Genomic DNA, 72,089 nt, shown 5'->3' on the forward strand with positions numbered 1-72,089 from the left:
GACAACAGCGACAGCGCCGACGCACAGCACAGCGCCACAGTTTGTAATAGTAGTCTCCGATTCAAGCCCATCAAACTCCGGTGGCCCAAAATCCACACCATCACTACCTTTGAGACTGGGTTCGAGGCAGTACTATTTGAATTACCGAGATCGTAACATAATTCTCGAACGATATCAATTTAGCTTGATAAAAGTTTTCGAGGCTCACAGAAATCCGCCAGCTACCTTCAATTTTTAAATCAATTGCCTTTATTTTCTTCTATAAATTTAGTATGTTTCCTTTTATTGAGTCTTTTCCTTTATAATCTTATCAAATTATTCTGTCGTAGCTACTCTAGATTGATCAACTTGTACACAACAGAATAGATTACGCATGTTCTCTTAACTATAGTACCACCTTTCCAATTGATAAAGAAGATGAAGAGGTATTGCTCTAATCAGAATTCTGAATGGTTGAATTTATAGAGAGAAAAATAAAAAATAAAAAAATGTAAGAAAGAAGAGAAAAAAAGGAACAACAAATTGTTGAAGATACAGATTTAATTGTTAAATGGTATTTTGGTAAAATTAATGATGTGTATTAGCTTTTTAAATATTCCAAAAAAATTGGAGGTTTAATAAATAGAGGGGGTCCAAATATCAGATTTAGATGTTCAACTAGAACTACCAAAGTTTTGTGAGGAAATTACTACTAGCTAGAATGGGCTAGTGTTTCTTCCCATGCGCAAGATTCATAACTCCCATGCGGTCAATTTTAAGAGTAACGGCCCATTTGCATAAAATAAAAGGGTCCAGCAAGTTCTAATTAATTACAACAATTGCCACAACCTTCACTTCAGATTTCTCCCAAAATCAAACCTGTCAAATCCATTTCTCCCCAATCAAAACCCTATCTTCCATTTTGACGAATCTAGGTGGCAAAGCAAGACCGTGAAGTTAGCGTCGAAGCAAAGTAGCAAAGCTAGGGTTTGGTCCCCGCATACAAATCCATCGTCGAGCAAGGCAACAAAGCTAGAGATTGCTCCCAATCTGCAAATTTTCCGTCGAGTAAGGCAGCGAAGTTAGGGTTTGGTCTCGACCTACAAATCTACCTTCGAGCAAGACAGTGAAGCTAAGGATTACTCCCAGTCTGCAAATCCATCATCAGGCAATGAGGTCAGCATTATTTGATCAATAGCTTTAGTTTCTGAGGGTTAGTTGCTTTAGTTTATGAGATTTGTTTGTTATGATGAAAATTGATGAGTTCTGTGATTAAGAATAGTAAACGAACAAATTATATGAGCTTAATGAGAGTCACCAGGATTAAAATGCTGCAATATGTGCAATTTATGACTATATGAAGCCTCTCAAGATCAATAGCTTTAGTTTATGAGGGTCAGTAGCTTTGGTTTCTAAGATTTGTTTGTTATGATGGAAATTTATGAGCTTTGTGATTTAAAACAGTAAAAACAATTTTTATGAGCTTATTGAGAGTCACCAGCATTAAAATTTTGCAATATGTGCAATCTAGGATTATATGGACCCTCTAAAGATTTGTAGCTTTAGTTTCTAAGGGTTAGTAGCTTTAGCTTCATGATTTCATCAACTCTATGTTTATTGCAAGCCATTATTATGTTTATTCTTGAGGGTCAGTAGCTTTAGTTGATTTCATTTGTATGTGTAAACTTTATGTGTATTACAACCTCATGTCTATATTTACTTTTGAGGCTCAATAGCCTTAACTTCATGATTGCATAAGATACTCAACTCATATTGGTCTTTTGTTTTCATTATTTTTCTGTGATTTTTCTTAGTAAGGGTTTTATGTGTTTCTTGCAATTATACACTTTTGTTTGTTCTTTGAGATATGCTTGTTTATTCTTCTGGAAATTGATGGACTGTCCTTTTTTTACTGAGGTTATTGAGGGTCAATAGCTTTATCCTTTTACAAGTGCTTGTTTGTTCTTATGAAAATTGATGGAGTTCTTGTTTTTTACTAAGCTTATTGAGGGTCAAAAGCTTTATCCTTTGAGAAGTGCTTATTTGTTATGATAAAATTGATGGAGTTCTCATTTTTTACTAAGCTTATTGAGGCTCAGTAGCTTATCCTTTGAAATGTGCTGGTTTCTTCTCATAGAAATTGATGGAGTTCTCATTTTTTACTGAGCTTATTGAGAGTAAGTAGCTTTATACTCTTAAATGTGTTTGTTTCTTCTGATGAAAATTGATGGAGTTCTTGGTTTTCACTAAGCTTATTGAGAGTTAGTAGTTTTAGACTCTGAGATGTGGTTATTTCTTCTGATAGAAATTGTTGATTTATGATGTATGATTTAATTGTTGCTATATATTTTCTTAAATGAGTGGAGTTAGGATGAATCTAAGTAGCAAAATGATTACAAAATAGAATAGTTGGTTTACTAAACTATAAATTATTCATCTGCCTTGATATTAGTATCGAGCCTACTGCATGTCAATAGCTTTAAACGAAACTTAGTAGTTACATGAAATGCAATGTGTATTTGCTACGTAATGTTGTGTATTTTTTATGCAATATGTATTCGATACTATATATAATGTGCTTGCACCAATATTTCTGTAAGATTTTATTTTACCTACCTTACTGAATATCAGTAGCTTTAACTAAATGCATACATTTACTTACATTTCTTTATCATTTTTTGTAGTTTGATTGTGGAGCATATATATCCTAAACTAGTTCATGGTTCTAAAAAACGGCCTAGGCGGCCGCCTGGGAGGCGCCTAGGCACTGGGCGCTGGAGTACCGTTCCGATTTTGGCCTGGGCGAAAGTATTAGGCGCTGGCCTCTTAGGCGCCCACCTAGACGAGCTAGGCGGAGGTTAGGCGGCCTGGGCGGAGTCAGCAGGGCGCTTGAATTTTTTTTTTTTTTTTTTTATCGTCATTCGTCAAATCGACTTATTCTCCTCTCATTCTCTGTTCACCGATAACCCAGAACTGAAATATCCATTTTCTAAGCACACAAATCACAATTCAAAATCAAAATCATCTATTTGGGTGCAGAGAAAACATGGGATTCTGCAGTTTGGTTCAAGAGAAGCAAAAGCTTCAATAGAACACATTTTCTGGGCAACAAAACAGAGAAAGAGAGTAGTAGCTTACATGTTAAAGATTGGAAATTAGATTGAGGTAGGTGGAGATCATGGAGATCTTAGATCTGTGGTGGCCATGCCTTGGGTTCTCAAATCTGTGGTGGCCATGCCTTGGGTTTTGAAGCAGAGAACGGAAGAAAGAGAGAAAGAGAGCTGGAAGAGAGAGAGAGAGTGGAAGAATAGTGGGATGTTGGAATTGAGCCGAAGTCTCAAGCTGGGGTTTTTTAATTTTATTTTATTGTTATTATTTGTTTTTTTTAGGAGAAAAATGTCAACCAACAAATGGTGGAGGCCCAACCTGAAATTGTCAATGAGCTATGTCTTGGTACATGCCATTCTTTATATTTTCAAAGATTATCTATATATTTTATTTTTTATTTATATAATTATTTGTTATAAAAATAAAAATAAAATATAAAAATAAAAACCGCCTAGTCCCCGCCTAGGCCCCTGGGCGCTAGGCCTTGAGTCACTGCCCGACTAGCGCCTAGCGTTTTTTAGAACCTTGTATACAACAAGTTACTATTAACCAAGAAGTCAAGGACAGAAGTGTTTAGGCAGACAATGTGCTACAAATTAAAAAGAAAATCAAAGAGAGCCTCAAGCATGAGGAAATCCTTCTCGAGAAACTTCTTCACCATGAGAAGAGGTGAAATTCAAAGAAACTTGTATGTAAAAGCAGAAAAGCTAAAGATAAATGATATAGTGTTTAAGTTTCATAATGTGATATGTATAAATAGTTTTTGGGATTATTATATAAATAATTTGTTTTTAGAAAAGCAAAGATGAAATGTAGAAATATTATTTCTCTGTTTCTTTGTATATTTCACAACTTGAAAAAATACTTCTTTTTTTTACTGTGATATTAAGTAGATTTTAACCAGAGGAATATGTTCTTCAAGTTTAATAACACATTTGGAAAATCCTATATAGGTTCTTCAAGTCCATATATGTAGAAAATGTCATAGAATACTCATTCATGAATAACTTGTACTCAAAAAGAAACAATAGCATCAAAAGATAATTATGCATAATGCTATTGTTATTCAACAATGTTAATACACATTATCCAAACCACAAGGGCAGTTTTGTAATATACTTGTTGTACATACCGCCTATATTACATACGACCAAGCATAAGCAACGACCTCATAGGTGGGCCTCGCGACATGGTTAGCCCCGCCTATGGCATGCATCCGGTAGACCGACACCCGAACTACGTTGCCATGGTGGAGGTCGGCCGATATCTAGTCGGGAGGCCACCCTCCCATGCTCTCCGAGAGGCTTCAAGAGAAGAAAATATGTGTATTATTATCCCATAGGGTACGAGTCATTCTACCTGGGGCCACACCATCGGGTAAAGGAGGCCTACAGGCCCTCATTCAACCCCATTGGGTTAAGGAGGCTCATGCCCTCATGTGATCCCACCGGGTCCCGAGGCTTAAGTCCTCATTCTGCCCGGGGTCACACCACCGGGTAAAGGAGGCCCACAAGCCTTCATTTCGACCCCATCTGGTCAACGAGGCTCAAGCCCTCACTCTACCCCATCGGGTACGAGTCATTCTACCCCATCGGGTACGAGGCTCGAAATCCTCGCCCCGAGCGAGGTATCCCCACGGGGTAAGCCAAGGTCCAGTCCCTTGCATTAAAAATCCTCTCCCCAAGTGAGGTACCCCCAAGGGGTAAGCCAAGGTCCAGTCCCCTTGGTTTTGAGTCATCTCACCTCCCAAGCGTTCTCTACACTTGGGGGACTTATTCATACCACTTATCACAAGTGGAGGTAGTACCCGACCGGGGCTATCATTGAGCTTCACGCTCATACTTTTCGTGCTATGGTCTATTAATGGAAATATTGAAATTTTTTTGCCTATTGTTGATCGCAACAATTAAATTCCTTTTACATCCCATTAATAAGACCATAGGACAAAACTCATACAACCTATCACCCGCTCGACATGAGCGAACTCAAGTCTAAACTTCGATTTTTACAAACTACATAACTTCGGGGACTCGGCGAGTAAACACACTCCCGATCCTAACATGCGCATCATATGCATACAACATATACGTATCATTATGTACGCTTCATCGCGTTCATCACACATCTATGCATCATATGCACTTCGTTATACTTTCACAACCACATACATTTTCGAAATTGTACGTCGTATGTCAACACTACATAATACGTGCATACACATAATGTGTAACATGCATCTCATATAAACATTCATGCACCTCTATGCATTTGACTCAAATGTCACCTAGATTGCCCTAGCGCAATCAATATGCTCTTTGTACACTCTTATCTTATTTACAGGTACTAGCTCGATGATGAGCCCCCCGTGGCACCAACCTACCATGGAACATTTTACAAGACCCGGAAGAGTCCCTTCTTACTTACGGAGTTGGGGGACTAGTATGGGTATGGCGTTCAACGAAGTCGTCACTCATACTTGGCGGCATCATATTTAAACTCTCCAACCAAGAAGCGCCTCTTACTCGGGGACTTAGGGGACTTGTACATACCGCCTATATTACATACCACCAAGCATAAGCAACGACCTCATCGGTGGGCCCCGCGACATGGTTAGCCCCGCCTATGGCATGCATCCGGTAGACCGACACCCGAGCTACGTTGCCATGATGGAGGTCGGCCGATATCTAGTTGGGAGGCCACCCTCCCATGCTCTCCAAGAGGCTTCAAGAGAAGCAAATATGTGTATTATTATCCCACATCGGAAATATAGAATAAAATGAGACTTCCTTTAGCTATAAGAGGAAGTCCTCCCCTTCTTGGATGGGATGGATCCATGATCCCTATACTTGTATCACTACAAAGGCTACTTGGCCTCACTACTAGTGGAATCTCTAAGTGGAAGTAGCCTTGCCTCAAGGGCAAGGTGAACCACTATACATGCTTGTGTCACTCTCTATCTCGGTCATGCTTCATACTTAGGTCCTGTATTCTCACACAGAAACACTTGTTAACAGAAATAATTCAACAACGGAAGGAATTCGAGTGCAAGGGATTGGACCTTGCGCACTACCGTAGAGGAATTTAGGAAAACAGGCCTGCTAATGGTAAATTCTGGGCTAAAAGTGTAGGTAGTGGTAATTTGCTAAAGTTTTTTTTCTACTATAGTTTATGGCTGTTGAATTTAAGGGAAAATAGTTTTCTGTCGTTAGATTCAAGGAAAACATAATACATATTTACCTTTTTTATTTTTAGAATGCATGAATCAGAGCTATGTTTTAGGAAATCAGAAATTGGGAGACAATGAGTTGTGCTTTCATTGATAATAGGAGTCTCTTTATATAGAGAATTACAAGCAGAAAATATAAGTCTTACAAGGAAACTGAATCGTACAATGATAAGGATATCTCCGAAGATGTTGATTTGGTGCTTAAATGCAACTTACCCGCATAATAAGGGCACAGTCATCAAAGAATTGGGAAATATTTGAATCCGAAATTATCGTATCACGGGGATTGAAAAGCTAACTTCAATCCTTGGTTATGTCGATTACTAAGTCACTAACAATTTAACATACAAAAACTAAAAAATAGCACCAAGCTATTTACATGCCCGGCTTGGAACAATCAAGCCTAAAATGGGTCAAGAGACCCACAAATAAATGCGGAAGCTCACAACCAAGTGGTACGGATAATGAAAATGGTTTGTAAAAGTTGATTTTGAATTCGAAAAATAAATTGACAATTGGAAATTAAAATTACAATTAAGAATAAAGATAACGGAAACTAATCAAGAAATGAAAATTAGGTCACTAAGGTATCCTCCTAACCAAATTTAATGCACAAATATATTCCGACAATGGTCATTCAATTCATAATGGCATCAGGAACCGTACCCAAGGTTTTCAAGGCTCATGGGTCATTAGATTCCTTATATGGTATTTCTACTCTGGATCAAGGGTCGTAGAAACTCAATTGGGACAATCTAGAGCCTTGTTAGGGCCTCTAGTTGTACCAAAAGGCGAAGAGTCCTAGAATCAATGTTCCTAATTAAGCTAGCCAATACTGCAATCGAAATTGGTATTGTAACTAACCATGTTCTAAACTAGTGTCCTAGCCATAATTAGAGAAGTGATTAGGTCTCCTAATTTATTCTAGACATACTCATGTACGCATTCAAGAGTTAATCAAGCTCCTAATCATGCATCTAACCTAAATATTATAGAATATAACATATACCAAACACAAAATTGAAAACCATTGAATCAAAACATAATTATTACATTAAATTTATGCTAGGGCTCAAACTCTAGCTTCCTAAATAGACTACTCACAATCCATCAACAAACTCACAACAAAATTCATCAAATTACAATAAATTAAAGAGAGTATAGAGTTGAGAAAAGAGAGAGAAACCAATACTAGTCACAACAACACTAAAGAGTGAGCATGAGTGCATGACTAGTTTGGAATTATACTTTCTCTATACCTAAACCCAAATCCTTGAAGAAGATGATGAAAATTGATTGGGTGTGAGGTTGTGGTCTTTGTGGGTATAGGAAAAGAGAAGGGAAAAGATGGGTAATTGAATTGTGGTGATAGAGGGATGAGAGAGGAATGATGGTGGTGGCGTGTCTGTTCATCTGGTCGAACGGTGAAGCGATGCGTCCCTTGGTCTAGAGAGAGAATAATAATATATAGATATCCGTCTATCGAAAAGAAATAGCGCAAAATTGGAGAAAATAATAAAAAAATGATGCGAAGGAAAAGTTGGATTAATTAATCATGTTTAACCATAGCCATATTCACGTGCACCATTAATCAAAGCTTTGTTTAATTAACTTCAACCACTTATATGCTAGCACGTCTGCACGTGGCAGCAACCTACTTTTCCTCTCTCTTCCCACGTGACGTTATCCTCTCAATTTCTCCGTGACTCCATGCCTTCTTTTCGATATCCGTGACCCCGCTTATTTCCTGCACAATAAACAAAATGAATTAATTAAATTATAACTGGCTCAAGGATTAGCTTATTTCTAATGTTTTAGATACAATTACATGCATAGAAATCCGTGTAATCAGATATCTGTAAGACTAACCCTATTACATCTTGGACAAGTCACTAGAGTTTGGGCTAGATACATAAATCGGATGTCCTTAAACACTCCCCCTTGGGTCGCCCAAACGTGGTGCTCCTCTCGTTGCCTCGTAAAAAACCTTGCCTAGTAACAAAAATTTAATGGGACAAAAATAACCTCAGTCGAAGGAGAAAAATAGTACAACGCACCCTTCACGTTTCAAGACCAAACATGTAGACATCTCCCCCTGATGACTACCGTCATGGGAGTTCGGATAACTTCCTCAAACGATGCTACCAGCATGTTTCTCGAAAGTGGATTTATGGAATGACTTAGTAAAGAAGTCTGCCACACTGTCTTCAGATCGAAACTAGTTCGCTTTGATCTTGAGGAGCTTCTATTGTTGCTGATTATTCTTGGTGTTGTCGCCTTTGATGTAGTCTTGCTTCATTTGTTCAAAGCAAGCATTATCCTCATAAATGCTCGTAGGCTCATCTGTGGTAGACTTCAAACCACAATTGCTTCGAACATGCGAAATTATGGATCTAATCCATATACATTCACGAACCGCTTCGTGAAGAGCAATAATCTCTTCAAATGGTCTGTTTTATAAACCTCTAAGATATCGTGGTCTTACCTATGGTGAACACATAACCAGTTTGGGAATGATCTTTGTGTGGGTCAGAGAGGTACTCAGCATCAGCAAAACCTTCAAAACACTAATGTATTTTAGGATGGGGATAGAGCTAGGAAGCAGGCTAATGTTGGCGGTGTTTCTGGTATCTGATGGGCCTGAATCCATCATCTCTCTATAGGGATAGAACAAGCCCATATCACCAGTCCAATGGCGTCGCGTTGGCGCAGAGCTATATCTAGCTAACAAGTTAACTGCAATGAGATATCCGGTCTTGTGCATTATATTTAAGTAGGGCACGAGGATCAAGTACCAAACCGAGACAAAACTGTGTTATCTCAAGATCCTTCTTCTCAAACTCGGACTTCAAGTGTTCAGCGGTTTCCCTTAACTCTTTAAGGGCTTCCAATGAAGATCATGTCACCAGTATGAACTGCGATAGAATCTGAAACTTATCATAGAAACGCGAGAGCCTTGACATAATCGTCCAGCCCTATATCCAGATTCTGCAAAAAATATTGCATCATTGAGTTGAAATCGATCAGTTCGTCTGTATGGTAGAGCTGGCTCCGCAAGAACATAATCGTCCAGCCCTATATCTCCTTCTCTATGGTATTTCCCTATCTCTATCTACATCGTCTGCTTTCCTATGTTAATTGGGATTGGATTTCAAGACAAGCTAACCGCGCTGTTGATGCCGCGGCCAAGCTAGCTAGAAAGAGGTTGTGCACACATGTTTGGACCAATGGTCCTCCAACCTCTGTGATCGATGTTCTGGTGAATGATGGTCTCCCATGTCCACATAGGTCTATCTGAGATTTCATCACAGTCCATTGGACTGGTTTTGTTGCAGCTTGCTGCTGTATTTTTCTCTTTTTTGTGGTTTTGCTGTACTTGTGTTTTCTAATCTTGTATCTTTGCTCTTTTTGAGCTTTCAATTCAAGTATTTTTCAGACCAAAAAAAAAAAAAAATTCTACATCGTCTGCCTTTCTAGTATTGAACTGTATTGATTTTTTAGGGAGAGTTGAGAACTTTGGTTTATGCTAGAAGACAGAAAAATATTAATTCCCAAAATTAGAGTCGAGGTCATTTTAGTTGTTAATAATCTATCGAAACCTGTACGTGCTTCCAGTATAGCCAAAAGAGTAAATTACACAATGAATAGCAATTTAGTTTTGCAATCATCTGCAAGCTATTTATTAATGGAATAGCTCAAAGGTTTGAAGGTTTTGGGAACTATGGAAGCCAAACTCAAATAAAATCTGTGGGATATCAATCGGAGGAAGATGATGGAGATATATTGTTATAAAGACAGGAATGGCTTTCATCTTCTTCCGTCTTTTTTCTCTCTTTTTTAATCGTGTTATCTTCTTCATCGAATCATATTTCTTTGTAATGTGTAAATGGTCTGTCGTACTATATGAACCCAAGAAAAAGAATATAATTAAGAACCAAGAAATTAAGAAGAACAACTTAAAGCTCTCACAACCCGTCCCCGGCCAGTTCCAAGCTGATTGTTAATTTAAAAATCGGGTTCTCGATCTCCGATACGTTTTCCTTGATTAATCGATAATGAGATGTATTGGTACTATTGTCTCATGTTCCTGATGTTTCTTTTCTTTTCTCATCGATTTCACTCCTAACTCTTAAGAGCTGCATACATTATGTTGCTTAAAGTATATGGATTTTCAAAAATGAATAAAAAGTCTGTTGCTAAAATCAATGGTTTTAAGAAATTAATAGCAGTCTATTAACTTTTTAAAGAGTCTGTGGACACTACTAGCAAAACGGGCAACTCACACAGATTTAAATCTGTGTGAAATACTATCATTTCACACGGATGTCAGTGTGTAAAGGCTTTTACCTACAGTGCAGCTACGGATTGTTTTTCGGTTGCCTTCGGAGGGGGCGCTAATGCTCTATTCACACGGTTTTGGGAGTCCGTGTGAACATTTATCGTGGGTCCCACCATCTATCAACATACATAATTAAATATTTGATATTAAGTATTTAATATCAGTGTGGACTAATGAGATATAAAAAATTAAAAAAAATCATTTCACCATTTGTATTTAAGGGTATAATTTTAGCATTTTTGTTTTTTTTTTCAATGTACATGATACAGTATTAAAGATTAATTAATATAATTAATTTTATGAGTCAAATCCCATATAATAATATTCTCATTTAGTCACAATTTCCAGATCTGTTCTTCAGCAACCATCACCGCTTCATTGTCATCAAATTCCAGATCCATAGGAAGAATTCACTCCTAAATAACTGGCGATCTCTGTAAAGGAATAGTGAAGAAAGCAAAATTATTGATTGGAATAAAGAATTAAAATTGATGAATATAAATCATCCAAACCGCATAATTTCTTTTGACATCAGGGTCAGTAATCAGGAGAATTCTTTCCTAGAAAAAAGAATAAAAGATTAGATCTTGGGAAGAAGCTAATGAAGACCCAGATCAAGAATGCAATAACAAATTATCAACGAGAGATAAATGAACTACCTACTGTTATCTGGAAATCCATAGGCTTCAATGTTGCTGCTGCTGCTGCTGCTTTGCATCTCTCTCAATTTTGCAGACCCACTCTCAAATCATTCGAATCCCTCAGCTGAAAAATCACCTACCATCTCTTCTTAGTCCTCACTCCGATCGATCGCTTCCAATTTGAGCACCGACGAGCTTCTTCAGATCGAACCCCAAGAGATCCAATTCCCTTTTGAATTGAAGAAGTAGATCTATACCATGATAACATGCAAGAATTTGTGACTGGAAAGGATAAGATATGTACGAGAGAGAGAGAGAGAGAGAGACAGAGAGGGAGAGAGAGGCACTATCTCTTCTTCTTCTTTTTTGAATAAAGAGGCATTATCTCTTAACACGGGTAATGTTTAATTTATTGGGTATAGAAATATATAATGTGAGTTAATTAATAGTGATTTATTCTAAAAAAGAAAAGAAAAAGGTAATTAATAGTGACCAGCATCTCATCTCACACTGACATCCGTGTGAGATGCAAAAGTCATTTGTGTAGAATTATAATTTTATTATTACTAATAAATATCATTTAAAGATTTATACAGAATTCTGTATGTGTTTTTTTTTTCACACGGATTTCCGTATCTTTATTTTTCACAGATATCTGTGTAACGCTAATTTCACACAGATATCTGTGTCAAAAAGTTTTAGTCATGGAAGACCGTCCCTCCACAATTCATATAGCACGGAAAAAGAAAGATTTTTTAATAAACTAATATTTGATATATGTGTGAATTAGGCTTCACACGGACAACCGTGTGAGTAGATGATAAAGTATTTTAACTTTCACACGGAAGTCTGTATCTGATGTTGTTTCACACGGACAACCGTGTGAGTAGATGATAAAGTGTTTTAACTTTCACACGGAAGTCTGTATCTGATGTTGTTTCACACGGACAACCGTGTGAGTAGATGATAAAGTGTTTTAACTTTCACACGGAAGTCTGTATCTGATGTTTTTTCACACGGACAACCGTGGCTATTGTTATTCTATAAACTCTTGTGGGCCCAATCATACTTATTTCATACGGATTTTTGTACATATTGCCAATTCACACAGACATCCGTGGCTTTATAAAATCTGTGTGAGGAAAATCTGTGTGAGATGCTTGTTTTGCTAGTAGTGGGACTTTTCAAAAAGTCTGTACAAATCCAAATACAATACACCCCCCTAAGAGAACTTTTGAGTGACTTTGGTGCAGACCGTAGCCCTAGTTCAATAGTTTAAGCGATCGAATTCCATTGCAATTGTATCAATAACAAAGCAGTGAGTTAGCAGAAATGTAAAAATATGTATTTTTATGCAAATGTTTCTGTGGTTGTTATAGAGTAAAGCAAGAAAGGCTTTGCCGTACGTAGCAGAAAAAACAAGCACCAGCTTTGAAGACTAATACGCAGAAAAATGCTAACGTTTGCAAAGTTGGAGAAACCCCAAATATAAGAGACTATAGAATCCAATGAGTGGCATTAGTTACCGAGGCACATTCTCTGAAAAGCTCCGCCCTTCATTTTCTCCCTATCTTTAGGCATCTGTGAAATTCCTTTGTTCTTTCAAATTGTGGTGGTGATGGCGCCATCGCACATTTCTCCTCCGTTATTGTCTTGCTGCTTAGGTGACCACTTGTTGGGGGTCGCTTGGTTTGGACCGATATTGTCTAGATCTGTAAATAGATCGAATTTGAAGCAGATCGACTTAAATTTGAATCTGTTTAGTAAAAAAAAATTTCAACCCGACCCACTCTGTTAACCCAGCGGATCGTTGATAGGTCAATTCAAATCCGTATCCGCCGGATTAACGGATAATTTTAAATAGTAATATTAAATTTTTATCATCATACCTCATAAAACATTAATAAAATATTAAAACAACATGAAAAGTATCGCCAAAAGTTGAATAACATTATCAAAAGATTCCCTAGAACGATAAACTAAAGTAACCAAAATACTAAATTTTCAGAGTCTTAATATTTTATATTTTTGAAAAACAATAATGTATTAATAAAAAAAATATTATTATTATGAAAAAGGACTGGATCATTAACCGATCGGATCAACCTAAATCCGTGTTTGATCCTTTAAATAAACTGATTAACAGATCCGGATCATTAACATATCAACAAATTAGATGTTCGATCTAAACCGATCCAATAATTACGGATCCAGAGCAGATTCAGATCAAAATCTGGTAAATTTGCAAGTCTAGTAGTATCTTGTTGGGTTGTTTGTTTAGGCTATATAACTTTTTTCTTTCTTTTTTTTGTGGTTACAGAGGGGATCGAAACGTCCCAAAACAAAAACAACTTAGCTAGCAAGCCTCACACTAGGCCTTACTTGTTCTGCGCATTTTTACAGCATCATCAAGGTCTTCAAAATAAGCCTGAGAAACATGAATCAGAGGACTTTCAAATTTCACAACTCCATAGGCATGAGTAATGCTATTTTTAATTAGTAAGGCAGTCAGCAACCATGTTACACTCCCTATAAATGTGTCTTAGAGAAAAAGATTGGAACTTATCAATAAGATTTCTGCAGCAAGTCATGAGAGAGCCAAGAGAATGAAGAGAAACATCAGTGTTCTTAATGAGCCTCGCAAGAATTGCATAATCAGATTCAACTTCAATTTAGTTGTTTGTTTAAGCTTTTTTTTTTTTTTTTTAGGGCAACAGAATCAAGTTTCATTAATAATATCAACGACCTCGCTCGGTCAAGGTAGAGGGATTGGAAAATCCCTCATAATACATCTCAATGCACAAGTCAGTCTGCAAAGAGCAGAGCAACAAAAAAAAAACAACCTAAAAAAGAAAAAGCAAAAATAAAAAACTCCTACACCAAAACAACCCTAAATCAAAGCAACCAATATGACAAGCGTTGACGCCTAAGACCTTCAATGATGTACATTGCCACTCATCAACCAGCAAAATGCAACGATCAAGGGCAAGGAGCATGGAGCAAGCGTCGAGCAAACACTCGCTTGTTCAAAGCAATAAAATAGAAAAAGCATCCCTAACCCTCCTAGGGTAGGGGAACCTCCTCCAACTAGGAACAAGAGTCACAATCACCCGACCACGAGGACGACTCTTTTTCTTCGGAGCCTTCCCAACAGTAGTAACAGGAACTTCCACTAAACCCACCTCAAAAATTCCTTGCAAAGGAATTAACGGGCGCCAAACAGAGTCGCTTCCAGTCCTGGATTAGATCAATTTCGCGAGTCTTGTGCACACCCAATGCACTAGTTGTGTTCCAGCCCTCAGAATCAGCATTGGGCCCAATAGCCTTCACAAAACCCGGCCCCACTCCCTTTAATCCAGTCAAATCCAACCCAGCGGTCAACCCTAAATTGAATTTAGGGTTTCCCGCCGAAGAAGTCGGGGTCGCCTCTGGATCACCCTCCATGCCGGCTTGCCTCACCTCTAGCTCCGTTTCCAGCAACACCGACCCATGCTGCTCCTACACTATCCCAGTCGACTCCATCCCCACCGCAGTCGCCACCGAGGCTAGCAAGCTCTCCTCCGGTTCCGAACCCGATTGCGACACGACCACCAAACCCTTACCACAACCCCCACCTTCATAGCTGAACAACCCGAACTTTGGAAAGATGCTTTGGCACTTTTCATACCGGAATTCCAGAAGCACCGAGACCTCTAGTGAAAAGTTGTACATATGTCGGGCCCAAATTCTCCAGTCGCACATCGTGGATCACCCAAACCTCTGGATCGGATCCTTGCGCTGCACCGCCGTCAGGTCAACCCAAACAAAAACCCCCAGATCATTCCTGAGGAGGTTTAGGGCACGCTCATTCCGCATGGCCATTCTCAGCCCCTTCACCACCACCCAAACCTTCAGATGATGAAGAGACACCGCCTCTAACGAGTTGATGTCGTCGTAGTCCTCCAACACCAACATCGAACTGTTGTAAAACCATGGTCCGCCATTAAGGACACGGTTCTTCTCCTCCTTGTCCTTGAACTAGAAGACAAAAACTCCAGCTTCATCCTCCTGGATCAAGATCCTCTCCTTGAGCCCCCATATCCCAGAGACCGCCGCCGTGAGCAACAGGATCACGACGGGTTTCTGCGGAGAGAGAAAGCGACCACATAGGTAAAAGAAGGGATCCTGGATTACTTTGCCGCCCCCAACCAGGCTCACGGCATCTTCTGGTCCTTCCAGCAATGACAGCCTAAACAACGACTCCCCATCACAGAACAATCTCGGTCAGTTTCTCCGCCAGAGAGATACCCTAGCAAAGAGAGAAAAAGCCGACTTTGTTTGTTTACGCTTATTTGTTGTTTCTTTTTAGTCTTTAATATTTGACCCATAGTTAGGTCCTTAATTTTTTTTTTTTTTCACTTTAATGAAATTATATTTGTTTTTGTTTGTCAAAAAAATAATAATAATAATAATTACCAAAACCGACTTGGTCCAAGGATAAAACTTACACTTTTTCGCATTTACTGGAGTATAAAAGTTGCCTAGCATAAGTAGGTAAGTAGGGATGACCCAGTTCTGACGGTCCGATTTGTCTGTATTGACTATTAATCGAACTGATAATTTTATCATTCGATTAGTTGTGACACCAAAAAGTCGGTTCAGTTATGTTTCGCATTGATTTCAACAAATTGACCCATATTTCTAACGAAAATTATATCAAAAACCTAGCCTATCTCATACAAAAATTTACACTATCATGGATCGAAAGTAACTTGACCCTCAAGAATTTTAGTCTGAAGCTTGGACATGGGGACCAAAAGGAAAGCAAAAGAACGTAGAAAGCAATACAGAGACAAAACAATATATCAAAAAGCAAACAGCGTCGAAAACAAAGGCAAAGGGGACAAAACAGAGCAAACAGAAAATGGACGAAAACCACAAGCGTCTACACAAAGTGCTCAAAGAGACCATTGAAGGCCCTTCTTCTACTACAACATCATTATCACCATCAGCCAGATTCCTTTTCCAAATGTTTGGATCAACACAATTCACAAGGAGCTTTAAACTTGGGAACAAATTAGCTTGCACTCCAATGCTAAATTATTTATTGGTATCTCCGTGTATGCAAACAATGCACTGAAGAAATCTAGGCAGACCCAATTCGTTAGTATTCAACTCCTTGACATCTAACTTGCATATTTGTACAAACCTCTCAATATTTCCCACATTTTCCAGAAAATTAAACTTTTTTTTTTATTTGGATTAAATTCGTCATCTGTATATAAAAGGAGCCGAATGGGTTTTGTATGGACTGGTGGAGTTTGAGGGTGCTCTTGATAGTTTGAAGAGAATGGGTGTGTTGGGATTAGCTTGTGCTTCTACTTGGTCCATACAAAGGGTAGCTATATTTGTAGTATTGGGTTTGGTTTTGAACTTGGGTGTGGTGTGTAATGGAGGCAAAACAAGCACTTTTGTGAGGCAAATTAACAGAAGTTTGGATATGCCTCTTGACAGTGATGTGTTTAAAGTCCCTCCAGGCTATAATGCACCTCAACAAGTATAGTTTTTCAAGATTTATAGCTTAAGCTTCTGTTATTAATTGGATTGATCATGAGGTGTACTCAAACTTTTGGTGTTTAATTTTGTTTAGTTGTATGATTAATGTGTGTGTTCTTGTGTGAAGGTTCATATAACGCAAGGGGACCGTCAAGGGAAGGCTGTGATTGTGTCATGGGTGACTGTAGATGAACCAGGTTCCAGTACCGTGCTTTACTGGAGCACGAATGGGAAGCAAAAGAAGGCTGAGGGAAAAGTTAAAACCTATAAATTCTACGATTACACTTCCGGTTACATTCACCACACCACCATCAAAAAATTAAAGGTACAATTTTATGTTTAGTTTCAGATTTCCCTCGATTGTTATTTCTTCAAATGCTAGGTTGGTGTGGAATCTGTATGAGAGAGACTAAGTTTTGGAGGTCTTTTATTGAAATGATGAATGTAGTATAAGCATTGTGATCCAATCGTCTGTGTTCTTGTAGTTCAATACCAAATATTACTATGTCGTTGGAGTCGACCACTCTGAGCGGCAGTTCTGGTTTATGACTCCTCCTGAAGTTGGGCCAGACGTCCCTTACACATTTGGTCTCATAGGTAAGTATTCTGTATCAAAAGATTCAAAACACAATACATAGTAAGGATCATCTAGCTCGATAGACTTCATTCAACATTTGGCATTATGAATCATAGATAATGGTTCCAGTCTTATGATATATTCTTGTCTTTCAGGGTTCATTTTGGATGAATGGTTTCGAAAATAGTGATTTAGTTAATATTGTATAGTTAAATTGCATGCTCGAACTATAAGAATCTAATTGGATTTTGAATTGAAAGAAAAAGTTCAAATGAGTTTCAAATGCTTCCTTGTTATAGTTAATTTAAATCCATTTCAGTTATATTGTATTGAGCTAGCTATTTCAAATGTCTTTGGTCTTATGTTTTGTAATTTCTTCAAACTAGTATAGCTTTAATATGAAGACATAGTGTTTATTTTGGCCTTAATCTTAAAAGCATGGGAACTACATAATGGACAAGATCGGCAACACTGCATTTCCATACATATGAATATCATATAGACATGTCTGTACAGTTACCATTGGGTTGCAGGGGATCTGGGTCAGACCTTTGATTCAAACAAGACGCTAACTCATTACGAGCTAAATCCACTGAAAGGAGAGACAATTTTATTTGTTGGCGACCTCTCCTATGCGGATGACTACCCAAATCATGATAATGTCAGATGGGATACATGGGGAAGATTCACAGAGCGAAGTGCTGCTTATCAACCTTGGATATGGACTGCAGGGAATCATGAAATTGATTTTGCCCCAGAAATTGTAAGCATCTCAAAAAACCTTTGGTTTCTCTGGAACATAAACTTGTACTCGTAGTTGTCTTTTCTTGTCTTGGATAAGATCATACATGATATAGTTATTTTTAGTACTATAACATAATACATCTTTGGAGACATACATAGAGACTATTTCTTGATGTTAGTTTTACCTCGGTTGGTATATACTTTTGTAAGAAAACAACGTATGATAGGTAATAAGTGTATTCGGATTGCCACCTATAAGAATGATTGTCTTCTTCGGGAAACCAAAGAACGCAAGCACGGCCTGCATTGCAGAAATGCTAAACAACAAGATAAGCATGGATGTATGATAGCTAATGAACGTGAGGAAAATTATTATATGGTCTCGGACCATGGTGCCATATTAGTTTATTTACAGTTGTCCATGTTATAAAATTTGAACCAGAATTTGCTGCTCAATCATTTTGCATATGCACTTTCCAAGTACTGATGAATCATTGGATGAACTACTTTTACTAAAAGAGAATTGGTACTTTTATATATGGCAGGGTGAAACCAAACCTTTTAAACCTTACACTCACCGGTATCATGTCCCACATAAAGCATCAGGGAGTACTGCCCCTGTTTGGTACTCAATCAAGAGAGCTTCGTCCTACATCATCGTCTTAGCTTCATATTCAGCATATGGTAAGAATATATATTATATTCATGCATACTATTTTTATCAACATGAGTAACGAACAAGTCTATCCAGCAAAAGGTATGAAAAGTGTAGTAGTTTCAGATATATTTAACATTTTAGTTAGATCATCTGTACAAAATGTCTTTGTTAGGCACGTTTCTGTTCCTTGTTTTGTTGTTTTCAATGCCAAGAAGAAAAGGACTTTGTTAATTAAGGTGACTGATTAAACAAGTTCATTCAACCATATTATTTCATTTTTCTTACTATCTTGTTTTTCTTTAGGTAAATACACTCCTCAGTACGTATGGCTCGAGCAGGAGCTATCAAAAGTTAATAGAAGTGAGACACCATGGTTGATTGTCTTAATGCATTCCCCATGGTATAATAGCTACAACTATCACTATATGGAAGGAGAAAGCATGAGAGTGATGTTTGAGCCGTGGTTTGTACAGTACAAAGTTGACGTGGTATTTTCTGGTCATGTCCATGCCTATGAACGATCTGTAAGTGCTCGATGTATATGTTCTAAATCATTAGTTTCAGAATCATTTTGTTTGATACCTGCTATCTGCATAGAACTGGTCATTGTCTCTGTCAAATTACTCTCTATTTGTAAAACTAAGATTTTGCAGTTCAGCATATTTTATCCCTGATGAATTCAATGTTTTTGATAAGCTACACAAAACCCTTTTGAGGAAAATTACTTTTCACAAATTCTGATAGCTATGTGAAAGGAAACTGCATGTATTTATTTCCTTTTTCCCTGCCCCATTAATCATCATGAGCGCATTGTTCAATAAGTGATTTCTAATTCTATATAACACAGGAACGCATATCCAATGTTGCATATAACATTACAAATGGTAATTGCATTCCTGTGAAAGATCAATCTGCACCTGTGTACATTACCATTGGGGATGGAGGAAATCTTGAAGGCTTAGCAACCTCGTAAGTATAAATGAATATGTGTAACATGATATATTTGATATTTTGTGACAATACTTGAATCATTGAATGTCTTCTTCTGTGTGCAGCATGACAGAGCCACAGCCAGCGTACTCGGCCTATCGAGAGGCCAGTTTTGGTCATGCCATTTTTGACATCAAGAACCGAAGCCATGCTTATTTTAGTTGGCACCGTAATCAAGATGGATATGCTGTAGAAGCTGATTCTATGGTGTTCTTGAATAGATACTTTCATCCTCTTGATGATTCCACAAGTGCTTGAACATAATGTCAGAAATATACAACACAACTTTCGGCTGCTATTGTTCTTGTAGAATATATACCCAAATGTATAGGTTAAAAGACTTAATAGTTGATACTTTCCTAGTTTCCTCGATCCGAAGGCTGAATCATGTATATCTTTCTACTTATTTCCTTGTTGCTACATATACTATCATTTTCTTGCTCTGCTATCACTATATACTCATGTTGTTCATCTCTATATTATCAGCGGTATTGCTATATATAGTTTTCATCGTTGTTAGAGTTCCGAATTATTGCATCAATTCTTCCTCTGCAACATCCTTTGCAACTAAGTAGACATTAATATATAGTAAAGCAAATAGAGTTCATCAACCGCAACGAACTTTGGATAAGAATTTAAAAATTAACCACTTAAATAACTTAAATGCCATCTCTGTTAGCTGTTTGTATTTTGTTATTCTCTGTTCTCTGCTTGGTTGTACTATTTGGCTTGCTTTTAGTGAAATCTTTTCCAGACCAAAGAAAACAAAAATGCACACAGCAACACTGCATACTAAAGTTTCGTACACAACAGGAAGCAGAGATAAAATCATGGAGTCGCAATCTTCCCCCTAATGTCGCTGCTTCAGTTTTTGATAATTTCAATGTTGGTTGCCCTAGAGGCTTTTCTTTGTAGTTTTTTTCTTATTAAAAAAAAAAAAATTGATAGAATCATCTACACATTATAAGTCCACATCGCATTTATACTTGTACAATACATTATAGTACTTAAATAGGATGGTGGTCATAGAACTCAAAATCTGGTAGTGTGTAACAGCTCCAGATTCAAATGTAAAATCTAGTCCATATTGCATTTGGCCATGGGGTTGTTTACATAGACAATTCATGTGTTTCTCTTGTTCTTGTGTCTTTTGGTCTTTGGTGATGCAGTCATCTTCAAATCTGAGGCAAGATTAGGGTGTCTTGACCCTTTGGATCGAGGTAAGATTGGGATCGAGGAAACAGTATAGCCAAAGACAAAAACTGGATGGAGGCAAGATTGACGGCTTAGTGTGGACATTAGAGGTGGCAAACGGGCGGGGCCGGGTGGGCCTATTTGTTCTACGTGCCATACTCGGGCCGACCCATTTATTATTGTGCTCGGGCTCGTGCCAGCCCATTTACTTGAACGTTAAGCCCGGGTCGGCCCATGCCCTAAATTCATATCATGCTAGGTCGTGCTCGGCCCATCCCAAAATTAGGCATGGTTTTAAAATCTTAATTTTGTTGTAGAGAAACTGAAATTGAGAGAGAGAAATTCGCTGTGTATTCTCATTGATAATAGGGGCCTCTTTATATAGAGGATTACAATGCATAGAATCTCAATCGTACAAGGAAAGTAATCGTACATTGAATAGGAATCTAGATCCTTCTAATTTAACCTTATTACCACTAGGTCAAGTAACCTAGAGTTTGGGCCAAACACAAATAGAGATATCCTTAAACACTCCCCCTTGTGTTGTCCAAACGCGGTGTTTCTCTCGTTGCCTCGTTAAAAACCTTGCCGAGTAACAAAAACCCAGTGGGACAAAAATAACCTCGGTCGAAGGGGAAAAAGAGCACAACACACCCTTCACGTTTCGAGACCATACATGTAGACATCTCCCCCTGATGTCTGCATCTCCCCCTGATGACTACGGTCATGGGAGTTCGGATAACTTCCGTAAACGATGCTACCAACATGTTTCTCGAAAGTGGAATTTAGGCAATGACTTAGTGAGCAAGTCTGCCACACTGTCCTCAGATCGAACCTAGTTCATTTTGATCTTGAGGAGAGTCTGTTGTTGCTGATTAAGCTTGGTGTTGTCGCTTTGATGTAGCCTTACTTCATTTGTTCAAAACAAGCTGCATTATCCTAAATGCTTGTAGGCTCATCTATGGTAGACTTCAAACCACAATTTTTCGAACATGCGTAATTATGGATCCAATCCATATACATTCACGAATCTCTTCGTGAAGAGCAATGATCTCTGCATTGTTCGAAGATATAGCGACTAGGGTCTATTTCTGTAGACCTCCAAGTTATCACGGTCTTTACCCATGGTGAACACTTAACCAGTTTGGGAAGACTTTTGTGTGGGTTAGAGAGATACCCAACATCAGCAAAACCTTCCAAAACACATGTTGTTTTGGGATGGGGATAGAGGACGCAGGCCAGTGTTGGCGGCGTTCCTGGTGTGTGATGGGACCGAATCCATCATCTATCTGTAGGGATAGAACAAGCCCATATCAATCGTACATCTCAAGTACTGAAAGATATCTTTTACACCAATCCTAATGGCGTCGCGTTGGCGCAAAGTTATATCTTAGTTAACAAGCTTACTGCAAATGAGATGTCCGGTCTTGTGCATTTAACTAAGTACAATAATACGCCTATTGTACTCGAGTAAGGCACTTCTGCCTCTAGCACATCTTCGTCATCATCCTTTCGACGAAGCTAGAGGATCCTTTTCAGGATCAAGACTACGAACGATCATGGGGGTGCTTGAAGGCTTGACCTTGTCAAAATGCCTAAGCATCTATCGACACGATGCTCGAGTTCCAAACCGAGACATAATCGTGTTCTCCCAAAATCCTTCATCTCAAACTCGGATTTCTAGTGTTCAGCGGTTTCCCTTAACTCTTTAAGGGCTTCCAATGAAGATCATGTCCAACATGAACCGCGATAGAATCCGAAACTTGTTATGGAAACGCGTGGGCATATCCCTTCCCAATCAAGTAGTCACTTTAGTGAGCGTTACAACCTCTTTGTAAACGCGCTCCGTGGTCTAGAGCCACTTGACTTGGGTAAATGAAGTTCACCATGAACCTTCATGTATATTCCGTATCTAGATCTCCATAGAGATACGTAGTGACCACATTTGTAAGCTGCATGTTCAGTTATTCGGAAACTACCAAACTGACAAGGTAGTGGAGTGCAATAACATCCATTATGAGAGAATATGTCTCATCGTAGTCGATTCCAGGGCGTTTTGTGAGAAGCCTTGCCCCATAAGGCGAGATTGCCATCTCTTTTTCTCATCACGCTTTCTAACGAAGACCCATTAGTCAATAGGTTTTATGTCAGGAGGTGTTGACATTACTAGCTCAGAAAACCTTCCTCTTCGTTAGAGAATCCATCTTAACCTGGATCGCATCTTTCCATTTAGGCCAAATCTCTCTACGTTGGCATTCATTCATCAACGGAGCGTGGTTCGATATCGTCTAACTCAACAAACTCATGCGCAACGAAATGCGCAACTACATAATCAATTATGATGGAGTTTCTATCCCACGTCTCATGTACACTAGTGTAATTTTCATAGAGCTCTATATTCTCAGGAATAGGGTTCTAACGTTGAGGCGTCCCCCAACGATAACCATAACCCGGAAGATTCTCATGAGACGGATTTTGAGTGTCGATGATCAAAGGGTTGGAATGTGCCAAAGTATCCTTCGAACTCACGGGCCTCCCACGCATCCTAGCTGGGGCCATGGCCTATAACGCCAGAGTACCACTCTCTTTGGCATTGGCGCCATGCCTACCTCTGTGTAGGGTGGCGCTACGTCCTCTCGTAGGGACTTCCATCCTTGCGGGCATGTTTGCAGCATATTTGTGTGATCTCGTCACTTTAGTAGGGATCGAGATGAGACATAGTGGGGACAGGCCACGACAATTCATGTCGTTCCTGCTGAACATCTGTGTTCTTATCTCCCCTAACGACGGGAAGACTGTCTCATCAAAGTGACATCCGCAAATCTAGCGGTAAGGAGATCGCCATGCAAGGGCATTAAGTGGCGGACGATTGTTGGAGTCTCAAATCCAACTGAGTTGCTCATTCGTCTGTAAGGACCCATTATAGAGCGCTGTGGCGGCGCAATTGGCACATAAATGGCACACTCAAATATGCGTAAGTACGATATTTGTACCCAGTCACTAGCTGTAACGCAGAGGTAGATTGAGTGGCAGTGGGTCGTAGACGAATTAGCATTACTGCATGCGATATTGCATCACCCCAAGCGGATAAGGAGATTGGGGCGCATTTCCAATGTCCTGACTACCATCGTAGTCGTTTCCGCGAGACCATTTGGGTGTGTACATGAGAATATGATGTCCAACATCAGTCTCATTGCAATATCCATCGAAAGTCTTCGATGTAAACTCACTAGCATAGTCAAATCCAATTGACTGAATAGGATGATTCCGGGAGTGAGCCCGTTGTCATATGATGTGTGCTAGGAGTGTTTCATAAGCAGCATTACAAGTGGACAATGGCACAACACGTGACCAGCGTGTTTGCATATCAACCAACATCATGAGATATTTAAATGTCCGCAAGTTGGTGGAATCAGTCCACAAAATCCCTACGGATTCTATGTAAGAACATAATGAGTATTTTCATATCCTTTGCATAGGACGGTCTCAGCCCTAATTTTCCTAAGGAAGTGGCTTCGTAAAATGAGCGAGAGGCCTTAGAAGCAACCAAGGAGAGTTTTGGTTGGGCCTGAGCGTTTGAGACGCATATTGAAGCAAAGTTTGTGACTACATCACCCATCATGGTGTCATGACCATGGGAAGTGGCATCCATGGCGTTATAACCATGGGGATTGACATCCATGGCGTCATGGCCATGGGTAGCGCCATATATGGCGTTCTCACAAGGGACTTGGGCGGTCATATGGCGCCCTAAGACAGCTGCAGCGCCAGATGCTGCAATTGTTGCGGTCTTGCTAAGTCCAGGAACCAATTTTTGATTCTTGCTTCATTTCGCTCGAGGGTGTCCATGTGAAGTCTTTAGTAGACGGATCATCATATCATGACCAGGGTGACTTATCCTGTCGAGACAAAGCCAATATGTGTCTAAATCCAAGAGATCTTCTCTCATAACTTTATTGGATTTAATAGCTCGAAAAGTGACATACAGTCCACTAGAGAGACACATAAACTTCTCTAAGATGCGCCTTCGTTCGCAATCATGAGAGGCATTGCAAAGGAACTCATTTCTGTTCTCTACATGCATTTTCGCATGGAATCTGTTGGCTATTCATAGAGTGTGATTTGCCCTAGGAGCGTAGAGAGTTTCTGTGACATTAATCAAGGTGCCATTTGGCAAAGAGAACTTGGGCTATTCCATGTCCTTGAATTAATACTGATGGCCCAGCCATCGTAGTCACAAAGTAACATGCTCATGAATCAAAATGGAGTCATAATGAAAAGAACTCAAAATTTTATTCATAAGCCAACGGAGTACATCATTGTCTCTTAACCATTAGGAGAATCTAATCCAAATGTTTAGCTAATGCAAAACAATGGTAGTCGTCTAACTTCTTTCGGTAATTCCAACGCAAATGTGACCAGGTGAGTAGGGAGATGTCGGTGGAGCAAAGCTCGCTTAATTACCACTTATCTCAAAACCTTCCTAAACATCACATTTACATTGAGTACGCCTACTTTGAAAAAAAGACTAAACCATAGGCATCTACTACAAAAATAATATGGCAATTGCCTACATCTCTTGGAAAATAAAGACTTAAACAGGATTGGCGATCTATTGATCCCAGCCAGATTTGTAGTCTTTAACCCTTCACTCTAGATCATCTTCTTGATCTTCTTGTTCTACATAGTGAGCTTCTCTTGCTTCACAAATATGCTTTGTAGGCGGTGACAAGTTCTTCACGAGCTCTACAAATGTGTGCCCAATGATCAGACACTCCACATTGAGAACATACATCTCTTTGCTCGAACTCCATTGATTGAGGCGCTTTGAAAGCGTCATTTAGATGGCTCTTAGTGTTGGTGGCGCCACCAACATGGCCAGAGGCGTTGCCTCCCTCTCTCTTTCCACGTTTACCTCTTCGGTTCCGTGTTCGCCTATTTTGGCAGTTACCTTCCCAAGTAGAGCGATTATATGGACCAGAACGTCCAAAAGTATCCCTAAGATTAGGGTTTCGCTCTTGGCGCCTTCTCTTAGGGGTGCGACTATAATTGGATTTCGGAATATGTTCTGTTTCCACGGATCTCGAATTATAGTTCTTCACAAGGATATTGTCATGCTTTTCAGCGACATTCATAGCTCCAATAAGCTCATGAAACCTTGTTATCTGTCCTGCAGTAACATCGATTCGATAGTTCATAGCAACCATCAATGCAGAGACGGGGAAGGTAGAGAGAGTCTTTTCAATCAACATCGCATCTGTGATCTCTTTACCACAGAATTCCATTAAGGATTTAATGCGAAGTGCTTCCGAGTTGTAGTCAAGAACTGACTTGAAATCATAGAAGCGGAGGCAATGCCATCTCACTTCTAGGTCAGGAAGCAGGGAGTCACGGACGTTGCCAAATATTTCTTCGAGTGAGACCCACAACCTTCTGGGGTCTTCTTCATTCATACACTCGTACTGGAGCGAATCATCCATATGACGAGTCATTAGGATGACGGCTTTCGCCTTATTTGTCTCTAAGGCTGCTCTATTTGCTTCCAAAGCTTGAGCTTGCTCAACAGTTAGCACGTCCTGGCTAGGCTCGAGAATCGTATTCAAGATTCCATCGGCCTTGAGATGCTGGCAGATATCACGAACCCACCTGTGATATTCAGAGCCAGTTGTTCCCAATGGAGCAAAGTCCAATTTGTTCAGGTTACTCATCCTGAAAGAGAACAAGAAAAGGGTTAGTTTCGGAGCGGAAAAAGCTACCACGAAAACATATAAAATTTCTGAGCGTAGTCGCTTATAAGAAATTAGGAATTTCCGAGCGTAGTCGCTTCCAAGAAATTCGATTCCAAGAGGGATTGGATTAGATCGAAACAATGATGTTTACAGTCGATCGTTTTATCTCAACAAACTCTAAGTTTGGAGGACTCTACAAGCTCCAAGCTTGGAGTGAGCACGAACCCCCACAGTTCGGCTTAATTTGGTCTCCCCTATAATAAAGAAGAGAAAAGTAATAAAAACTTCAAAAACGGGAACTTTTAGAAAAGTTTACCTTGAAAAATTGCCGGAAATCCTAACTCGAAAAGTTGGCCGGAAAAGTCACCGGAAAGTTGGCCGGAAAAGTCGCCGGAAGTGGCCGGAAAAAGGTTGACCGGTCGTTGACAGGAGGGTTGACCGGGGAGCTGGTGCTGACTGGGCGTTGACGTGGCTGATGACGTCAGTGGGCTTCTAGGCCGAAGGCTTGGGCCTGGTGTCGTCAGTGGGCCAGGTGCAGCAGTGGGCTTGGTCGGGTTAGTGGGTCAAATGGGCTGCTGCCTCCTTTTCTTTTCTTTTGCAGTGGGCCGCATCTTCTTTCTTGGACCTATCTATTTCCCTTTTATTTCTTTCTTCTGCCTTTGACCTAAGTGAAAGCTGCGGGCCCCTTTGTTTTTCTTTCTTTCTTTTCCTTTGTGGCCGCGTCTTCCCCCTCCACTTCTTTCTTTTACTTTCTTTTCTTCTTCTTGCGGCAGTGGGCCACTTCTGCCCTCTTCTTCTTCTTTCTTTTACTTTATTTTCTTCTTCTTGTGGCAGTGGGCCACTTCTACCATCTTCTTCTTCTTTCTTTTTCTTTATTTTCTTCTTCCTCTGTTATTTTCGCTGGCAATTGAGCTTCAAGGTGGGCGGTGGTGGTTTCTGGGATTTGAAGGCTAAGAATTTAGGGTTTCAGGGTTAGGGCTTCGTGCTGATAACGTGTTGTAGAGAAACTGAAATTGAGAGAGAGAAATTCGCTGTGTATTCTCATTGATAATAGGGGCCTCTTTATATAGAGGATTACAATGCATAGAATCTCAATCGTACAAGGAAAGTAATCGTACATTGAATAGGAATCTAGATCCTTCTAATTTAACCTTATTACCACTAGGTCAAGTAACCTAGAGTTTGGGCCAAACACAAATAGAGATATCCTTAAACAAATTTGACTATTTTTTATTTTTTTATTTTGTAATGTAAATTAATTTTATTTTAACTACTCAGAAAAATAAAATAAATTATTCAAATAAATAAAACTTAAACATTTTTTCTAATCTTTTTTTTTTTTTTTAATCGAAAGAGGTCATCCAATTTTATAATTCAGCAAGCAGTACCAGAAATGACACACCCCAAAGGGACCGACAGAAAGAGCCTTTCTTTAGGACATACAAAGAACTTATTCTAAACAAATAGAACCTCGCACTCCTGGGTACACCCACCTTTTAGGAAGTTCATGCACATTTATTCTAACAAAACCTATGAACTCAGAAGCAAATTAAATAAATATATCAACCGAGCACTAGATTTTGCGACCCAAACAGAATTTAAATATTACTTGTAGATAAGGATGCCGTAGCATCCCCTGCAGCGCCACCATCTTTTAGCAGTTCCTTCATTTGCTCAGCCTCAGCTTCACCACGGCTCTCCTCCTCAGTTGCTTCAGAAGTTGGAACATCCCTGTCACTATCCCTTAATTTCCATTTCTTTGATTTCTTCCCCTGCAGCTTCTTATCAAGGACTCTAGCACATTTGGGTTTATTCTTGCTACCCTTAAAGCGCTCCAAATTCTTCTTCCTTGGTGAGACCACCAATTTGCCATTCTTTTGTTGCAAGACAAGTTGCATTCCATCATCAACTTGAAGCAAAGGTTCAAATAGAGACACATACCTCTTACCAATGCGCCCCAGGACCTCCACAGACTTTCTCTTGATCCCCAGCACCGAGGTTTGTACATTGGAAGACTCCACCACCATTGTGTCAGCACTGCCTTCCAACCTTGAAGGCCTGATTACGGCCAAATGTAAAGTACTCCCAGCATTCACTTGACCAGTCTGTTTTGGGAGATTCTAAGATGCCTAGATCTCCAAGAAAGCAGCCATATTGAACCCTGCAAACAGAGTATCTGTCTGCATGGCACCCCCCATCAACAAGGTAGGGAACTATGGCATTATCTCCACCGTTTCCGGGGCTCCAACACTACCAGTCGAAGCTGGTTCAATCGATTTTAGCAAACCCCGCTCTTCCTGCTACACTCCCTCCTCAGGTGTTTTGTGGTTCTTCTGTCAAAGACAGACCGACCATTGCCGCCGCTTGCAACTGTGCAAGGATCTCATCCTTTTCCTTCGTCAACAATGCATCACAACCTGCCTCTCCATGCTCAAAATAACCACAGCTGCAACAGAAACCCTTGATCTTTTCATAGATCAAAGTTAACTGTGATACTACCACCGATGAAAACTCAAAGAGCTTCCACACTCGGATGCACTAACGAACATCAAACACCAGCCTGATCCGTTGTTCTTCTTCCTTCCTATACAAAGTCGTTTGGTCGAATCTGGTCAGCCTGCCTAGAGTCGAAGCAACCAAACTCAAAGCTGTCTTGTTTCTCAGACACACGGGCAAACTTTTGACAGCTACCCATGTCTCCAACAGATTCAATGGAACCTTTGCCGCTGACCCAATGCCATCATATGCATCAAGTAATAGCATAGTATTCCTATAAAACCACGGCTCTCCATGCAAAATCTTGTTACGCTCAGCCTCGCGTTCAAATTGAAAAATGAAATGATCACCCATGTCTTGGATAGTCAACCCATATTTGCTTTTCCAAATAGTAGAGATTGTACCTTTGAATCCCGGGTACTTGGCTTTGGGGCCAAGCAGCCTACCCACTATGTACCACCGATCAACTTGCAGCGCCACAAGCCCCGCCGTACCCAATGATACACGCGCAGAGTCAGATAGTTGAAGGCTTGCTGGATTGCCAGCCTCCATGTCAGCCATAGGGACAATGACGGTGTGGTAGTTTATCGAAGAAGAACGACGAAAAAACCATAGTAGAGACGGCTAGGTCATCACTTTTTCTAATTTTAGTTCTAAGATTAGGAAGAAATGATTTTTATATTCTACTATAAGAAAGAAATAAAGAAAACTCAAAATTTAAAAGATTTAGACATTTAGTATTATATTTTTTTTTCTCAATTCTATAATTGTATTATTGTGAGATCAATCTTTTTTAATAAACATATATTTAACATTTAGGAAAAAATACTTATGTTAAAATAAGGATATAATGTTTTATTTCACTACTTTGTCAACATTAATGGAATTGCATTGGTGGATTTGGTAAGACATTTTGAATAAAGAGTTCTAATGTTAAAATCTTATTGTTGAAATTTTTTTAATATATATTTAAAATTTATATTTGTAACGGGCAAACCCGCAATATCACCCAAGGTACGGAACCTCAAACCTGAAAAATCAGCCTGGCCTAATCCAATGTCTCACCGCTTGGTGGTCCTTCTTGGTACCGAGCCCATTGTCATGGATGCCAATATCAACCCTTCCTAGCTGACAGCTCAAACCGACTATTTCCACCCCATGTTGAAAATATGCTTTTCTCATCCAATAGAGATGTCAAAGTACGTTTGCGTCACATTTTAACTATTGAAGAAAATATTCTCTACATCGTAGTGACATGTCTTATATTGGGTAAAGACCTTAAAACCCTCAAAGAAAATTATTTGGGTAAGATTATATGCTCTAACATTACGATGCAAATCTACTTGTGACTGACTTGAGCGTGAAAGGGTAATTAGTTGGTATATATCTACCATCCCTGACCTTTGTTTGCCTTCCTTACTAGTAACAAGGACTACGTGAGCATTCCATACCTATCGATAGGTAAGACAACATAAACAACACTTAAAACAAAAAATGAAAATAATAAAATTGTTCAAGTAAACCCTAATTTGTGTTTAGCCCAAACTCTAGGTTACTTGACCTAGTGGTAATAGGGTTAAATTAGAATGATCTAGATTCCTATTCAATGTACGATTACTTTCCTTGTATGATTGAGATTCTATGCATTGTAATCCTCTATATAAAGAGGCCCCTATTATCAATGAGAATACACAGCAAATTCCTCTCAATTTCAGTTTATCTACAACACGTTATCAGCACGAAGCCCTAACCCTGAAAACCCTAATTTCGTAACCTTCAAAATCCTGCAACCACCGCCCCACATATCGAAGCCCTATTCCCAAGGAGCCCAGAACCGGCGGCGGAACCACCGAAACCGGCCGAAAAACCCCTGAATCGGCCATCGGAAAAATCAGACCGGCCCCTGCCTTGTGCCTGCCCCTGCAAGCCCTACCGATCAGCTGTCGAGATCTGCCGAGCCCTGTGCCTGCATCTGCCTAGACCTGCCGACAGCCCCTGCAAGCCTCCTGCCGAGACCTGCTGAGACTTGCTGAGACACCTGCCGAACCCTACGCACCCCTGTGCCTGCCCCTGTCGACATATGCCGAAAGCTCCGCATAGCCCCTGCCGACACCTGCCGAACCCTGCGCACCCTGTGCCTGCCCCTGTCGACATCTGCCGAAAGCTCCGCATAGCCCCTGCCGACACCTTCCGAGACCTGCGCACCCCTGTGCCTGCATCTGCCAACAGCTACCTAGCACCTGCCGAGCATCTGCCTGCCAGCCCTGCACAGCCCCTGCCTAGCTCCGGCCACCAGTTTCCGGCCACTTTTCCGGAGACTTCCGGCAACCTTTTTCCGGCCACCCCCGTCATCTTTTCCGGTCAAGAATTCCGGCATATTTTCAAGGTAAACTTTTCTAAAAGTTCCCGTTTTTGAAGTTTTTCAATTTCTTCTTCTTTTCTCGGGGACTTCCAACATTCCTTCTTCTACCCCCCTTTCTTCTTCATAGGGGAGACCAATAGCCGAACTGTGGGGGTTCGTGCTCACTCCAAGCTTGGAGCTTGTAGAGTCCTCCAAACTTAGAGTTTGTTGAGAATAAAACGATCGACCACATACATAGTTGTTTCGATCTAATCCAAAACCCCTCTTGGAATCGGATTTTCTTGGAAGCGACTACGCTCAGAAAATCCCTAATTTCTTGGAAGCGACTACGCTCAGAAATTTTATAGTTTTTCGTGGTAGCCTTCTTCGCTCCGAAACTAACCCTATTTTCTTGTTGTTTTTCAGGATGAGTAACCTGAACAAGTTGAGCTTCGCTCCACTAGAGACAACAGGTGCAGGATACCACAAGTGGATCCGTGATGTGCGCCAGCATCTTAAGGCTGATGGGATCCTGAGTACGATCCAAGAGCCAAGTCAGGACGTGCTTACTCCTCAACAAGCTGCTGCTTTTGAAGCAAATAGAGCTACTAGAGAGGCGAATGAAGCTAAAGCCATTATTCTCATGACAAGACACATGAATGACGCGCTCCAAAATGAGTACCTCAATGAGGAAGACCCAAGAAAACTATGGGTAGAACTCGAGCAGTGTTTTGGCAACGTCCGTGATTCCCTGCTTCCAGACTTAGAAGTGAGATGGCATAGCCTACGCTTCTGTGATTTCAAGTCTGTACTTGACTACAATTCAGAAGCACTTCGTATCAAGTCCATGATGGAATTATGTGGACAGAAAATCACTGATACGATGTTGATCGAGAAGACTCTCTCCACCTTCCCCGTCTCTGCATTGATGATAGCCAAAAACTATCGGATTGATGTTAATGCTAGACGCATCACAAGATTTCATGAGCTAATTGGTGCCTTAAACGTAGCTGAAAAGCACGACAACATACTTGTGAAGAACTATAACTCTAGACCCGTAGGAACCAAGTCAAATCCGGAGTCTAATTATAGTCACGCCTCCAAGGGAGGATGCAAGGAGCGAAACCCTAAGAATAGGGATAATTCTGGACGTTCTGGTCCATATTCTCGCCCTAAAGAGGAAGGAAACCGCCAAAATAGGCGTACACGGAACCGTGGAGGTAAACGTGTGAAGAGAGAGAGAGGCTAAGCCTCCGGTTATGGTGGTAACGCCACCAAAGGAAATAACCGTCCTCATAACGCTCCCAGAGCGCCTCGATCAAGGGAACCTGACCATAATGATGCTTGTCTCATATGTGGATCAAGTGGACATTGGGCAAAGAAGTGTACTGCATCCCAGAACGTTGCAAACGCATACAAGATGTATCGTGAAGCAAGGGAGGCAAATTACATGGAACAAGAAGATCAAGATGGAGATCTCGATCTAAGGGTGGAAAACTACAAGGATCAAGACCCAGAAACTGACGATTTTGATTAAGTCTTTTTATTTCCAAGAGATGTAGGCAGTTGCCATATTATTTTTGTAGTAGATGCCAATGCTATTAGTCTTTCTTCAAATTAGGCGTACTCAATGTGAGTGTGATGTCTAGGAAGGTTTTGAGATAAGTGGTACTTAAGTGAGCCTCGCTCCACCGACATCTCTCTACTCACCTGGTCACATTTACATTGGAATTACCGAAAGGAGTTAGACGACTACCATTGTTTTGCATTAACTAGTTTATTGGATTAGATTTTCTTTGGTTAAAGAAAAGATGATGTAATTCCGTTTGGCTTATTAATAAAAGTTGAGTTCTTTTCTTTATGACTCATTTTTTTAATTACGAGCTTTTCTTTTAGGAATGGATGAACTTCAATGTCTTGCGGATAGTGCGACTACGCACACCATTCTACGACATAGGCAATTATTCTTGGAGATGTTGCCTACATATTCATCTGTGACTACGATGGCTGGGCCATCAGGTTTAGTTCAAGGACATGGAATGGCCCAATTCCTTTTGCCCAATGGCACCTTGATTAAAGTCACTGAAGCTCTCTACACTCCTAAGGCAAATCGAACCTTATTGAGCTTTAAAGATATTAGAGCAAACGGATTCCATGCGGAAACGCATAGTGAGAACGGAATAGAATTCCTTTGCATTACCTCTAATGATTGCGGAAGAAAGCGCATCCTACAGAAGCTTATGTGTCAATCTAGTGGACTTTATGTCACTACAATTCGACCTATTGAATCCAATAATGTCATAAGAGAAGATCTCTTGGATTCAGACACATATTGGCTTTGGCATGACCGACTAGGACATCCTGGTCGTGATATGATGCTCCGTATACTAAAGACTTTACACGGACATCCATTCTTCAGAGTGAGAAGAAGCAAGAATCAAAAATTGATTCCTGGACTTAGCAAGACCGCAACAATTGCAGCATCTGGCGCTGCAGCAGTCTTGGGGCGCCATAGGGCCGCCCAAGTCCCATGTGATGACGCCATCAATGGCATCAACCGTGAGCATGACGCCATGGTTGTTCCTCCCAATGGCCATGACGCCATAAACAGAAATTCCCATGGCTCCAACGCCATGATGGGAGATGTAGTCACACATTTTGCTTCTAATAGCGCTACAGACGCTCAGGCCCAACCAAAATCTTCATTGGTTACTTCTAAGGCCCCTCGCTCTTTCTGCAAAGCCTGTTCATTCGGGAAATTAGGACCGAGACCGTCCTACGCAAAGGATCCCAAAATACTCATTCCGTTCTTACAGAGAATCCAAGGGGATATCTGTGGACCAATTCAACCATCATGCGGACCTTTTAAATACTTTATGGTATTGGTTGATGCGTCGACACGCTGGTCACATGTCGCGCTGTTGTCCACTCGAAATGCTGCTTATGCTAAACTCCTCGCCCAGATTATCCGTCTACGGGCTCACTACCCTGACCATCCTATTAAGTCAATTCGACTTGATAATGCTGGGGAGTTTACATCGAAAATGTTCGATGACTATTGCATGTCACTGGGGATTGATGTAGAGCATCCAGTTCCCCATGTTCATACCCAAAATGGTCTCGCAGAAGCCGCTATCAAACGACTACAGATGATAGCACAGACATTGGTTATGCGCACCAATCTCCCTGTTTCTGCTTGGGGATATGCAATATTGCATGCAGAGACGCTAATTCGTCTACGACCCACTGCCACCCAATCTTACTCTGCGTTACAGCTAGTGACTGGGTACGAGCCTGATATCTCGCACTTACACATTTTTGGGTGTGCCATTTATGTGCCTATTACGCCGCCACAGCGTACTAAGATGGGTCCACAACGACGAATGGGCATTTATGTTGGATATGAATCTCCAATGATCGTCCGCTACCTTGAACCTTTGACAGGCGATCTCCTTACCGCTAGATTTGCGGATTGTCACTTTGATGAGACAGTCTTCCCATCGTTAGGGGGAGATAAGAACACCGATGTTCAACAAGAACGACAGGAATTGTCGTGGTTTGTCCCCACTATGTCTCATCTTGATCCCCGTACCGCACAGTCCGAACTTGAAGTGCGAAGAATAATCGAGCTCCAGAACGTAGCAGACACTCTGCCTGATGCGTTTTCTGATGTTACCAAAGTGACGAGATCACACATACCTGCTGCAAACGTGCCTGCAAGGATCGATGTCCCAAATACTGGACATCACGCCACTCCTGTGACACCAGGAGATGGCGCCATTGCCCAACATGGCAATGATGTGGCATTTATGGCCGCAGGTCCCTCAAGAAAGCGCGGTAGACCGATTGGTTCGAATGATACTCTCCCTAGAAAGAGAGCGAATGAGGCACAAACAAATCCTTTGATCATCGATACTCAAAATCCGTCTCATGAGAATGTTCTGGATTATGGTTATGTCCAAGAGACACCATTGGGGGACGCCTCAATGTCAGAACCTATCCCTGAGAACGTAGAGATCTCTGTTAATTACACTAGTGTACATGGGACGTGGGAAAGAAACTCCATCATCATTGATGATGTATTCGCGTATTCAGTGGCGCGTGAGATTATTGAGACCGATGACATCGAACCACGCTCCGTTGATGAATGCCAACGTAGAGCTGATTGGCCAAAATGGAAAGATGCGATCCAGGCAGAACTTGATTCTCTAGTGAAAAGAAAGGTATTCAGACCAGTTGTGCCAATACCGCCCAACACCAAACCAGTTGGTCACAAATGGGTATTCGTTAGAAAGCGTAATGAGAAAAACGAGATTGTAAGGTACAAAGCTCGCCTTGTGGCACAAGGTTTCTCACAACGCCCTGGAATCGACTACGAGGAGACCTATTCTCCCGTAATGGACGTCAAAACGTTCCGCTACCTTGTCAGTTTGGTAGTTTCCGAAAAACTGAACATACAGCTTATGGATGTGGTTACTGCATATCTATATGGGGATCTAGATACAGAGATATACATGAAGATTCCAGACAGAATTCAGTTACCTAAATCAAGTGGCTCTAAACCACGGAGCTCGTTTGCGATTAGATTGAAACGCTCACTATATGGATTGAAACAATCCGGACGGATGTGGTATAACCATCTAAGTGATTACTTGATTGGAAAGGGATATGTCAATAATGAACTATGCCCATGTGTGTTCATAAAAAGGACAAGTTCCGGATTTGCAATAGTAGCGGTTTATGTCGATGACATGAACATAATTGGCACCCTTAAAGAGTTAAGGGAAACCGCTGAACACTTGAAATCCGAGTTTGAGATGAAAGATCTTGGGAAAACACGGTTTTGCCTCAGTTTAGAGCTCGAGCACCGTAGAGATGGTGTTCTGATTCATCAATCAGCTTATACCCAAAAGATGCTTAGGCGTTTCAACACTGACAAGATTAAGCCTTCAAGCACCCCAATGGTCGTCTGTAGTCTTGATCCAAAGAAAGATCAATTTCGTCCAAAAGATGACGATGAAGAAGTGCTAGAGGCTGAAGTGCCCTACCTAAGTGCAATAGGTGCATTATTGTACTTAGCACAATGCACAAGACCGGATATCTCATTCGCTGTGAACTTGCTAGCTAGATATAGCTTTGCGCCAACACGACACCATTGGACTGGTGTTAAAGATATCTTTCGATACCTAAGTGGTACAATCGATATGGGCTTGTTCTATCCCTACAGAGAGAAGATGGATTCGGACCCATTAAGTGCCAGGGACGCCACACATGGTGGACTGCGTTCCCTCTCCCCATCCCAAAACGATATCAGTGTTTTGGAAGGTTTTACTGATGCTGGGTACCTCTCTGACCCACACAAAGGTCGCTCCCAAACTGGTTATGTTTTCACCATGGGAAAGACCGCGATATCTTGGAGGTCTACAAAGCAGACCTTAGTTGCTACCTCTTCGAATCATGCAGAGATTATTGCTCTTCACGAAGTAGTTCGTGAATGTATATGGCTTCGATCAATAGTTACGCATGTTCGAAGCAATTGTGGTTTGAGTCTACCACAGATGAGCCAACAAGCATTTATGAGGATAATGCTGCTTGCATTGAACAAATGAAGCAAGGCTACATCAAAAGCGACAACACCAAGCACATATCGCCTAAATTCTTCTACAATCAGCAACAACAGAAGCTCCTCAAGATTAAAGTGAACCAGGTTCGATCTGAGGACAATGTGGCAGACTTGTTCACTAAGTCATTGCCCAAATCCACGTTCGAGAAACATGTGGCAAGAATTGGCTTGCGGAAAATATCTGAACTCCCATGATCGTAGTCATCAGGGGGAGACGCAGACATCAGGGGGAGATGTCTACATGTTCATCTTGAAACGTGAAGGGTGTGTTGTGCTCTTTTTCCCCTTCAACCGAGGTTATTTTTGTCCCACTGGGTTTTTGTTACTCAGCAAGGTTTTTAATGAGGCAACGAGAGAAGCACCGCGTTTGGGCAACACAAGGGGGAGTGTTCAAGTAAACCCTAATTTGTGTTTGGCCCAAACTCTAGGTTACTTGACCTAGTGGTAATAGGGTTAAATTAGAAGTATCTAGATTCCTATTCAATGTACGATTACTTTCCTTGTATGATTGAGATTCTATGCATTGTAATCCTCTATATAAAGAGGGCCCTATTATCAATGAGAATACACAGCAAATTCCTCTCAATTTCAGTTTCTGTACAATAAAAATATATTTAAATTTTGATTTTGCATACCAATTAGGTCGACTTATATACAATAGAGAAAATCTTAATGTGATAAAGTAGGGGTAGTTTCGGTATACTCAACAACTATTTTGGATCGATGCTGAAATTGAACCGACTTTAGTTGGTTTCTAGAATCAATCCAAGTATTTCGTTTACCAAACAGGTGGTATACTAAGCAATTACTCGGTGTTGGACGATATTTGGCACAAAACGATTTGATTGGCGAAATGGTGAATGATTGGAGCTAGATCTGGATATGAAATTCCAAAAAGAATAACAGAAGAAAACGAAATGGAAAAGCAATCAAGAAATTCTATATAGAGCTACAACAAATCTATGCTTATATGTGCACAATCCTTGCAATTCATAACCTCTTCAGTCAAGACGAAGACCTTTGACTTCGAGTTCTGGGGGGCAATGTTTGGACCCAAAATGAGCATTTTGGTTTGACAAAGCGTGTCTTGGAGAAATTGAGCCAATATCAGTGGCTCACATATATATTTTCGATAAGTTCAAAAATATATTATTAAGAGGCTAAATAAGGCCTACCAAACATGGAAATGAAAAATCAACTTTAGCACATTTTCCTACTTCGGCTAGGAGAAAGCGAGCTAGACAAGAAATGAGGGATGGCGGACTAACCATCCGAACTCCAAATGAGTTGAAACTTTCCAGATTAATTCTAGACATCCCATTGATCATTTCTTATGAAGAGTGCCAAAGCTCGTTCGGAGTGGAAAACCTTCAAACAAACAGTCCAATTTTCTGCAGAAGCAAAACTTGGAAACTGGACCTGTAAGAGGTCCAGCAGCATTTCTGGCCCAACCACATGGAAATAAATTCTGACATTTTACCACAATAATCTACATTCATGGTGGATCATTTCATATGAAGAAATCGAAGGTTGAATCTGAGTTCTTAGTGGAGATAAAAATTGAGGGATAAGGGAGCAGAAAATGACTTAAACCTAACATTCCATTAGTGTTTAAGTGCTTGAACCTAACAATTCCATAAACTCATAAGTGCTCCATAAACTCATAAGTGCTCCATTATGATTTGTTTAAATGCCAAATAGTGTTGCTTGGTAGCCTATAAATAGAGGCTACAACATAGAACAATTCACTGATTCATACATCAAAACATCTCTAAGATGATCTAAGTTCTCTCTAGAGCAAACCTCTCTAAGAGCAACTCCTTTCCTTCTCTTTCTCTTATAGGTGATCACACTCTAAGTCCTAGTCTCCTCAGGAGCCGACTATCAGTGCCACCAAACCCTCTGTCAAAATGCTTTGGTCCTAGTCTCCTCGGGAGCCGACTGTAGTACCGCGACCACAACGGTTACGGAACCAGCCAAGCAAGGGTAACGCCCTAGCAACCCAGCCAAGCTAAAGTCACGCTTTAGCAAGTACTTCTCTCTACTTCCCGGTGATTTCGCTCTGCTTAACCTACAACGTTAAGTATCGACTTGGTGACACAAGACAAAGTCCTCCAGCACGAGGCACAAAGAATCCTGCGACGAGGTTGGTGCTCTCCTCGTCTACAGTCGCTCAAAAGAAGTCAGGTCAAGGGACACCCCCAACGACCGCACCCAAACGGTGCTGGCACGCCCGCGCAGAAAAGAGACTGTTGACCAGCTCAAGAAAAACTGGAACCAAACAAATTGAACCAGCAAAAGAGATGGAAGGAGACCAGCATCACTGTGGAAGAATGAGATATTGGCTTCCACAATCCTATGGTTTTTGGTGTCATGTACTATGGAGGTGTTTATAAGTTTTTGAGACTCCAGAATCTCACTTAGTAGAGTTCATGTTGTTGCCAAACACGGAATAACTTCTTTTACACTAGATTATAAGGATGTCCAATCCCATCCAATCCCACATTACCACGTAACAAAACACCCCCTATATATATAACAAGTAAAACACTTGGCCATAGTAGTTAAGACTCGTCTCCAATTACGCAATGACGCAATGAGTTGAGATTTAATATATTTCTTAGCTAATATCTACCTAATCCGTAAATTCAGCATCTGTCTAAATCAAATTAACTTTTGTTTTTGTGACTTTTTTGTCTTGATTTTTTTTTTTTTTTTGGATCATCAAAAAGTTAAGTTTATCCACTCTAAAAATATCAATTAATATAGTTATCGAACCAAATAAAATTTCAGTTCAAACTACAGTTCATTTGCAGCGATCCGACTGCACATATCACGAGGCAGGAATGCTAGTTAAGTATCGATGCCTTCCTAGGACTAGTCCCCAACTGTCTAGGCTCCTCTACTACCTTCTCCGAGAGTGAACTCAAAACTTCCTCACCGAAAAGTCAACAAAAAATAAAGAGGAGACGATGATCCAGTACGCGCGCGTCCACTCTAGAGCCTAAACTCCCCCTCCGCCCCAGCCAATCACTTTAACAACCAAAACCTCAACACATTTTCACGCCGTCCTTAGTTTGGGATTTAACTTTTACAAAAATCCTTTTATTTTTGATTTTTCTGGGTTTTTGGGTTTTCAATCTTCAATCTTCCAATTTTGGGTTTTTTGGGTTTCTGGGTCATGAGCCTGTAATTTTCGATGGCGAAACCAAAAGCTCCGAGACAAACCCTCAACTCCTACACTGTCAAACCCATCAACAAGACCGTCAGAGGTACCCACCTCGATTTCTCACCTCAAATTCAAATTCGAATGAAATGTAAATTCGGTTTTCTTTGTTTTTTCGCAGCCGGCGACTGCGTTCTGATGCGGCCGTCGGAGCCGGGGAAGCCGTCCTACGTGGCGAAGATCGAGCGGATCGAGGCGGACAGCCGCGGAGCCAACGTCAAGGTGCACGTGCGGTGGTACTACCGGCCGGAGGAGTCGATCGGCGGCCGGAGACAGTTCCATGGATCCAAGGAGGTTTTTCTCTCCGACCACCACGACGTGCAGAGCGCCGACACCATAGAGGGGAAGTGTACGGTGCACACGTTCAGGGGGTATAGCAAGCTCGACGCGGTTGGAAACGACGACTTCTTTTGTCGTTTTGAGTATAATTCCACTACTGGTTCCTTCAATCCTGACCGAGTCGCCGTGTATGTGATGTTCACCATTTCTCTAATTGTTTTTTTTTCTTTTATATTTTGGAATCAAATTGGCAATGGAATTGTTGTTGCATACTTATACTCATACTCAGTTGTTCTTGTTCTTTAATCGATGCGATTCGGGTAGTAGTGTATTGGAATTAGATGACATTGAATGCGAAAGTAAGGATTTTTGGCTTGCTTTTAATGTTTGAAAATGATTTGTATCTGTTTATGGAACTTAAAATTTGAAGATTTCGTTTGCTTTTGTTACTATTCCTTTTGTTTTATATATTTCAGCTTGATGTTATTATAGCGATAAAGTATTTGTGTCTTGCTCTTTAACCCACACAATTTCATTTGTTGCATCGTTCCCCCACAAATGTCATTTTTGCACCAAGTGATTGGAGTTTGGGATCAATGATATTAATCCTAGTTCTTATTCGTGTTCTATTGAGTTGTTCTTGTTAAACACAATTTTTATTGTTATGTGGTAGGTACTGCAAGTGTGAGATGCCTTACAACCCTGATGACCTCATGGTTCAGTGTGAAGGTTGTAGTGATTGGTAAGTCGGATTTGCTAAAGTTACTCATGTTCTGCCTTAAGATATGTTGGATTCAAAATTTTATCGTAAGGTTGGAAAGTTTTTCTTGTGAATATTTTGTATAAGCTTTAGATAGATTTTTGTGTAGTGAAATTTTGCTCGTTCCAATTGCTGTTTTGCTAAAATTAGGACTTCACTTGTTTTATGCATTGCCCACAGATGCATTCTGACTGATTAAGCCGGATATGTCTGGCACCTTCACAAGCTTTTTTCTTATAGTTAGTTCCTGTTATAGCACATTATTAAACAGTTTTGCTGAAAGAAATGGTATTCGAATGGGTGTCAGATTTTAACTTTCACATTTTTGTTTTGCTTGAAAAGAGAAAAGTCAAATATTGAGGAACCAACTTCATTCCAAGTTCACTGTTGTTTCTATTATGTAAACGTTTTCCTTCTTTTTGTATTTCAAATTTTCAATGGTTTTTTCACGTAATGTAGTTGCATTAGAATATCCCCGTAACTGCTGAAAGATGTCTTGCTCATATTTTTTTTTTCTTCCAGCCAATTTGTGCATGATCTATATACATCATTCATTATTACATTTTGTACATAAGAATTACAGCAGATTTTTTTTTTACCGAGGGTTTTATGCATGCCAATGAACTTGGAATGCAAATGTAGTCCATATACGTTGTGAATGATTTTTGAGTAGTGGAAAGGCATAGTTATAGACATCTGAGTGTTTGTTGATGATAAAGTTATTTTATGAGAGGATATGGTTCATATATGATGTAGCATTCTTCTGAGAAATCATGATAGGAATAAATTCAGAGGCCTGAATGAGTTAGTTTGCATGATCTTAGATGTCAGAGGTAAACTTCAAATTTGAACTAATTTTAAGTAAGCTTGGACAAAAGGTGGTTGGAGATAGTATGTTCTCATTAAGGAGACCTGTAAGGCTATAAGATACCCAAGTATCTAGTTCATAGAAGCTGGTGGAGTGGAAGCTTAGTCTGCTTCCATTGTTATGACTTATTCGCCTTTATTTTATAGGGGGGTACAGCAGAAGATTAAAATGTTGTGCTTTGCAGTCACACAATTAGTACTTGTTCACTTTGATTTTAATTTGTGCCTAAAAATCATATGTATCCTTGCCGCAGGGCATATGCCTTGAGGGGCAGTAGCCAAAACGCATGGCCTTATGCTTTCCCCTTCTACAGCTTTGGTCTTTATGTGACGTGTGTTTTGTCTGAAATTCCCTTTGCTGACATTGATTGAACAGAAGATTTCTTGCTGAGTGTGTGTTTATGGTGATGAATTGATAGATAGTAAAAGAAGATTACTGGAGGAATGATTGAATATATATGCTTTTCTTAACAGATATGCATTTATTTATTTTCACGTGTAATTTTTCCTTCATTCCAGTACCACATTACCAATGCAACTACTTTACTATATTTGATTCAGGTTTCATCCTGCTTGTATAGACATGAGTGCAGAGGAAGCTGAAAGACTTGACCACTTTTTTTGTGAAGGTTGTTCTCCCGAGGGACAAAAGAAGTTGGAGAATTCGCATACTGTCTCCAGACAGTTGGATACAAAGGTATACTTTTAAATTAAGTGCTAGATGAATTGATCTAGGTTTGTCATTGCATATCTAGAACTTTGGATCTTCTTATCTATGTAGCAATTAAAATTATTAACTTCTGTGATATTCTGTTTGCTCCTCATTGTACTGAGTGATTTCAAGAAAGGCTTTTGTGAAGCATATATACTTTCAGTTTTGAAAATCAGCATTTTTAATTCCCCGAAAAAACCAAAACAGGAGATTAAAAATTTATATGAAGAGCTCATTATACACTGCCACAACAATCGCATTTTGTGCACCATGCTTAATAGATATTATAGCATAGTCAATGAGAAAATGTAATGCCAAGATAAAATAGTTGGATGTGTTTGCATATAATTTATGGTTGTAAAGTTGCATCTTAATATATGCTACTTTATACAAATCGGATTACTCTGTTATGTACATTGAGAGCACATAATACTTTTCATATAAATATAGATATTAATGCAGTTAACTAGTATTTTGAAAAATATTGAAATGGTATTTATCATTGACATGTTGTGCACCTTAAACATCTCTTGTAAACAAGGTCAGAATATAGTAGCAAATCAGTATGCTGGTTTATATATATGTTTTGAATATTAACTTACCTTCCTTGGTTACCAGTATTACTAGACTTCCATTCATAATGTGTTTCAGGTGGAGACAAAACGTCGCCGGAGGTGATATTGTAAATAAAAGTTGACGAGTTAGAGTTACAATGGAGGAATCAGAGGTTCTCTCGGGCTTGTGCAACACAGAGGCATAACCGCTTCACAAATGGTGTATTTGTGAGTCAGTGAGAAGACGGAAAACCAATATGAAAAAGAAAGAAAAAAAAACTTTATGCTGTCTATTTGGTTTGAGACAACTCCCTGGTACCTTCAAGGATGTTTGGTTGTGCGTAATTATGTATGTAGATTTTCCCTTTTTCCTCTATTTCCCCTAGGGTTGTGAATATTCCCAAAGTATTTATTAGCTTACCAGAGTAGCAATAGATATCGACGTTTCATAAATGTCTGTTCCACTTTGGTATATATTGTTTGTGTTCTGTTCTCCCAGATGTAGTGTCAAGTGATTTAGACACTGTTGCAGTTGGTTGCAGAAATTATCTGTCTAATCTTTTTAGTTGTGTCGTAACAACAATGATTCTTAAGATTGTTTAGCGGCCTGTAGTTCAATGGTTAACGAGGTGCTAATTTTGAATAAATCCCCTCAACTCTTTCCAGTTGGTTTTTACGAGCGTTGAGTGGATGTCTGCCCATCCTGTTCTAGGGACAACAAGAGAGAGAGAGGAAGTATGAGGAGGTTCTCGTTGTAGTTAAACCAGAAATTTTCTGGTTTTTTGGGTTATCCGTTGTAACAAAAAAAAACAGAAAATAAATATTTCTTTTTTGGGAGCAAGAAGAAAAAAAATGAACTAACACGGCACTGAAAAAGTGTACTTTGAAATAGAAAAAAGTTCCGTTGCCGGGACTTGAACCCGGGTCTCTCGGGTGAGAGCCGAGTATCCTGACCAACTAGACTACAACGGATACGTTGATGTATTGGAAGCTGTAATTATATATCTTGGAAGGAGAAAAATCCATGCAGTCATAAACCTCGACAAAGATCTGTCTGCTACTCATTCTGACTTTTAGCTTTCCTACATCAACATAAAAACCCATCATTTCTCGGAAATCAAGCAATACTATTATGGAGCAGCTTATTTCGATGGTCTTTCGAACTGTTTGTGAAAAACCTCAGAATCTTCTGGTTAGTGCAACCAGTATACCTAAGAAGCACCGAAACGGGTACGAGTTTCCGGATACGATACGATCGGAAACGTGGAAACGGCAAATCTTAAATGTAATAGGAAACGGGTACGTGAAGGAAACGCCAATTAAATATATATATATATATATATATATATATATATATATATATATATAATTTTCTAATTATATATATATATACACACACATTATCACAATATCAAATATCAAATATGAATAACAAAGGAGCTTCAGGTTTTGAGAAGTTATCGAATTACTAGTCAACCTTAATTGGCCTTCAAACATAGCAAGAAGAGATCAGTTGAATTTAGAGTAACCACACATTCCTTCACAACCTGACATCTAGCAATGGTTACGAATAGCCACATAAACAACAATTCATTTTTACAGAAAATTTCCTAGTGTCTACGTGTTCTAAACTGAAAAAGGGCAACTGGGAAGCTTTTCTTCCTCAATCAGTTTCTAAATTACTAGAAGTCTTCAAATCCCTGTCAAATCACTTACAGTAACCATCCATCTTTCATCTAGGGTCTGTCTGCTTCTTCTGCGATTTGTCTTCTCTCTCTCTTTGTCAACTAAAGTATATATGAAAATGCTGATGCCAGCAATGTTTATTTCTTTAATTACACTTTGTTCTCAGAGGATTGCAGAAAGCCTGAATATGTCCAAAAAGAAAGTTAGGAAGTTACTCAGGTACTAAATGTTTTATTTCTTCTGTTTCATGGCATTCCTGTGTTGTTCTCATATACTCCATACAATTTCATAATGTGTAGGCAATCAGTAAGGTTTTTTTCCCACTTGATAGAGATGCATTCCCCTCTTTGAAACTGCATGCAGCTGGTTTTACTTTGTTTTCAGAGCTGAATTCATGATGTTGAAAACATGTTGGAACTTCTAAAATTAAAAGCTGTCATGTGTCTTCTGGAATTATACTATGTACTATGAAACTGATTTGAAAGCAAAACATCTTCCCTTTCTTAAATGTGCATGAATACTGTTAAAAGAAATGAGGCAGCGCTGAACTCTGTCTTGGTATAGATCAAGAAATCTATTTGTTTGAACTAAGAAGATAGCAGAGAGTTGTTCTGTTCAGAGTAACTCATTTGCTCCCTACCCATTCTTATAATTAATGTTCGAGCTGATTAGTTTGCCTTTTGGTTACTCTTATAATTTACAGAATGAATCCCAGCGTCAAGCACGAACCACACTTGCATCGTGATAAATCCACGCATTCCACAGGCGCAACAATATAAAACTGAGTAAGTTCTTTTAGAATAACAAAATGTCTCTCTTTTTGTTCCCACAATGTTAATGTACCGCTCATATGATTCATTTCTAAATTACTATGCCATCTGTTGGCTGATTCATTTATTTATTTTCACGTGTAATTTTTCCTTCATTCCAGTACCACATTACCAATGCAACTACTTTACTATATTTGATTCAGGTTTCATCCTGCTTGTATAGACATGAGTGCAGAGGAAGCTGAAAGACTTGACCACTTTTTTTGTGAAGGTTGTTCTCCCGAGGGACAAAAGAAGTTGGAGAATTCGCATACTGTCTCCAGACAGTTGGATACAAAGGTATACAGTATATACTTTTAAATTCAGTGCTAGATGAATTGATCTAGGTTCGTCATTGCATATCTAGAACTTTGGATCTTCTTATCTATCTAGCATTTAGAATTATTAACTTCTGTGATATTCTGTTTGCTCCTCATTGTATCGAGTGATTTCAAGAAAGGCTTTGGCGAAGCATATATACTTTCAGTTTTGAAAATCAGCATTTTTAATTCCCCCAGAAAACCAAAACAGGAGATTAAAAATTTATATGAACAGCTCATTGTACACTGCCACAACAATTGCATTTTGTGCAACATGATTAATAGATATAATAGCATAGTCAATGAGAAAATGTATGTTTTGAATATTAACTTACTTGGTTACCAGTATTACTAGACTTCCATTCATAATGTGTTTCAGGTGGAGACAAAACGTCGCCGGAGGTGATATTGTGAATAAAGTTGACGAGTTAGAGTTACAATGGAGGAATTGGAGGTTCTCTCGGGCTTGTGCAACACAGAGTCATAACTGCTTCACAAATGGTGTATTTGTGAGTCAGTGAGAAGACACAAAACCAATATGAAAAAGAAAAAAGAAAAAAAAACTTTATGCTGTCTATGTGGTTTGAGATAACTCCCTGGTACCTTCAAGGATGTTTGGTTGTGCGTAGTTATGTATGTAGATTTTCCCTTTTTCCTCTATTTCCCCTAGGGTTGTGAATATTCCCAAAGTATTTATTAGCTTACCAAAGTAGCAAATGGACGTTTTATAAATGTCTGTTCCACTTTGCTATATATTGTTTGTGTTCTCTACTCCCAGATGTAGTATCAAGTGATTTAGACACAATTGCAGTTGGTTGCAGAAATTACAGCGACAAGCGTGGCCCGTGGCCCACCATTGTACCGATATTGTCCCAACTTAACCACCCGATAGGTGTTGAGTTTTAATCACAAAAGGCCTCGGTCCAATTGGGTAAGAGCCACCCACTTATAAGTTATATTATATTTTGTCACTTTTCCAATGTGGGATCTTTCATCTTCAACACGCCCCCTCACGTGCAACCTAGCTCTAGGTATGCACGTGGAATTAATTGACAAACCCAATTCCACATTGGAAATCGGGTCACAAGTCCCACATTAGAGACTTGACCAATCACATAACAATCCAAGGCCCACATCGGACACTCGGCAATAATCCAATCGGAAACTTCCGATGGCCAATTTAATGAACCCAAACTAGGTCCATGATTGGAGAGGAGATTGGTGAATCAATTAATGAATGAACCCATATCTGGGTCCATGATGGCGACGTATTGAAGAGTGATCCGCTTTGATACCATGTTAAACAGCGACAAGCGTGGCCCGTGGCCCACCATTGTACCGATATTGTCCCAACTTAACCATCCGATAGGTGTTGGGTTTTAATCACAAAAGGCCTCGGTTCAATTGGGTAAGAGCCACCCACTTATAAGTTATATTATATTTTGTCACTTTTCCAATGTGAGATCTTTCCTCTTCAACAGTGCTGACATATGATTGATCCTGAGACTGAGACTCATTCGACTCCAAGTGTGGAAGAGGATCCGGAACATTTAGCGGACTTGGTGCAAGAAGTTCCTCCATAAAAAACAGAGGCCCATTATCAGGATATAACTAAGGAAAGAGCTCAGGAAGATAATCTTCATCAACAACTTGCAACAACTGATGATCTCGACTCTCGGAATTGGTCTCTTCCAGATCGACACAGATGGTGGATTGTTGTTCCTCACAAGTCTCAGCCTTTTCCGATCTCACTGCCTTGGTTTTTCTGGGTTGATTATCAACATTAAGGTGGCGTTCGGTAACGTTTTCAAGTCATCTTTTTCATTTTATAAAATGAAAATGGCTTGAAAATGCGTTCGTTGGTCTGTTTTCAAAAATACAGAAAATAAAAATTGAAAATGATTTTTTATTTTACTCGTAAAACAGGAAAACGACAAATAGACGTTTTCACCTTAAACATATTTTAGAAAACACGGAGATATATGTATACATTTTCATTGTTTTTTGTATTTTCATACGGTAGTACCGGACGCGTTTTTGCTGTTCTCGTTTTTGAAAATTGTTTTCAGAATAAACTACCGGACACATTTTCGGATCTAAAAAATCCAATCTTGTTTTCTCGTTTTCATTTTCAAAATCAGTTTTTGAAAAATCATTTTTAAAAACGTTACCGGACAGGCCATCCTCTTCCTCTTCGCACTACTAGCTTTTCTTGGGTTCTTCTTCAAGGTGCACAACACCAAGACATCAGTGGCACACAACTCGTACTCTTGCATCAACCAAGAGTTGTTTTGTTCAGGATCACACCCACCCTCGTACCTAAATTCCCTCCTCATCCCAGTAATACGACATCCGGTGTCTCTATCCTCGGCCACAACCTCTCTGGAAAACTGCCCGCTCCACGTTCCCGAGCCTACTTTGCTATCAAACCGCTTGCCATTGGGGTTCAACTTCTTGCGTTTGGTGAAGAAAAAGAGAGGCTCTCCATCATCCACGCTGGAACCACCGTTCTTGTCCCAAACAACCCAGGGTTCTTCTTGGCCGTAAAACTCCGAATACTCGGAGATCTCATTCGAGTGGAACTGATTGCCCATCTTGGCCCTTTGCTGGAGAAAGTAACCCACAAGTTCTTCATCTGTGGGATGAAACCTGTACCCGATCCCGATCGGATAACCCATCCCAATTCAATCAGAGAGAGGAGGAGGAATTTCAGAAAGGAAAGAAATCAGGACTTCTGGTCTCGAAGCCCTAGAGAGGTGGAATTTCAGAAAGGGTGAAGAAATCAGGAGATCTGGTCTCCTATTTATGTTGGGTGATTTCCCAATGGGTTAGGGATTGCTCGGGTTTCTGAATTGAGCCTTGTCGGTTTAGTTTCATTTTTATATTATTTTTATTGGCTTAGTTTCCTAATGGTTGTAGGTGTAGTTTCTTTTTTTATTTTTTTTTATTGGCTTAGTTTCCTAATCAACAAGGGATACACTAGATTGTTGGAAATGACCAGGAGATTAATTTTGGGCTTTTTAATTGGTTGTACCCTTTCTCTTTTTTTAATCTAGTTCCGGACAGTTTAAAATGCTGTCTAGATTTAAATGTTACTGTTGCAGATTTCATTGTGGACAGATGCTGGAATCCTAATAGAATTCATCGCATTCTACCTGATGAGGTTATTGATCATATTTCTGCTATGCCTCTCTCCCATTTTAACTTTAAAGATCATTTTGGTTTTTTTATTCTCATTATGGTTTATATTTTCTCATTATCTACTATTTTATAGGCGATACTGGATTACTGGGTATTTTTGACGCGTATTTTTTTTACGCGTATTTGTAATGGATACTTTTTTACGCCTACTCCTTGTGAAATTAGGATATGACAAAAATGCATAAAAAAATGAAAATGAAAAAATATTTAAAAAAAAAAATGAAAACCAAAATTTGTTGATTTGCAACTTACTTTCTCAAAAATAAAAAATAAATACTTGTTTTTTATTTAGAATAGAAGTCGTAAGTTTTGCCGAGTGGACTGTAATACTCTTTTCAATTTTGAGTGATTTTGGTTGTTAAGTTTAACAAGGTCATTATTTACCCTTTACTGCAAATTTATATCAAGTTAACTGAAGCTTTATTTTGATTAAAAAAAAAGTCCCTAATAATGGTTCTGAGTCTTAAATTTGATCCTACCATTCCTCATTCCTCAAGAACTTCTATGACGACCCCGTCTCTTTTTTTTTTCTTTTTTTTTTTGTTTAATATCTAAGCAATTAAGTTTCTAAATCATCATGATGTTTTGTTATGATTTTGGTAGTGGAATAGTTTCTTTGTTATTTTATTTTTATTGGCTTAGTTTCTTAATCAACAAGGGATACACTAGATTGTTGGAAATGGCCAGGAGATTAATTTTGGGCTTTTTAATTGGTTGTACCCTTTCTCTTTTTTTTAATCTAGTTCCGGATAGTTTAAAACGTTGTCTAGATTTAAATGTTATTGTTGCAGATTTCATTGTGGATAGACGCTGGAATCCTAATAGAATTCATCGCATTCTACCTGATGAGGTTATTGATCATATTTCTGCTATGCCTCATATTGACAATCATCTAGGAGGACAAAATCTACATCTTGAACCCTTTTCCAAAACCAATCCATTACCAAGCATGGGAAAACTCGGTGATAAAATAAGTACTCTTATGGCTTTCCTTTTTTAATTGATATCTTTGACCAACTAGCATTTCTGCTGGACAATACATAATTTGGTGGTGGAGTGCCATTTAAACTTTCAATGTTGAAAGGGGTAGGGGTAACAAATTGTCGAAATTGAAACTACTTCCGATAATGGGTGTTGGCTTAGTGCACAATATATATACATGTATAACCCTTTCTTTCTAATTATATAATGGGTGTTGGCTTAGTGCACAATATTTAGCTCTTGGGTTTGAGTCTTTGAGATGCACTGGTTTTCGTGGTGGGTTCTTTTTTCTTTCTCTTGGTCTAAATATTTGTGTTTACTATCGTACTGAGTGATAACCTTCTAGCTCAGCACAAGTCGGAGCATTTTAGAGTTTAGGTAAAATAGAGTATCTCATGGTGCTTGTTCAGCGGCACCCTCATGACGACGATAACTCCTTGCCTAGTCGGTGTGAGATGGGTGTAGCCGGACGGGCTATGGTGCTGTTGGTTCGAAGTCCTCGGTGGGAGATGCGGCGCCACTTTCTCTTTTCTTCTTAGGCGAAATCGATGGCGGCTTCAGGGAGCTCGTGGTTGTAGTATGGTGTTCTATGGCAAATTGCTGGGCTATGGTTAAAGGTTCATCAGTATCTGAATCATATCAGGTCAATCTCTACGATCTTGTGTGGATCTGGGTTTGGATTATTGGGGACAATTTTCAATGGCTGGGTTAATGAGAGAAAGGGATAAGGAATTGGTAGCGGTGTGTAGCATTGTGGTCTACAATTGTTGGCATGATTGTAATAACTGCGATTTTTAATCAAAGCAAAGCATGATTAACTATGATTACCGGTGCTTTACTTTTCATGATTGCAATACTTTACCTTTCATGATTACTCATAATTCGGTGTGCCCCGTTCTTTTGCCATTGACCACGCCATAGCATAATTGAAGAAAGAGAAAATAATCATCCGAAATCATTCTCTCTCTCGGCCGAAACGAATCCAAGAACAGAGCAAACTTCTCCAAGCTCGTTCTCGCTCCATAGGCCATCGATCGACCCTAGACCACATCCCACGCCTTCGCTTCTTCCTTGCGCAGCTGCCGGTGGTAGCCTTTCGCCGGCTCTTGAACCGTACACGACGGTGGAACACGAGGCCGGTTTGAGCTCATTTTGGTTCCAAGCTTGATATCTCAAGCTACCGGCCATCAATCCTCACCAAACTTCATCCACGAGCTCGCCTCAACTTTCTGAACAAGCACCAAGAAGGACCAGACCTGGGTAGAACGATTTCACGTTCATCGGAACGATTTCTTAACAACTCTCTAGAAGGGATCGAAGCCTGAAATTGAGGTTTTGACGTCGAAATCAAGCCTTGCCGGATTCTGCAAATTTCGCCGGATTCTGGAAATTTTCCGGCCACCTCGACTGTTTTAGGTAATTTCAACCACTTCCGGTTATTTTCAGCTTACATGGTAGTTATGAAAGTTGTTAAGCATGATGAGAGGAAGAGGAGCAGCCCGGTCCCGACACCATTGGCGGTGGTCGGCGGCGGCTCTGCCACTAGTTCCGGCGGCCCTTTCCGGCCACCTCCGGGGGTCAAAAATATAGTTTCTGTGCATTTTTAGATTCTATATTTCAATACGATCATCTTGATATATTATATGCAATTTTTGGATATCGTATGATTAAGTTATGAATTTTTAAGTTTCGATCGATTTCGATCGTTAGATTTGTGATATGTGAAGTTAGGACCGTCAGATGGACTTGTATTTTTGATATGATGATCTTATGACTGTCCCAGTGACTTTGTGTGGTCATGGGCGAAGATCCGACCGTTGGATCTTCGTATAAATGCAAAACAGTGAATAGGGAGGCGATTCGTGAGAATCCGTCCGTCGGATTTTCGTATAAATTTGTGGAGATGTTTGTAAGGATGATTCAGGAAGATCCGACCGTTGGATCTTCGTGATAATTTTGGAGGATGATCCTAAGGGCAATCCGTGAGGATCTGACCGTTAGATCATCGCGTAATTTCGATCCGACCGTTGGATCATCATTAATTTAGAATCCAACCGTTGGATTGTTGTATTTGTGTGGTTTTTGAATAAATTGCTAAGTTAAGATCGTGTTGGATTAGGTGATTGACGGATCGATTTGGCGGACAATTTGTGAAATTGTTGTTGAGCTGTTAAGAAGATGCAGCTGGATTAGAGGTGAGTAAAATCGCACATGGTTCCTTCATGAACCGAAATTTAGTGATTTATATTTAATTATAAAGGTGTGGAAAATTGTTTTAAGAAAATAAAGATTTGTTTTGAAATAATATGAACTTGATCGACTACGGTTCATAGGGCTACTACTCACAGGTAAGGAAAATGAATTTAAGTATAAAAATGAATTTCTTGTTTTTATTGCATGTGAACTATAGATGGTATTAGTAGTCACTCTTGTGTAGGTGATTACGTATATATATATATATATATATATATATATATTTACGTGAAATATATATTGAAAGTTATGACATTGTGTGATGTATTGAGTTGTTCGTGATAAAGAGTAGTTGAGTAAAGTGCGATAGTTGAAATGTGTAGACGAATTATATGTTAGTGTCAAGTGTTCTCATCGTGTGTCGATGATGGTGCCAAGTATTCTCATCGTGTGTCGATGATTGTGGCAAGTGTTCTCATCGTGTGTCGATGAAAGTGCCCAGTATTTTCATCGTGTGTCGATGATTGTGGCAAGTGTTTTCATCGTGCGTCGATGATAGTGGCAGGTGTCTTCATCGTGTGTCGATGATTATGACACGTATTATCGTAAGATTGAACCTTGGCCAAGGTGACAGGTTACGATTCAGTTAGAGCTCTAGTCTGTCTGCCATCATACTGTTTGAGGGATAACCTCAAGTTTTTATGTGTCTTTGAGTATGACATGCTGCGTGGAGGGGTTTTTATAACTATCATATACCCTTGAGTATATATTGGAAAGGGAAAGTTTAGTTGTTTGGATGGTCATGGTGAGATGTGAGTTGATTGATGTTTGAAGTGACGTTGTGCACTTCAATTTTTATACTAAGAATCACTTAAATTGATTTGTTCTTTAAAGTCGTGCAATTTCTTGTTTACTCATACGGGCTGTCAAAAGCTTACCGGGTTTGTGTTGTTGCAATCCCGGTACACTATTCAAATTGTGTAGCGGGTAATCCTACAGGTCAAGAGAATCAGGACGGAGATCGAGCTGCGTAGAGTAGCTGCAATTGTGTCAATCTGAATTGCTTTGTGAGCCGGTGAGGTGTGTTATGCTCATTTAGAGCTTTACAATATTTCTTGTGAGAGTGAATTGTAATAATGAACTCGAGGTTTCGAGATTTGAAGTTTGTGTATCGTGTGGTGAGGTTGTTTTGAGAAAAAAATTCAGAACGTTTATTTGATTAAGTGGTTTAATTCATGTTTCGGATTTGAACTTATTATTCAAAATTCGGGGCGTGACAGTTTGGTATCAGAGCGTAAGGTGCATATTTGGTGATGTGTCAATACCTTCCGAGTGATGGCCCGTCTGCAGCGGATCCCCATCATGTGCTCTTCGGTATTGGCTAAGTCATTGGGTATGCGTGAGTGTTGGGAGTTGTTTAGGCCGCTAGGTCGTTTTAGGAACGTGAATACCTTCCCTATAGTATTGACTTGGTTAATATGAATTTGTATTTGACTTATACTGTGTTTTAAGTGTTATACATGTATTAGCCAAGCATACTATACTCCTTAGGTGATGGATATTCGAAGGGGTTGTACTTAGAACCTTACAGTTGTCTTGTAGGTTCGTATTGGAATAAGTTCAGTGGCCGCGAATTACAATCCTTGAGGAATAGGAACCTCTTGATTCAACTCTGTTAAGTCAACGAGGATTGTTTTATGAAAGTGAGGTTCTTTTGGATGTTGAAGTGTTTGGTTGAAGGCATGATGTGGAACTATGCACGTACCTAGTGTGGATACGAGTATTAATGGATAGAAAGTTTGCCTTCTTAAGTTGGACGTACATATATTTTTGGATGAGATGTACATGTCAAATAATAGATATCTTGTTTTGTAACGAGATGTCTTAGTGGGGTTTTGGTAATTGGCATGGGTGATGTGTTTAAAGTGGCTTTGAGATAACTATGCTAATCTTGTGTGAGATTGAGTTATTAGTATAGATTGAGAAGGTTTTGTAGTGACGCTATATACACAACGTGATGAACTTTTAGAAGGAAAAGTTATGAGTAAAGGTATGGGTTTTTCCCTGATGTCTATAGTAGACTTGTGCATATGGCAGCGTTTGTGGCAGTGCCAGTAATGATTTTGTAGCAGCTTTCGTAGCAATGCTTATGTGATAGGCAGCTTGTGTAGTAGTGCTTGTGTGGCAGTGCTGGTAGTGCTTTAGTGGTAGTTTGTGTGACAAGGAATTTTATGGGGGCTAGATAAAGCTAGGCTTTATCTTGATTGTATTCTAAAGTGGTAGGACACCTGTAAACAGGGATTGGACGATCCGTTGATATCGTGATAGAGTGGTATGTAGGGTTTTGGTTTATGGAAAGCTTCATGTGATTCCCTGAGGGGATAACTGCGAAGGGACAATATATCAACAATTACAGTTAAAGTGATAAAGTCCGAAGTTATTTTAAAAGTACTTGGGTTACATTCAAGTGAGGGTGGTGGAGTGTGTTGTTGGTGAAATACTAAGTATTATACCAGTGATATTTAGTCAATCTACGCTTGCCTTAATTATGGAGTATATGCTATTCTTAGAAGTACGATGAAGTACTCAAAGTGCAAGTACAGCATTTATCCGCAAATTGTTGGACGGATTGAACGAATGAACCAAGTGTTAAAGATTATATTAAAGGCATTGTCTTAGCATATGAGCTGAGATAATAATGTTGTTTTGCAACCCTAAGAGTGCTAGCGTTGTATTATCAATGCTTGGGAACAAATATTATTGTGAGGATAGAATTTTGAACTATGGTGTAGTCAGGGTGAGATATTAGGTGCTTACTAGTGCCGATTGGTGAATCAAGATATGTCTTACGTAAGGGTGGATACTAATCTAGAAAGCTTCAAGAATTACTAGAAGTACGAGTGCAGCAGAGCTGGCTAAGGTTTTGAAAGAGCATTGGGTGACCAATGTTTGTCCCATGGTGTCGTTGTTGGTTTGTTTTTTAAAAAAAGAGACTACATACATACAGTCTTATTGATTCAGTTATTTTACAAAAAAAAAAAAAAAAAAAAAGGGACTACGCTATACTAAGCCAAGTCACCAGCCCCGGATGGGTTGAGGCTGAGCTCAAGAGAAACGTGAGAGCTACCGTTGTAACTTCCCGAGCCACCGGAATAGTAGCCATAGCTGCTACCTCCCTCAGAAGTAGTCTTCAGGCCACCAAGGACGTCCTCACCGTGCATGGGGAACAGAGGAAGAGTTTCAATCTCCTGGTGATCTTCTCCTCGCTGTTCCATGAAAGTTTGTCCTCCTGTTGTGCCAAAGAAGGAAGTACTAGTATTAGTGTTGAAGGGTGAGGAGGAATACCGGTCAACACTGCAGTCGACCCGTGGCCCAAAATTGATGTCAATAGATCCACCAGCTGGCCCAAAATTGATGTCGATAGATCCACCAGCACCAGTAGGACTAGTGGACCCAAAGTTAATATCAATGGATCCACCAGTACCAGTAGAACTAGTTCCCACGGGCACTTGAGTAGCCTGATTGCACCTCTTCATCTGCTTCTCTCGAGCCCTGACGTTCTGGAACCAAAAATAAATGTTCTTGCCCTCAACATGTCCATACTGGTTCAGCTGGAGACAGATCTCGTGAATGTGCTCTGTAGTTGGGCACTTAACTCCCTTGTCGTGGTAAAGATCCTTGAGGATTCTTATTTGATCTGGAGTAGGAATCCACCTGGTACGGCTTCGCCATAAATCCGTGTTGGCTCTACTCCCGGCTGCTTGGTTGTTTCCTCCATCCTCGATTTGTTGTTGGGTTTGTAGCTCAATCAGTTGCAGAGTTCGTGGTTCCATGGTGATGGGTTGAGGGGATGTGAAGATCGAAGAGTAAAGTTGTCGAGTGTTTGAAGGAGTTGTTGTTAAAGGGATTAAGGATGATGATGGTGTGTTGGAGATCTGAAAGTTCAGAGGAAAGATGGGATTGAATCAACTAGATGGGAGAGAAGATCAGAAGAGAAGGATTGAATCGAAGAAGAAATGTTTTGAGTTTTGAAAGAAGAGGAAAGCTGAAGAGTTGGGAGAGAGGGGCTGGAACTCAGGAGAGATTTTCGTTCCTTTGGAGTGAACAGTTGCGCCCTCAGAATGCACCTATTTATAGAGCGAGGTGAGCGGATCTCCACCGTTGGATGGACGATTCCTGTGATTCATTCTACGCGTTGGATTAAAGTCGCCCTGAAACCCGGAAAAGTTGTTGGCGCGTGGAGAGCGTGTAAGGGGACCGAGGGAATCTCGAGGCGCTGTGGCAGACAGCTGTAGCCGAAAGCAGATTTGACTGCCGTAAATCACGGAAGGGATAAGCCGTGACACAAGTGGGCCGTATTTGGGCCTGTCTCGGATCAAGGCATCACTGTAGCTGTGGGTGGAGGCCTGATGGGCCGAGTTTCAGAAACAGTTTTGGACATGATGGGCCGAGTTTCTGAAACAGTTTTGGATGAGTTGGGCCGGATTTCTGTAACAGTTTTGGATACGTTGGGCTGGGTTTCTGCAACAGTCTTGGATGTTTTGGGCCGAATTGTTGAAACAGTTGGTTTAAATAAAAGGATTGGTATGGATAATAACGTGAGCAGCCGTGCTCTAGTGGTTGAAGAGCAAAGCTCTTGTACAAGAGGTCGGAGGTTCGAACCTCGCCTCTCGTTTATTTTTATTATGTTCGCTTATGACATAATAAGTATAACATTTGTACACATTATATTAAGCACAGCTTGTGCTCCAGTGGTTGGGGACAAAAGTTTCGTGCAGCAGGTTAAGGTTTCGAACCTTGCCTCCCTTTTTATTTTATTTATGTCGCTTATGACATAATAAATATAATGCGTGTGCTTATATTAATGAAAGCAGCTCTTGCTTCAGTGGTTGGGAGCAAAACCTTCGTGTTCGAGGTCGGGAGTTCGATCCTTACCTCCTACAAATTTTTTTGATCTCGTATATGCTTGATATACGGACGTATATACGGCATGTACGGTATGCACATGTATATACGGGCTGTACGGTATGCATACGTATATACGGTCTGTACGGTATGCATACATATATACGGTCGGTATGATATACATATGGTATGTACGGTATGTATACGTATATAAAGTCGATACGGTATACCGACGGTATGTACAACTTCATACCGTAGCCGAGCTGAAAGTTGGTGGGCCGAGTTTCCAGCCCAAATTGGTTCGGGCTGGTTAGCCAAACAGTACGGCTGAGCCGAGCCGAGCTGAAAATGTTCAGCCCAAATGGCCGGTTCAAATGCTTAGCCCAAGGATTGGGCAAGCCCAAGCCATCATTACTGGGAGTAACGCGGATTAGTGGACCCTCCCAGAGCCCACAAGAAGGCCCAAGTGGCCCATAATGAATAAGAAGACGTTGTGGAGGTGTTTGGATTTTATAAATTCTTGATTTAGGGAAGCAATGTTTTCTGCACATTGATTTGTGTGCTTGAGATTTGGCTAATGTTGGTAGTTAAACTCTAGCCTGTGATTTCTTGTTATGGAGAACTTGTGGTGATTTGTGAAGTGATGAATTGATTTAGTTACCATTAGGATATGACCTTTGTGGTTAGAACTGTTCGTATCTGGGATAGTTCTACGTAGAGATTTCGTAGGAAGGAGATTGAGCTTGTGTAGGTGTTGTGGAGTCACCATGATGATGGTGATGCATCTTGTGAGTTGGAATCAGATATGAGATGGAGATATTCACAGTTGTTCGACGATGAGCATGCAAGAATTTCGGGACGAAATTCCTTTAAGGGGGGTAGATTGTAATAACTGCGATTTTTAATCAAAGCAAAGCATGATTAACTATGATTACCGGTGCTTTACTTTTCATGATTGCAATACTTTACCTTTCATGATTACTCATAATTCGGTGTGCCCCGTTCTTTTGCCATTGACCACGCCATAGCATAATTGAAGAAAGAGAAAATAATCATCCGAAATCATTCTCTCTCTCGGCCGAAACGAATCCAAGAACAGAGCAAACTTCTCCAAGCTCGTTCTCGCTCCATAGGCCATCGATCGACCCTAGACCACGTCCCACGCCTTCGCTTCTTCCTTGCGCAGCTGCCGGTGGTAGCCTTTCGCCGGCTCTTGAACCGTACACGACGGTGGAACACGAGGCCGGTTTGAGCTCATTTTGGTTCCAAGCTTGATATCTCAAGCTACCGGCCATCAATCCTCACCAAACTTCATCCACGAGCTCGCCTCAACTTTCTGAACAAGCACCAAGAAGGACCAGACCTTGGTAGAACGATTTCACGTTCATCGGAGCTCGACTGGTTTAGATCGACAAACAACCCTTCGATCCGTGTATCTCGAGTTACAGACCACCTCTTTATGTGATTCTTGGCTTAGTGAGTTCTTCTTGAAGTTCTGAACAACTCTCCAGAAGGAATCAAAGCGTTTCGTTGAAGTTTTTACGTCGAAACTCAAGCTCGCCGGATTCTGGAATTTTTCCGACCACCGAAGCTTTCGATCGGTATATCTCGAGCTACAGACCATATTTTTCTGTTATTCTTGAACCAATGAGTTCATCTTGAGTTTCTTAACAACTCTCTAGAAGGGATCGAAGCCTGAAATTGAGGTTTTGACGTCGAAATCAAGCCTTGCCGGATTCTGCAAATTTCGCCGGATTCTGGAAATTTTCCGGCCACCTCGACTGTTTTAGGTAATTTCAACCACTTCCGGTTATTTTCAGCTTACATGGTAGTTATGAAAGTTGTTAAGCATGATGAGAGGAAGAGGAGCAGCCCGGTCCCGACACCATTGGCGGTGGTCGGCGGCGGCTCTGCCACTAGTTCCGGCGGCCCTTTCCGGCCACCTCCGGGGGTCAAAAATATAGTTTCTGTGCATTTTTAGATTCTATATTTCAATACGATCATCTTGATATATTATATGCAATTTTTGGATATCGTATGATTAAGTTATGAATTTTTAAGTTTCGATCGATTTCGATCGTTAGATTTGTGATATGTGAAGTTAGGACCGTCAGATGGACTTGTATTTTTGATATGATGATCTTATGACTGTCCCAGTGACTTTGTGTGGTCATGGGCGAAGATCCGACCGTTGGATCTTCGTATAAATGCAAAACAGTGAATAGGGAGGCGATTCGTGAGAATCCGTCCGTCGGATTTTCGTATAAATTTGTGGAGATGTTTGTAAGGATGATTCAGGAAGATCCGACCGTTGGATCTTCGTGATAATTTTGGAGGATGATCCTAAGGGCAATCCGTGAGGATCTGACCGTTAGATCATCGCGTAATTTCGATCCGACCGTTGGATCATCATTAATTTAGAATCCAACCGTTGGATTGTTGTATTTGTGTGGTTTTTGAATAAATTGCTAAGTTAAGATCGTGTTGGATTAGGTGATTGACGGATCGATTTGGCGGACAATTTGTGAAATTGTTGTTGAGCTGTTAAGAAGATGCAGCTGGATTAGAGGTGAGTAAAATCGCACATGGTTCCTTCATGAACCGAAATTTAGTGATTTATATTTAATTATAAAGGTGTGGAAAATTGTTTTAAGAAAATAAAGATTTGTTTTGAAATAATATGAACTTGATCGACTACGGTTCATAGGGCTACTACTCACAGGTAAGGAAAATGAATTTAAGTATAAAAATGAATTTCTTGTTTTTATTGCATGTGAACTATAGATGGTATTAGTAGTCACTCTTGTGTAGGTGATTACGTATATATATATATATATATATATATATTTACGTGAAATATATATTGAAAGTTATGACATTGTGTGATGTATTGAGTTGTTCGTGATAAAGAGTAGTTGAGTAAAGTGCGATAGTTGAAATGTGTAGACGAATTATATGTTAGTGTCAAGTGTTCTCATCGTGTGTCGATGATGGTGCCAAGTATTCTCATCGTGTGTCGATGATTGTGGCAAGTGTTCTCATCGTGTGTCGATGAAAGTGCCCAGTATTTTCATCGTGTGTCGATGATTGTGGCAAGTGTTTTCATCGTGCGTCGATGATAGTGGCAGGTGTCTTCATCGTGTGTCGATGATTATGACACGTATTATCGTAAGATTGAACCTTGGCCAAGGTGACAGGTTACGATTCAGTTAGAGCTCTAGTCTGTCTGCCATCATACTGTTTGAGGGATAACCTCAAGTTTTTATGTGTCTTTGAGTATGACATGCTGCGTGGAGGGGTTTTTATAACTATCATATACCCTTGAGTATATATTGGAAAGGGAAAGTTTAGTTGTTTGGATGGTCATGGTGAGATGTGAGTTGATTGATGTTTGAAGTGACGTTGTGCACTTCAATTTTTATACTAAGAATCACTTAAATTGATTTGTTCTTTAAAGTCGTGCAATTTCTTGTTTACTCATACGGGCTGTCAAAAGCTTACCGGGTTTGTGTTGTTGCAATCCCGGTACACTATTCAAATTGTGTAGCGGGTAATCCTACAGGTCAAGAGAATCAGGACGGAGATCGAGCTGCGTAGAGTAGCTGCAATTGTGTCAATCTGAATTGCTTTGTGAGCCGGTGAGGTGTGTTATGCTCATTTAGAGCTTTACAATATTTCTTGTGAGAGTGAATTGTAATAATGAACTCGAGGTTTCGAGATTTGAAGTTTGTGTATCGTGTGGTGAGGTTGTTTTGAGAAAAAAATTCAGAACGTTTATTTGATTAAGTGGTTTAATTCATGTTTCGGATTTGAACTTATTATTCAAAATTCGGGGCGTGACATCTGGTATCTTCTAGCTTTGCGTGGTGGTCTGCTATTAGAGAGGATGTGCCTTTTCTTCTTGAGATTCGCTATGAGGAGGTATGGAGACTTCTGGGTTGGTTTGTTTGATGAGCTATTGTTATGGTGTTATTTCTGAGTACTACATGTGATATTATAGGTGGCTTCTGGTGGTCAATATAGTGGCGATTTATCTTTGTACGTGGTCTGACTATTTTGGGACACAGTATGGAGGAGGATGACATGACTGTTCTTAGTATTGGCGACGAGAATTTATCGTGACTCTCGAGACTAGTATTGTTATGTAGCCCAAAAAAGTGGGCAATTAGTTTGGTTATGGGTTGGGCCCATTTGGCTCATAGATGTCATGATTGTTGGCGGACCCGTAACTAAGGTTGTTCTTAGGGAGGAGAGTGAGGAACTTATGTCTGCCACCAGTCATTCCCGTCTAGGGAGGAGAGGGTAGACTAGTTTTTGAAAGGATTAATTCTTGCCACTGGTACTCAAGTCCGGCGGTGCAGAGGTTGAAGAAGAAGCAGGAAGAGGAACTGAGGAAGAGGAAGGACCTTATTTCTAGGGACCCGCACTGGACTCATCTGTTCAATTTTTGTTTTTTGTTTTTTTCTTGGAGATAAGTACGAATGGTTTTTGCTTGGTCAATCCCTTTGGGCCAGTAATTATGAAAGAGAAAGAAGTGTGCAGATAGATGTTGCGACGTGGAAGACAGTTTTGGGGAGAGAGGGAAAGTAATAAAGGTAGATTTGGGTTGGGAGGTTAAAAAGTTAGAAAATAAAAAACAAAATACATAATTATATTTTCTAACATAAAATTAAAATTAAAATTAATAATAAAAAATACAAAACCGCCTAGGCGCCTGGGCGCTAGTCCTCTGGCCACCGCCCGACTAGCGCCTAGCGATTTTTAGAACCTTGCTATATATAGAGGATACAAGTACATAATCTTTGAGTACAAGGAATCCTATTCTAATTAGAACTACGAATCTAGAACAATTTTCTCCTATTACAATAATAAAAAGTAATCCTAGTTTGGTAAGGCACTCATAATCCTGATATCCTTCAATACAAACTTTAGTTTACGGTAAATTGCGGGATTTAGACTTTATATCACTCCATTGTATTCTTCAATTTGGGCATGAAACTATGGGAGGGACAGAATGCACATAGCAGAACAAAACTAAAGGGGGATAATAGTGCTGAACCCGTCAAACAATAACCTATAGGGACCAAAAAGAAAGCACAAGAATGCCAATTGGCCCAGAAAGAACACCACATAGAGACAAAGCAAACAGATCAAAAATGCAAATAGCGTCAGAAACTAGAAGACAATAAGAAGAATCTGCGCAAGAGCTTAAAGGACCAATGACGACATTCTATTGTCAAAATCTTTCCATGAAACATTATCTTTCTTTCTTTTCTTGGCTGAATAAACAAAACTTCAAAAGGTATCAATAACACTCCATTCAAAAAGTCATTATTGTTGTGTCCTACTGAAACTCAAGGTCCAGTTTGTTCGAGAAAGATTAATGTGGTGTGATACCCTGATGAAAAAAAATGTAACTTTCAAATCAATCCACACATTATCGTATCTTATCTTATGAAAAAAACTCAATCCACATATTAGTCAAAAAAAATATTCAGTGCAGCATCCAAAATAACTACATTTCCTCAACTGCAAGAAATGTTCAAGCACTAACTTTCTCCTATTGCCTGATTGTTTGACCAGAACGGTATGTAGGATTCCTAGTTTCCAGAATAATGCATGCCAATTAACAAGCCTAGTTAGTAATAATTTTTTGGCTTCGGCCTAGTTTGGGCTTGCAAACAGTCTCTTTTGTTGGTGATGATTGCGCGAGCGTGCCAACACCGAGGGTGTAGTCGTCAGGGCATCCCTTGACCTGACTTCTTCTTCAAACGTTGTGGACAAGGAGAGCACCAACCTCATCACAAGGTTCTTTTCTATGCCTTACGGATAAGGACTTTTGTTGTGATCTCTTGCGTCACCGAATCGATACTTAGCGTTGTAGGCTAAGCAAAGCAATCATCGGGAAGTAGGAGAAAGCACAAGGTTCTTTTAAAGCGTGACTTTAGCTTCGCTGGGTTGCTAGGCGTGATCCTGACTTTGCTGGTATCAACTAGGTTGAAGGTAGGTTGATAATCTGAGAGATTAGTTGATTGAGAGGTTGTCCCTTGTTTACCCTTGAAACCTGGTATTTATACCAAGGGTTTCGGCAGTTCCTTTCCATAGAAGGATTATTGATTGAAGATTCTTAATTGGTCTCTACTACTTGAATCTTATAAGAGCTCATTTTCCTTATGGACTCTGGAATGGGTGAAACTGTAATAACCATAGTAGGTTTATTTTTGGGCCGCAGGTATCGACCCGCTATGCGCAATCCTCTAGAAGATATTGCCAAAAATACTTTTGGGCTCAAACATTGCCACCCAGGCCTCGAGATCAGGCCTACGAATATTGTAACTGATCGAAGAGAGCTTAAGCAACACGACTTATGACAGAAACGAGGCCACTAATGAGGGTAAGCGACTACGCAACTGCAAAATGCCTTTTCGTCGCGTTGTTTCCCTAACAAAATCTCTTATTTAAAACTCGACGCAAGTGTCTAGGTCAGTCACATCTTAAAACCTTTTTCAGTCTCTCTAAACCCAGAAAAACTTCCTCCTTCACCCAAAACTCTCCATCTCCTTCAGAAACCCAGAAATGGCTCCTCCAAAGAAAATCGTTATCGACCAAGAGGAAGAACTTAATGAGAAGGCAGCCCACACTTGGGGCACGAGAATGGGCGCCATGAGCATGGCCAGTTCATCGGTGGAGCGACCATTCCTTTCCATCCTTGCTAATCAACAAGCCAAATTGGATCCTACCCCAAGGATCCCCTTTCTGGATGATGTTATGGCCCTCTACGGGCTCCCTATTCGCCGCCCAATTCCAGTTCTCCGCCGCACTCCCGGTGATTTCATAAGTTGGATCCAGAAGCACCATAGGGTCCTAGTAGGGTACTAGCCGACTGTCAATGATGAGTAGATGGCCTGGTTTCGTGAAGTCAGAGTGAGGGATCTGGCTCGTTAGAACGCCGTGGGTATCACCAACACCATCGATCTGTGCTTCAATCTCCCCTCTCGTGTCAACTAGGCTCCTTTAGCCGCCGCATTCTGCCTCTAGAACACCTCTAACAACACCTTTGGCTTTCAATTTGGGCAGATGGGGATCACTTTGCTTGACATTCTTACCATCACAGGGCTGCCCATCAACTATGAGCCCTACGTGCGTGGTTAATTCGATGGGGAAGAGTTTCCCCTGCGAATGCATCAAGGTGGTCTCAATGCCCACAACAAATCCTACCAGACTTGGCGGAATCATAACCGCGGCCAGCCCAACGAGACTAGAGGTATCGCGCCTTCCTCAAGTACTGGCTCTGTAAGTTTATTTTTTTGGGGGCGCAAAATGTCCTCATATATGTACTCATGCCAAAATCAATGGCCTCCAAGTATATTAGAAAGTTCAAGGCACTGCTAGGCAAGAACACTACTTTTTGCATCCTCCGTGATGCACAAACTTGAAACTTTTTTTTTTCTTTTTCTTTTGTTTTATTTTATTTTTTATTTATTTATTTTTATTTGAAAGAAAACTAAATACAAAAAACTGCAGCTTACTGGAAGCGAAGAAAGATAGCCAAAGAAAACTATAAGCCAAAAAACTGCAGCTTATTGGAAGCGAAGAAAGATTATGCATACCAAAGCAAGTTTGGTTAACCTGCAGAAGGCCAGGGGGGAGGCCATTTATGCTTCACTCCAAGTTTTGATGCTTTGAAATTTTCAGCAGGGAACCCCTTCTTTCTTGAGCTCCTAGGCAAAGAATAAAGGTACTTTATACCAAGACATTGAAAACTTGGCTCGCAGGACACGTCACCTTGCCCCCCAAGTATCTTAATTTGTTGCTTGGTGAAGCATGACCTTCAATTGTAACTTTGGAGATGAAGATGAGCATAGATTGACTTTGTTGCCAACTACCATGTCATAGAACATGGTCTCTCAAGAATTAGCCACAAATTGGCTGTTATAGATGACCATTTTCTGGTAGAAAATTGGTTCCGTGTCAAGATCAAACTTGGGGTCACCAAATCCTTCTTCACAAATAGGCATATCAAATCATAAGAATGTTTGAAAAGTTGGATTGCCTATATACTTTTTCCAGGCATCATATTTGGATGCCTCTATGGATTGTTGAGTATCATCATAGATAAACTTCTTTTGCAAGAAGTTTGGAGCTGGATAATTGTAAGCAAGAATTGACTTGCACTGATGGTACTCCAAGTTGTAACCGCGAAAGACATACTGGCAATTAGAACTATTGTTCTGGCCATTCTTGCAAGGTGGATTGCAGATGTGACTTCCACGTATATCAAAGCCACCGCCTGGCCTTGAAGCACTGATGAAGGACTTGAAGTTGAATTGATTAATAAAGTCGCAGACTGGCTTACAACTTAACTGACAATTAAGTTGATTATGGCGTTGGTCATCTTCTTGACCATGATGACGTCCAGTGCCACTATAACAACTTGATTGATTATTGAGTGAACCATTTTGACCATGCTTTTGATCGCTTTCTTGACTAAATTCTTCTAAAGGCCTTTCTTTCTTGTAGAGAACAATTTGGTCATCTAGGTCATATTCAATCATCACTTGGCTCTTGTATATTTTTGTTGAGTCATGGGGCCGCTTCGGATGATCAGAGGAATGAAAGTGGGCAATATCTTGCCCCCCATTTATCTGACCAGTGTCCACATATTTGGCTTGATCAGTGGAGAAATTCAATATTTATTCAGAGACAATTTTATTGTCAGAAGGACAATCTTGTTGATCATCTTCTCCATCCATAAGCAGCCTCTGTGTAAGGCTGTGATTCACCAGTGAGGCCCTTAGATTGATCGCCACCTATAGGCAATTCAATCTCAGTAACATTATCTTCGCGCGCAGCTTTTTGACTTTCCAATTCGCCTTGCTGCGAACTGACTTGAATAGCCAAGCTGGAACCTAGCTTCCTTGCGCAAGGTCGCGAACTCTGCTGTGGTTTCCTTGCACTGGGTTGTGACGACACCCAAGATCTGCTGATAATGTTCCCTGGTTTCTTGGGCGCTTTGCTCTATCTGGTCTCTAGTTTCTCGAGCTTCGTGATCTATCCTTGCAAGTGATCTGTTCAGCCTCTCCCCTTGTCTATCACTATTGATCTTCAAGATAGCCAGTTTGTCTTCCAAGCTTGCATCCTCTGGGATGGGGAGAGGAGCGAGCTCATCAGAGGAGGTGGAGTCGCCGGTGGCTCTATTAGCCATCTTGTCTGTCTGCGTGTCAAATTATTTGGCTGCGAGTCTAGATTAAAATTCCTAGACACTTCTTCCTCAGAAAGACCACGACAAGCATCACTTTTATGCGGTTTGTAGTTGGAGGTCTTGTGTTTTGGGAAGTTTAGGAATTTCTTTTTGGTAAAGATTTTCCCCTGGCTTTCCAATGATGGATGCAAAAAGACTACAATGTCGTCCCACTAGGCATGCCAAAATGTTTGGGTTCGCCCTAGTTTAGGTTAGTAAACAGTCTCTTTTGCTGGTGATGATTGCGCGAGCGTGTCAACACCAAGGGTGTAGTCGCCGGGGCGTCCCTTGACCTGACTTCTTCTTCAAATGTTGTGGATGAGGAGAGCACCAACCTCGCTGCAAGGTTCTTTTTTATGCCTTACGGATAAGGACTATCGTTGTTGACTTGATACACATATACGAAAGCGCACGTATCGTTGTCAAGATAGGGAAGTATTAAGTCCAAAATTATCGTACCACGGGGATTAGGGGCTAACCCACAATCCTTGGCGAACGAGTAGGCCAATTCATGGCCTCTTGGAATGACACGTACCAAAGAAAAGTGATATCAATGAATAAATTATGGCCCAAATCAAGAAAAATGACACATGCACACTTTTGCTGCATGTACATCTGTTGGATGGCCTCTCTCCTTCTTAATTATATATATGTGAACAGTGAGCACACATATATTAATCACCAGACTTCATTATGCTTATTTGCGAGGCCATTTGTATAACAAAGCCATTTTGTTGGCTCTAAGAGACAATTTGCAGCCCTCCATTTCACCACAATTACTGGCAAAAATGTCACTTGGATTTCTTCTATTTTACTTCGCTGGTACTATACTCTTAGGCATGTTGAATGTCTAAAATTCCAGAAAATCCTCAGAAAATAATAATGAATTTCCGGGGTACTACAGGGCCGATACCTGCGGCCCAAAAGTAAGCCTACGGTTTTGGGTTACAGATTCGCCCATTCCAGAGTCCATAAGGAAAACGAGCCATTATAGGATTCAAGTAGCAGAGACCAATTAGGAATCTTCAATCAATCATCCTTCTATGAAAAGGAACTGCTAAAACCCTAGGTATAAATACCAGGTTTCAAGGGTAAACAAAGGACAACCTCTCAATCAACTAATCTCTCAGATTATCCAAAGTCTCTCCCGAGCAACCTACCTTCAACCTAATTGAAACCAGCAAAGCTAGGGTCACGCCCTAGCAACCCAGCAAAGCTAAAGTCACGCTTTAGCAAAACTTGTTTTTTCTCCTACTTCCCGGTGATTGCTATGCTTAGCCTACAACGCCAAGTATCAATTCGGTGACGCAAGAGATCACAACTGATTACACGCATTTCTATGCATGTAATTGTATCTAAAACACTAGAAATAAGCTAATCCCTAAGTCAATTAATATGTGATTAATCCATTTTATTTGTTTTGTAGAAAATAAGCGGAATTGCGGAAATTGAGTTAAAATGACGTGAAATTAGAGCAATTTGGAATTTCCGACAAAAAGATGACATCGTCGATGCCGATGTATTGTGGTCCGTGTCAATGAAGAAGTGGAATCCAACCCATGCAATCATTCGTGAGTGTGGCGAAAAAAAAAAGAAAAATAGAAAAGGAAAAAGAAAATAATAATAATGGAAGATATGAAATGAAGAAGCAGCAGCTTAATTAAACAAAGTTAATTAAGCAAATCTGCATGTTGTTTCTCCACCCCCCACGTGACATCCTCTTTCCTCTCACTCATCACAACTAATCATACATTGACACATCATTCCTTCATTCTCACCTTACGGACCACACAGCAACCTTTATATTTTGCTCCTATATTTCTTTCTTTCTCACGCACAGCACGGCACCGTTTTGGGTGTCTACTCGTTCAGCCACACAAAGAACACTATATATCGAAAGACACTTTTCCCTTCTCTCTTGGACAGCGCCGCACTACCAATTGTGAAACGGGGAGGGCTGCTGCCCTCTCCTCTCCTTCCCCACCATTTTTCCTCCTCTCTATATATTTTCTTTTGGAGATTTAAAGGATAACTCACCAAAGACTTCAAGGATTCATCATGGGCTTCAACCTCTACTAGATTCAAGATTTGGGTATTTGTGGGAGTTGTAATTCAATGGTAGTCATACTAGCTTCCTAGCTAATTGTGACTATTTTTGTTTTCTCCTACACTTCTCTACTCTTTTTATCTTCGAATTTTGTAATTTTTATGTGTATGATTATGAGTTGTGAGTAATTTTCTTGTTGGGGGTTAGGGTTGTATGCCCTAATCCAAATTTGATGTAATTGATGCTTAATTTAATTTATATATGGAATTTGTTAATTATTGGATGCTTGTGTTTTGTGATAATTGATTAGAATGCATGCTTAGCAATTGTCAACTCTTTGGTATGTGTTTTAATAAGTCTAGATTAAAATTTAAGGGATGACATCCTTAGATTTTAGAGATAGAACCCCGATTTAATATTCGTGGGAAGTACAAGCATGGTTCACTACATGATTAGCTTGATCGCAATTATGGTGAGCTTGGTTGCCTAATTCCTCGAACTCTAGGCCTCTTGATGTGAATTAGTGACCCTTGAACCGGCTCTAATTCATGTCAAGTGAGTTCCTACGGCCCTTGAACCGGAGTAGGAATACCATGAAAGGGAATTTTGGCCCTTGAGCCTTGAAAAGCCTTGGGTACGGCTTCTATCATCTTTAATAAATTGCACGTAAATCAAATTAGCATCGAGAGCATTGAATTAGGGTTAGGATTCATCCCTAACTACCAATCCCCTATTTATATTCATTTCTTACTTTTCTTTCCTTTATTTAATTTAGTTGTTAGTTAAAGCTTTCATTTAAATTCTTAAAACCTAGTTTCTAGAAATTCAAATTACTATTTTCGGTGACAATTTCTATCTCATTGTAATTAGGCATCACTAGGCTCATAGCTTTGATTAGGCTTCGGTGCAAACCAAAGCCAAGCATTGCTAAGGCTTGGTGCCTTAGATTAGCATTTTTTATTTATTATTATTATTTTTTTGCTTAGTGACTTTAGTTCAGACTACTCAAGGATTGTGGGTTAGCCACTAATCCCCGTGGTACGATAATTTTGGACTTAATACTTCCCTATCTTGACAACGATACGTGCGCTTGCGTATATGTGTATCAAGTCAACAACGATAGTCCTTATCCGTAAGGCATAAAAAAGAACCTTGCAGCGAGGTTGGTGCTCTCCTCATCCACAACATTTGAAGAAGAAGTCAGGTCAAGGGACGCCCCGGTGACTACACCCTTGGTGTTGACACGCTCGCGCAATCATCACCAGCAAAAGAGACTGTTTACTAACCTAAACTAGGGCTAACCCAAACATTTTGGCATGCCTAGTGGGACGACATTGTAGTCTTTTTGCATCCATCATTGGAAAGCCAGGGGAAAATCTTTACCAAAAAGAAATTCCTAAACTTCCCAAAACACAAGACCTCCAACTACAAACCGCATAAAAGTGATGCTTGTCGTGGTCTTTCTGAGGAAGAAGTGTCTAGGAATTTTAATCTAGACTCGCAGCCAAATAATTTGACACGTAGACAGACAAGATGGCTAATAGAGCCACCGGCGACTCCACCTCCTCTGATGAGCTCGCTCCTCTCGTTCGCGCCTACTCGTTCGCCTCCGCCTACTCCACATGAATTGGCCTACTCGTTCGCGCCTGGAAGATATATGCTGCTGTACACCTGGTGAACACTACTACACAAAAGGCTTCACACGACGGTTTAAAACTGTCGTCTCACGTTTTGCATTTCCGTGGTCTATCGAGGCGTCGTCTGATGAAACATTGTCAGACGACGGTTTTCAACCGTCGTATACCGATCATTGGGTCGACGGTTTGCAGCTGACTTCGTCGTCTGATGGACCGGCAGATCTGCCGATATGCTGTCGACAAAAATATGCGGTGGTGTGACTTCTACTCATACCACGGTTTTTAGGATTCCAGCCTTGTCTCTTTGTTGTTCAGAAGTCAGTTTTTATTTTAAAGACGTTGTGTGAATTGTATACACACGACAGTTCTTCCAGCATAAAATGTGGTGTGATGACTTAAAGATACAGTGCATGTGTGCTTTCACACGACACATATAACTCGAACTGTTGTACCATGACAATTGAGACCATGGTTTTTCTTAATAGTTGATGTCTGTGTGTATCCAACAATGGTAGCAATACAAACCGTTGTCTGAATTGTAGAAATTTTGTTTGATTCTACCCTAAAAACCTCATCAGATGGCATATGTTCCTACTATTGTTGTAATGGCAAAATTCAGATTCAGGAAGCAAAAATGACCAAAAGAATAGTAATTTAATCATAATAGAAAGCTGTTATAATCCCATAACAATCTAAATGGATCCAATAATGCTAATTGTATCCACAAAATAAGGGATCACATATTTGAAACTCTTATAGCAAAATACATCTACAAATGTACCTAAAAATGTCACATAATCACATCTATAGGAGAACTGCAATTAAGGCCAACCCAAAAAAGACCAACTTCTAGCCTCAGTACAACTTCTAGCTCAACAAATTTCTCTCTATCACTTCAAAAGCTTTCATCGCTGCTCCATCTTCCACATGATTGTCCAGTTTATAAGCAGCCTTCAAACTTGGATCATTGTTTTTAGAACAAAACCACCACGACAAACTTGGCCAGAAATGTGCTTTTTAAAGATAGGTTTTCCAATTCTCCCTACAGAACAAAACCACCACGTCAAAACTTCATGCCTCAAAAGGATACTGAATTTCACATTTTCCTTTTACCACCAAGGTTCTCATAGCAGATCAACCTTAGCTCCAAGAAATTGTATATCCACATATTAACACAGTATATAAAAAGGGTAACAAAGTCAATTGAATATTGGATACTAAACGTAGAATCACAGCATACAAGTCATTGGATTTACTATGTACCATGTATCAGAGCTAGGCATATCATGTATGTGCTATACTTTCACAACTAGAGTTGTTCAATCAGATGAGGCGACACAACAGTAGAACTGCTTTAATTGAGTGCAGCAGGTACCAGAATAAGACTAATTAAATTGATATCAACACTCTTCTTTTATGTAGTAATGTAGGGAAAAGAGCATTGGCCGGTCACCCTAAATCATGTAGTAATGTATGTATGTTTCCATCTTT

General features: G+C 40.1%; 3 protein-coding genes, 2 long non-coding RNA genes and 1 other non-coding gene across 12 annotated transcripts in view; 2 read left to right on the forward strand and 4 right to left on the reverse strand.

The window, feature by feature from the left end:
* Positions 1-10,923: 10,923 nt before the first annotated feature.
* On the reverse strand, positions 10,924-11,675 carry LOC133735523 (uncharacterized). Its single transcript, XR_009859080.1, has 2 exons — positions 11,312-11,675; positions 10,924-11,086 (listed from the first exon to the last, which is right to left on the reverse strand). It is a non-coding gene; the product is annotated as an uncharacterized LOC133735523 (long non-coding RNA).
* Positions 11,676-16,518: 4,843 nt separating this feature from the next.
* On the forward strand, positions 16,519-20,277 carry LOC133735522 (purple acid phosphatase-like). The gene is made up of 8 exons (XM_062162925.1): positions 16,519-16,829; positions 16,956-17,153; positions 17,314-17,425; positions 17,939-18,168; positions 18,695-18,833; positions 19,111-19,331; positions 19,655-19,776; positions 19,863-20,277. Exons 1-8 carry the CDS (start codon positions 16,623-16,625, stop codon positions 20,053-20,055), a joined length of 1,422 nt encoding a protein of 473 aa, XP_062018909.1. The 5' UTR covers positions 16,519-16,622; the 3' UTR covers positions 20,056-20,277.
* A 19,909-nt stretch (positions 20,278-40,186) lies between these two features.
* Positions 40,187-44,076, forward strand: LOC133738683 (chromatin remodeling protein SHL). 2 transcript variants are annotated; one of them, XM_062166265.1, is made up of 5 exons: positions 40,187-40,452; positions 40,528-40,873; positions 41,359-41,427; positions 42,942-43,009; positions 43,676-44,076. In XM_062166265.1, the coding sequence occupies exons 1-5, from the start codon at positions 40,380-40,382 to the stop codon at positions 43,708-43,710; spliced, it is 591 nt and encodes a 196-aa protein (XP_062022249.1). In that variant the 5' UTR covers positions 40,187-40,379; the 3' UTR covers positions 43,711-44,076. The 2 variants fall into 2 exon arrangements, with proteins under 2 accessions (XP_062022249.1, XP_062022248.1); XM_062166264.1 differs by having other exon boundaries at positions 40,208-40,452; positions 42,874-43,009.
* Positions 44,077-44,477: 401 nt separating this feature from the next.
* On the reverse strand, positions 44,478-44,550 carry TRNAE-CUC (transfer RNA glutamic acid (anticodon CUC)). The gene has a single exon. It is a non-coding gene; the product is annotated as a tRNA-Glu (tRNA).
* A 3,454-nt stretch (positions 44,551-48,004) lies between these two features.
* On the reverse strand, positions 48,005-49,071 carry LOC133737357 (NAC domain-containing protein 53-like). Its single transcript, XM_062164930.1, has 2 exons — positions 48,565-49,071; positions 48,005-48,148 (listed from the first exon to the last, which is right to left on the reverse strand). The coding sequence occupies exons 1-2, from the start codon at positions 49,069-49,071 to the stop codon at positions 48,005-48,007; spliced, it is 651 nt and encodes a 216-aa protein (XP_062020914.1).
* A 22,162-nt stretch (positions 49,072-71,233) lies between these two features.
* The window catches only part of LOC133738950 (uncharacterized), a 3,311-nt gene continuing 2,455 nt past the window's right edge, over positions 71,234-72,089 (reverse strand). For all 6 annotated transcript variants that reach the window (XR_009860381.1, XR_009860378.1, XR_009860382.1 and 3 more), the window contains one exon: positions 71,234-71,640. This is a non-coding gene — a long non-coding RNA (uncharacterized LOC133738950). The remainder of the gene's footprint in view (positions 71,641-72,089) is intronic.

This window comes from Rosa rugosa, chromosome 3 (assembly GCF_958449725.1).
Source record: "Rosa rugosa chromosome 3, drRosRugo1.1, whole genome shotgun sequence".
Lineage (NCBI taxonomy): Eukaryota > Viridiplantae > Streptophyta > Magnoliopsida > Rosales > Rosaceae > Rosa > Rosa rugosa.

Bases quoted from the DNA above. Each gene is read 5' to 3' on its own strand.
- LOC133735522 (XM_062162925.1), top strand. From the start codon at position 16,623: ATGGGTGTGTTGGGATTAGCTTGTGCTTCTACTTGGTCCATACAAAGG. The intron at 17,426-17,938 runs GTAAGTATTCTG...ATTGGGTTGCAG, and splicing joins TTACACATTTGGTCTCATAG to GGGATCTGGGTCAGACCTTT. The intron at 19,777-19,862 runs GTAAGTATAAAT...TTCTGTGTGCAG, and splicing joins CTTGAAGGCTTAGCAACCTC to CATGACAGAGCCACAGCCAG.
- LOC133738683 (XM_062166264.1), top strand. From the start codon at position 40,380: ATGGCGAAACCAAAAGCTCCGAGACAAACCCTCAACTCCTACACTGTC. The intron at 40,453-40,527 runs GTACCCACCTCG...GTTTTTTCGCAG, and splicing joins CATCAACAAGACCGTCAGAG to CCGGCGACTGCGTTCTGATG. The intron at 43,010-43,675 runs GTATACTTTTAA...AATGTGTTTCAG, and splicing joins CCAGACAGTTGGATACAAAG to GTGGAGACAAAACGTCGCCG.
- LOC133737357 (XM_062164930.1), bottom strand. From the start codon at position 49,071: ATGGGTTATCCGATCGGGATCGGGTACAGGTTTCATCCCACAGATGAA. The intron at 48,149-48,564 runs GTAACGTTTTTA...AGAAAAACCAAG, and splicing joins GGAAGAGGATGGCCTGTCCG to GCAGTGAGATCGGAAAAGGC.